Source organism: Cupressus sempervirens, chromosome 5 (assembly GCF_028749045.1).
Source record: "Cupressus sempervirens isolate cs-2001-9-10 chromosome 5, ASM2874904v1, whole genome shotgun sequence".
Taxonomy (NCBI): Eukaryota; Viridiplantae; Streptophyta; class Pinopsida; order Cupressales; family Cupressaceae; genus Cupressus; species Cupressus sempervirens.
The window spans coordinates 2,330,790-2,402,878 of NC_143122.1; positions in this window are offsets into that span (position 1 = coordinate 2,330,790).

Here is a 72,089-nt window from a genome sequence, read left to right on the forward strand (position 1 = left end):
AATATTCATGGATTAACGGTTTAGTTTTTTTGATGTAGTGCAAGGCAAGAGAATCTCAAAAGTAGATGTCCTAGCCTCCAAAAAATAACCAAACAATGGAATATAAATAGTAATACAGAGATTTAGATCCAAAATAATGCCAATTCTCATAATATAATCATAAGATTTACATCCAACATGCCTGACTATAAGGCCTTCTGGGTTATGACCAAATACATAACCAATACAACATCATTTCTACAAGATCTCACAAGATCCAAACCCTAGCTAGCCTAGATCCACAATTTGGTAGAAACCCCAAGAAGAATCTAAACTTGTGCTCATAATCCACTAAGTAACCTTCTTGTTTCCCAGATCACAACTACTAGCTCTACTCAACTTTTCTCCTCTCAGCTACTCCATGCTAAACTAAATAATGACTCAAGACTCCCACTAAACCCCCTACTTATACCCAACTAAGCCACAAGTTATCCTAGCAAGTTAAAAATTAAATAAATTATTGCATTAAATAGATATTTAAGCCATATTTCAGCTCACAACAAACATTAAATATAAAATATTAACCCTTGTGTTAACCCATGATAACCACATGAAAATAGTAAGGACAAGCCCCTGAGTTTGCAACACTAATTAAAAGCACATAGGAGAGATAACTGAGGCCAAATATATGTCCTCACACACCCCTAGATTGATCCACATCACAATCACATGCTACATGCATTAAATGTACAAAGTCAACCAACTAAAACCTCAAGAACTCTAGTAAACACCATTACCCTACTGAGTATTAGCAAAACAAAAAAGCATGCTCGTTGAGCTGCCATAAGCATTGTCGAGAAAGCCAAGGTAGCCAAACATCATTGAGAACAAGTTCTATTGAGCACCAAAAACTATTCTAAGTTTCTTCAGTGACCAAGCACCATAACTATCGAGTACCTTGGTTGACACTATGCCTAGTAATGACCAAGCATCCACCCTTCTTCTTCAACTAAGCACCAAGCTTCTTGACCAAGCCTTTTCAATCAAGCCTCCATCTAAGAAACACCACAAAGAACATTGAATGCCTCTTGTCTTCCACATAAAATGCCAAAATATTCAAGAACCTCAGATGCCCCTACATTAGACTCCCGAGGTATAAAGAAAAGTGTGTCCCACACTTTGTTCCTTTAGGAAAACCAAACTTCCACTTCATCTTCACCCAAGGCTTTCCAATTGATAAAGAAAAGAAAATGAACAAGTCCATGAACCAATTCCTCCTTCACAAATCTATAAACAACCAATCAACATATTCACCCATAGGAATAAACTAAACAACATGGCAACTCACAAATAGGGTCTACAACTTATCAACACAATGCATATCAACAACAATTTCATCCAACTCTACATATGTAGCAACATATAGATCTCCAATCTTATTAGAAATAGTATGTAACTTGTCAACAATATATGCCAAACTCTCACCATAAATTATCTTTCCCACAACAAGATACTCTACCACATCTAACACATCACCAACAATAGCCTGATTATCCATAACCAAGTGCTTTACAATTTCCATATCAGATCTATTGGTGTAAATAAGTATTTACTATTTACACTTTACTTAAGTTTACTTAGGTTAATGCATTATTTTATTATTTATTTAGGTGAGACACTTAGGATTTTGCACACTCTCATGAGTTGTCATGTTGACAAGAAACAAGTATGCAACTCTAATTCAACACATGGTGTCTACAACACTGGAGTTTGCATCATTCACCGATTTGTCATGTAGACAACATAGTTATTCACACTCACATTTTAGCACATGTTGTCTACAACATTATTTTACATGCTACACCATTGTAGGCTTATCCTCAGATCATCATACTTACTCTCATGCTTAATGGAGGATAACCCATATCTGGTGGACATGCGCTTGGTTGTATGACTTATCATGATGTTGACTTCTATGCATTATAGAATCTCTCCATAGGCCTTTATATATAGGCACTCCTAGTATACTTTCACATGAAATATTGAATTAATATATCATCATTTTGATCATACTCTCTTTGGTCTACTGTTGTGCTTGTGTTTGAATTCCTTGGTCTTGGGTGAATTCTACCCTAAGGAAAATTCTTACATGGTATCAAAGCATGAGGAAATTCTCTACATATAGCCATTTGAGACCGTTCATGCTTCAACACCTTGATTTAAATCTAGAGAATCTACAAAAATTAAGAGCATTTAGAGCTAAATCAGACCTCACCATTGCATCTAGAACATTAATTCGATGAAGATCAACTATAAATTTTCCTATGTTGGGCTAAAGTTAATCATGAGGAAAAAAAATTTTGCAAATCGGCACTCAAAGGCATTGATTTGCAATTTGGATATGGTCATTTTCAGATATATTTAAATATTTTTTTGGATCTGATAATTCTCTACTTTTTTAAATTTCTATTTTTGAATTTTTTCTCCTAGTCAGGCTTGCAGAGAAATTTTTTTTTTTTTGTAGAATCGGGAAATCACACCCCGACCCTATAAGGAATATTTGTATTTGTTCAGTAGAATATTCCCTATTCCATTTGGTAGGTACACAACCAAATTCTAGCTTCAAATTTTAAATCTAGCATTTATACCATCGGATGACAACCCAAACTGGGCATACACTCAGTGATAGACCCCCACATGGTGACAAGTCACTAGCTGAGCCCATTCCATGACTCTTTTCTTCGGTATCTATAGCTTGGTACTTTTTTATAATAGTGTGGCTACTCTCCCACTCAATGTGGGATTAAATCCACATTTCCAGTGGCCCTAATCTCAAACTTTGATGCTCAAAAAGCATATCCCGATGGATGCTACTCCAAACTCATCCACCATCGAAACTTAAATCCAATGCTATCATTCCTATTTCTTGCCCACCAAAAAGATAGTTTTGGAAAACTTTGGCTCCATGCTCTTCGGCTACATAGTGCCATTTCATTTGCTACCCTGACACATCAAGCCGTGGTGTACATTTTCTACCATGCTAGCACCTACTGACTCTACACATCCAATCAACAATCTACACAATGCCATGTAAGTAGACTATACAATCTAACTGAACCTATTTGGTACAATTTTGTACGGTCTGTAAGATGTCGTATCATGTTGAAATCATGCTAACATCATGACAAGGCTAACATCTACTAGCATCATCAAGTTCACTAGCCTAAATTTGATGGCCATTTGACCATTATTTAGAAGAAAATTTGAACTGCTACAATGACTGTATGACCATCAAATTTAATCCCATATTTTGCTAATGCAACCCCTCTCTAGATTGATTTTTATTTTGTAGTCTAACTTTGGGATGCCATATGTTAGTCATTTGAACTCCAAATCAGGTGCAATTTTTTTTGAAATTCCATAAAATTTCCTAAACTTTTTAGTTTTGTAGCTCTTTTTTGGTTTTGGTGCATAGATTTGTTAGAAGTTGCATCTTTTGGTGACTGTACCTATTCAATCTTGCATTTTACAAATTCAAATGCTCCATACAGGCTCATCTAGACATGAAAACATGTTTTTTTTTTAAAATACATTATTTTTTATCTACTTTCCACATCTACAATCAGATTATAGGGTTGTGTGGACAAAAGTGTCACTTTAGAATTAGGTCCTTTTTTGCATTGTAATACTTTGATATATCTTTAGAATTGTTGTATATCTGAGATACATTGTAATGTTCTAGTTTTGAACTCCATATGGAGGTTATAAAAAGAAAAAATAGAAGTCCACTAAGGCCAAAATTGGTAAGTGGCCATTGCAATCACACTGCATAAAAAGTGCACAAAAACATCTTTTTTGGGTGGGTTTCTTGATTTAGTGAAAAGAGGGGGGTGTTTTTAGTGTTGTGTTCTTCTTTTCTATAATTTTCTGTCATTTTTTGCATCATGAAAAAATTTAAATTTTCAAAATTAACTCTCCATAACTATGCTACATGGTCCATTAAAATGCGTGTCATTTAATGCATAAAGGAGTTTCTCAATATGTAGATGGTACCCTTCCTAAACCAATAGGTTATCAAGTATCTGCCAATGAAATCACTAATTGGCAAGCAATGGATAGGAAAGCCCTAGTTGATATTTGTTTATGAGTTGATGAATGTTGGATACAATTGTCTAATTGTGTGTTGTCTTTGATGTTACACAAATGTCATTTCAGTTGGCAGACAATGCTTATCAAGCTCAGTTGGTCAGCAAGGTAATTTTTCGTGTCTATCGAGTATTCCTGGAAATTACTCTATGAAGACAGTGTCTACTGAGCTCACTTGAGCATCAAAGGAAAATGTGGCAGAAAGTAGTGTTAACCGAGCTCACATGGTAAACAAAGGGAAGATAGTGTTTACCGAGTTCACTCAATCTCCAAAGGATTTTTATAGGTTCATAGTGTTAACTAAGCTTCTATTGGTTAACATAGGAAATCTTTTTAGGATCAGTGTTTACTGAGTTGGGTTGACCAAAGAAGGATTTTGTTGATTTTGAGAAATGAAGTTTAATTATTTCAAGTATTGATTCTAGCTGACTGAGGTAATGATTATTGATGATTGTAAGTTGTAAATGAACCAACTTGATAATCTCGATGATATATATGAAAGGTCAAGTTGAGTTTCTAAATGTATAAGCAAGTATGCAAGTGTATTGATTGTTTGAGAGGGAAAGTGTGACTGAATTTGAAGGATGGTCAGATATCCTTGAGGAGAGAAAAGTTATATTCAATCAAGAAGGATGTAGTGTGAAGTAGAGTAGAGATCTGTATCAACAATTTAGTTGCATCTCATTCAAATCATTCATTGTTACTTTCTTACCATTGTAGCAGTGATTTCAAAATCTCTTAGCAAAGTTCGTTTAACAGCCAGTTGTAAATCCTCTAACAAGGTGACAGTTCATTGAATTGTTTTAAAGACCTCTTGTAAGACCACTCCTAATAGGGTGATTAAATGCTCTAACAAGGTCACACCTAGCAGTGTGTTTTGTAACATTTAACCAGGCTGGTTCCTAACAGGGCTCACTTTAGAAGAGTGAAAATCAGTAGCTAGTTACTTGGTGGTTTTTCCCATAGTGAGTTTCCATGTTAAATGTTGTGTCTCATGTGTTCATGTTATTTCTTTTATAGTTGCATGATAATCACTACGAATGTTTAAGATCTATTAAAGTTAACATACACTGCATTTACTAAGTTACAACATTTTAAGTATGTTTATTGAGTGACAATAGTAAATAGTTTTATTAGATATCTAAGGGATATGTGGATTTGTTTTTGTGGTAACTAATTCACCCCCCCTCTTAGTTACTCCATCTATATTTCCAAAAATTAGTATCAGAGCTTTTGGTGCTTGTAGGAAGGGTTTCAAGGACCTAAGCTAAATATTAGGATGTCTTACAAGAGATAAATTCCAAGGCTTAATAGAGATAACTTTTCAGGATGGTAGGGACTAATGAGACTTCATTTAGCTTCCATTGGTGATACAAGATTGAAATACATTGATGAAGAATACACAACTCTTTTTGGTACATTATCTGTTAATGAGATAACACCATGATGATAGACATTGCATCTACTCTTAGCTATGAAGAATTTGATGATATCAAGGACTACAAAACTACCTTTGAAATGTGAAACAAGCTAAAAGATATCTATGGTGGTGATGACAATGTGAGGAGAGCCAAAGCAGAAAGCCTCAGAGGAAAATTTGATTAGATGAGAATGAGAGAGGATGAAAACATTGCCAAATATGTTGAAGGGATCAAAGCGAGTGTCAGTGCAATCAAGCTTCTAGAGGAGAGATCATGGAAGAAACAGTTGTAAGTAAAGTTCTTAGAACATTGCTTCCCATTTATGCAATTAGAGTATCTACTATTCAAGAGAGAAGATGTGAGAAAAATCATAAGATAACTTTGGATACACTAGTAGGAAGATTGACAACCTTTGAGCTAGATAACTATGACAATTATGTTCAGCTTCCACGAATATTGAATCTGCATTTGAGGCCAAGCTTTCACTTAAGGAGAAAGGTAAGAAGATAAAGGACACTCAGTCAAAAAGTAAAGAAGAATTAGAGGAAAATTCTAACATTGATCTTGAAGTTGTTGAAGCTCTACATGCAAGGAAATATTCTAGAGGCAGAGGAAAATACAAAGGTAAAGTTCCCCTAATCTATTTTTCATGTAAAGAAATTGGTCATATTGCAGAGGTGCCCAAACAAGCAAAGAAAGGATGAGAAGAAAGGTCACAAGTGTAATGGCAAGAAAGATTTCAAATCATTCAAGGACAAAGGTAAGAAAACATGTTTTATGGCCAAGGATTCTAATAATAGTGAAGATGAAATAGTTTACATTTTTGTGAAAGATGAATCTGATGATGATGAAGAAGATAAGATTGCACTTATCTCTCATGTGAGCAAGAATGATACATGGATGATAGATGATGGATGTTCACATCATATGACTAGTGACAAAACAAAGTTTGAACACTTTGAAGAGTATGATGGTGGTAGTGTAAGGTTTGGAAATAATGAACCTTATTGCATAAAAGGAAGAGGTCCAATCTCATTAACCAAAGAACTTGTATGTGATAATGCATATTGGGTTGAAGGACTAAAACATAATCTATTGAATGTGGCATAGCTAATCGATATTGGATTCAAGGTGGAATTCATGCATGGAAAGCCAAGACTACTAAATGACAAAGGAGAACTGATTGGATCAGGCAAACAAAAAAAAGGTAACTTGTTTTATCTTGATCTTGGTGAGTGCTCATGTTTTATTTCTCAAGTTGAAGAAAGTTGGTTATGGCATAGAAGGTTATGTCATTTAAATTTTGATAACATAGTGAAAATAAGAAAATTTAGGAAAGTAAGAGGCATTCCTAGTTTGAAGAAATCTAATGTTGGTCTATGCAAGAATTGTCAGATTGGTAAAATGGGAAAGACTAGTTTTCAAAGAAAAAACTATCAGTCTGAAGATATTTTGGAAATTGTGCATACTAATTTGTGTGGATCTATTGGAATTGAGAGCTATACTGGAGAAAAATTCTTTATTCTTTTTTTTGATGACTACTCTAGAATGATGACTGTTATATATCTAAGAGAGAAGTCAGAAGCATTTGAGAAGTTCAAATGGTATTTGACAAGAGTAAAAAAGGAAACAGAGAAAAGATTGAAATGCTTAAGATCAGATAGAGGTGGTGAATTCATCTGTAATGAATTTAATAACTTTTGCATTGAAAGAGGAATCAAAAGATAGGTATCAACCCCTAGAACTCCCAAGTAGAATGGAATAGCTAAAAGGAGGAATAGATCTATCATAGATTATGTAAGGACTCTAATAATTGAAAAGAACATTGCTATCAAATACTAGAAGGAAGCTATCAACATTACAATTCATACCTTAAACTGAGTGCAATTGAAGAAGGACTCATTAAAGACCCCCTATGAGTTATGGTATGGCTATAAACCCAATGTAAGTTACCTAAAAGTATTTGGAAGTAAATGTTGTATCTTGAAAGAATCTAGAAAAGGAAAATTTGATGTGAAAGGTGATGAAGGTATATTTTTAAGATATTCTTGCAAGAGTAAGGCATATAGATGTTTGAATTTTTCTACTCACAAAATCATAGAAAGTGCACATGTGAAAGTTGATGAGTTTACAAAAAGGACTGAAGAAGAAAGTAAAAAGGAACCAGAGGATTACAGGAGATTTGTTTTCATTGAACCTAATACATTGCCAGACACATCTATCAATAAGGAGACTACAACTCCCGAGTCTTCAGTCATCGAGTTACAAGAAGTTCAAACTGAGTCAAAATCTAAAGCTACTAAGCCAATGCCTACCAATTTTGAAGGAACCAAGTTGCAGACAGAACAACTAGAGGAAGAAGTTGAAATTCGAAATGAAGATAGTGGAACTCAGTCAAAAGGTAAAGAACCTATATTGGCCAAGTATGTTAGGAGGCATCATCCACTAGATCAGATTATTGGAGATAAATTAGAAAGTATTATGACAAGACGTAAGCTAAAAGGTACATGTTTACTTGCTGATTTTGAACTTAGAAATGTCAAAGATGCATTGGAAAATGAAATTTGGATTGAGGCTCTGAATGAAGAGATAGAGAAAATAGAGAAGAACAAAACTTGGACTCTTATACCTAGGCCTAAAGATAAAAATGTGATTGGAAAAAAATGGGTATTTAGGAATAAGTTGAATGAAGATGGTAAGGTATCAAGAAACAAAGTTAGATTGGTATGTAAAGGATATTCTCAAGAAGAAGGCATTGATTATGGTGAGACTTTTGCTTCTGTTGCAAGATTGGAAGGTGTCAGGACCTTACTTGCATATGCAACACACAAAGGATTTAAGGTATATCAAATGGATGTAAAATATACATTTCTCAATGGTATTGTTGATGAAGAAGTTTACATTAAACAACTTGAAGGTTTTTTTTGATCCAGAAAGAAAGGACATGGTTTGCAAATTATGGAAAGCATTGTATGGTTTGAAACAAGCTCCTAGAGCATGGTATGAGAGGTTGCACAACTACCTTATACAAATTGGTTTCTAGAGAACTAATGATAATTGTAGTTTGTACATCAAGAAAGGACCAAATAACAAGATTGTTTTGGAAGAAATATTTGTGGATGATACTTTATTTATAGGGAATGATGATCAATGCAATGAATTTTTAGAGCAAATGAACAAAGAATTTGAAATTTCTATCTTTGGTGAGATTAAGTTCTTTGTTGGATTACAGATACAACATAGCAAGAATGGTATCTACATCACTCAGTCTAAGTATATCAAGGAGATACTAAAAAAGTTTGGCATGGAAGATTGTAAACCAGTTGGGACCCCCATGTGTACTAGATTAAAGCTTACTAAAGATGATGAATCAAAAGAGGTAGATCAGACCTTATATAGATCAATGATTGGAAAATTATAGTATGTAGTTCATATAAGGCTTGATATTGCTCTTGTAGTTGGTATAGTATAAAAATTCTCAGCTAAACCCAGAGAAAATCATATGATGACAATCAAAAAAATCTTAAGATATTTGAAAGGAATTGAAGATTATGGCTTATGGTATAAACTTGGAGAAAATCTAGACTTAAAAGTGTTAACTGATGCTGATTGGGGTAGAAATATTGATGATAGAAAGATTACAAGTGGTGGAGCATTCTTTCATGGAAAAACGTTGGTATCTTGGACAAGCAAAAAGAAAAATTACACATCTCAATCTACAACAAAAGAAGAGTATGTTGCAACAACAGTGAATTGTTCTAATATTGTTTGGTTTAAATAGCTGTTAGAAGGCATGAAGGTGGAGATGACAGAATCAGTTGTCATGTTTTGTGATAATACAAGTGCAATCAACATATCCAAGAATCCAGTGATGCATTCCAAAACCAAGCACATTGCTATAAAATACCACTTTGTTAGAGAATTGGTGTAGGATAAGGAAATAAGATTGGAATATGTCCATACAAAAGAATAGATTATAGACATATTCACCAAGCCATTACCTAAGGATGCATTCTTGTATCTAGGAGGTAAGCTAGGGGTCATTCTCCTATCTGAAGCTCACTAAAATAAAGTTTTAGTGATGCATCAATAAGAACAAAGTTGAAGATCTATCAATTGATACAACATAGTCAAGGGAACATTGCATATGAATCAGTACTCAAGGTACATTGATGCTTATTTGGTATGTGTTGTCTTTGGCATGTGTTGTCAAAGAGGGAGAGTTTATTGTCATATCTTTCTGAAATTTGTTTCAGGGAAAGTTTACTATTTGAAGAAGAAGCTATGTAATTCCTTCATAGAGGGAGATTACTACATTAGAGAAGTTTGTGGCATAAAATCTAAGAGGAAGAAAACTTTCTATCAGAAAAAGACTTGTTTTCAAATTTCATTGTGCTATGACATGTTGTGTTGTCATAAATGCCAAAGAGGGAGATTGTTGGATACAATTGTCTTATTATGTGTTGTTTTTGATGTTACACAAATGTCATATCAGTTGGCAAACAGTGCTTATCGAGCTCAGTTGGTCAACAAGGTAATTTTTTGTGTCTACCAAGCATTCCTGGAAATTACTCTACAAAGAAAATGTCTATTGAGATCACTCAAGTGTTGAAGGAAAATGTGGCAGAAAGTAGTGTTAACTGAGCTCACATGGTTAATGAAGGGAAGTTAGTGTTTACTGAGTTCACTCAGTCTCCAAAGGATTTTTGTAGGTTCATAGTGTTAACCGAGCTTCTGTTGGTTAACACAAGAAATCTTTTTAGGATTAGTGTTTACCAAGCTGGGTTGGCCAAAGAAGGATTTTGTTGATTTTGAGAAATGAAGTTTAATTATTTCAAGTATTGATTCTAGTTGACTAAGGTAATGAATATTGATGATTGTAAGTTGTAAATGAGCTGACTTGATAATTTGGATGATATATATGAAAGGTCAAGTTGAGTTTTTAAATGTATGAGCGAGTATGCAAGTGTATTGATTGTTTGAGAAGGAAAGTGTGAGAAAATTTGAAGGATGGTCATATATCCTTGAGGAGTAGGAAAGTTATATTCAATCAAGAAGGATGTAGTGTGAAGTAGAGTAGAGATATGTATTAACAATTCAGTTGCATCTCATTCAAATCATTCATTGTTACTTTCTTACCATTGTAGTAGTGATTCCAAAATCTCTTAGCAGAGTTGGTTTAACAGCCAGCTGTAAATCCTCTAACAAGGTGACAATTCATTGAATTGTTCTAAAGGCCTCTTGCAAGGCCACTTACAATAGGGTGATTAAATCCTCTAACAAGGTCACACCTAATAGTTTTTTTTTTAACGTTTAACTAGGTTGGCTCCTAATAGGGCTCACTTTAGAAGAGTGAAAATCAATAGCTAGTTACTTGGTGGTTTTTCCCATATTGGGTTTCCAAGTTAAATGTGGTGTCTCATGTGTTCATGTTATTTCTTTTGTGCTTGCATGATAATCACTGTGAATGTTTAAGATCTATTAAAGTTAACATACACTGCATTTACCAAGTTACAACATTTTAAGTATGTTTGTTGAGTGACAATAGTAAATAGTTTTATCAGACATCTAAGGGATTTGTGGTTTTGTTTTTATGGTAACTAATTCACCCCCCTCTTAGTTACTCCATCTATATTTCCAATAGATGACAAGATCATGTATCAGATTTAGAAGTCTCATACATCCAAGGAAGCTTGGGATACCCTCCAAAACCTATATGGGAAAGTGTTTGAGGAAGATGTTTTCAAAATTGAAGATGAGCTTGTCTCCTTAGATCCTAAGTCATTTGATTCTATACATGATTTTATCATCAAGGTGAATGAACTAAGGACAAAGCTTACTAATTATGGGAGTCCTATTAAAGATGATAGGTTGATCTATCTCATTCATAATAAGCTACCATTTGAGTACTCCAGATTTATTTCTACTTATAACACCTCAAAGACTACATTAGGGTTTTCCTATTAGAAAGTCTCTTTTAATTATTATGCTGATCTGTTGGATAAAGAATAAAAGAAGTTGAAATTAATGGGGATTCTAAATTTTTTGAAGTCTAAGGCATTGGTGGCCAATAATGAGGGTTCTCAACATTCATCTAGTTAATCTTCAAATAAAGGAAAGGGCAAGAATAAGAAATGGAAGAATAACAAATCAGAGGATGCAAAAAAGGAAACACCACAATCAAATCAACAAGGCAAGTCTTCAAATTCAAATAAGAAGGGAGACAATAATAAGAACAAGAAAAGTGTGCTTATTGCAAGAAAATGGTTCATGAAGAATATGAGTGTTATCATAAAAATATTGATGAGTTGAACTCTATCATGAAGCAACATAATGTTCCATTGCCTAATGCTTACAAGTAGAAAGGATCTTCTTCAGTTTCAAAGGGCAAAGGGCAAGCACTCATGGAAAATTCAAATTCTTCAAAGGAATGGATTCTTGATTTAGGTGCCTCATATCATATGAGTTCTTCAAAAGGAGATTTTTCTTTATTGAAGTAGTCTAAGGTACCACACATCTTTGTGGGAGATGATACAAATATGGAAGTTGAAGGGAAAGGAGATGTGGAAATGGAAAATGGAGAGTTTAAAGATGTTCTCTATGTTCCAAACCTAAGTTCAAATCTCCTCTCAATTTACCAAATCACTCACCTTGCAGATGGTCATAAAGTTGAGTTCCTTCCTGACACAGTAAAAGTGCACAGTCTAAAAGATGATTCATTGGTTGTAGTGGGGAAAGTTAATGATAACACAAGGTTGTATTCTTTCTCCCACTTTGTGCCCAAGTCTCCTTCACAAGCCTTATTAACTCAATCAAATTCACAGATCCAATTATGGCATGAGTGGTTTGGTCATCTTGCCTTCCGCTATCTTCAAAAAAATTGCTCAAACAAAATGGTCAAAGGACTTTCACATGGAATATTGAATGAATATATCATTATTTTGATCATACTCTCTTTCGTCTACTATTGTGCTTGTGTTTGAGTTCCTTGGTCTTGGGTGAATTCTACACTAAGGAAAATTCTTACATGGTATTAGAGCTGAAGGAGATTCTCTTCACATAGTCATTTAAGACCATTCTTGCTTCAGTACCTCAACCCAAATCTACAGAATCTATAAAAATTTGGAGCATCTAGAGCCAAAGTGGACCTCACCATTGTGTTGGAATGTTGATTCGGTAAAATTTGACTATAAATTTGCCTATCTAGCAATAGTCAAAATTGAGGCAATTTTTTTTTGCAAACCTAAACTTGAAGGCCTGATTTGTAAAATTGGTATGATCATTTTAGATCTCTGAATTTAAATTTCAAATCTACATATTTTATCAAATGAATCTCTACTATTTTTTTCAGATTTGCATTATTTTCTGTGAATTTTTTGGCCATTAGGCCAATAGGAGAGATTTATTGTAGGAAAAAATTGGAGCTTGCAGGTGCTAATCAAATATTGGCATCATATTTAGAAGGTCCAAAAACTACTAGATCAGATTTTGTTTCATCCAAATAAGATATTTGAGGTAAAATCTAGAGCCATTTATTTTTTGGAGGCACGACGACTACGATTCAGGAAAAATAACAACAGAGATGATTTTCAAATAGTGATATCTCCTTCATATGGACTCTTTTTCATGAGAAATTTTTGTTTTTTTTTTGTTTTGGGTAGAATTTCATGATCTACACATTGGTGTAGGTGGTTTGAGATCTTTGTTTTTGAATTTTTTTGTAACTCACAAATCCTAATTTTTTCCACTTCAAAACCTTGGTACAGGCTCATTTGGACACATAATCAGGTTCCATTTTTTTGAAAGTACATTTTTTTGTCTACTTTCTAGATTTTCAATTAAATTATAGGTTTTGTGGATAGAAATACTACTTTAAAAAATAGGATCTAAATTGGCAAGTGGTTATAGAGTGCCCAAATCATACATTAAGGGAGGTTAATTGCTTATTTCTTAATTTTTTTTGGGGGGTGGGGGGGGGGGAGGGGTGTGCATACATTTATTGATCTCATGGAGGAGGTTTTTTTCACATGTCAATTTGGAATTAGACTACCATTGACAAAAAGGAACTATAGAAAATGGAGTGCTTTAGTCATTGATCATCTAAGAAGTGAGCACAAGGAAGTATTTCCTTATTTATCTTCCAATGAACTAATCTTTGGCACTGAAGAACAACCATCTATTGACTGAATTTGGGATATTATTATACTAAATATGAGTTTTAATACTAAGCATGTCATTAGTAAGCTCATTCACCCATATGATATGTGGATGGCTCTTTGGAAAAAATATGGAGATCCTACAATTCCTCCTTTTCCAGATGACATTATATCTTTTGTCACTTTAGTAATGGTTCCTTCACCTCCAGTTCAAATCACACCTCTTGATACTCCTGTTGATATTACTAATCCAGTTCTAGCCATGGATGCTTCAGATTCAGTTCAATAGGAAATTCCATGTCTTCCTACTTTAGCTTCATGGGACAACTTCCTTCCAAACATTGCAAGTCTATTCATGGAGTTTCATATTGAAGATGTGGGAGACATTATTGTAAATATTCATCTTCTCTTTGTTGAGGTGAATAATTCATCTATTTTCATAGTGATAGGTTCAACATAATAGGGTACACCTTGTCTTCCATCTCCAACATTAGTGGATGACTTCTTAATAGATATTTTAGGTTTATTTGTAGAGTCACACATAGCAGATTTGGGAGACATCATTGATGATATACATCTTCTCTTTGATGGAGAAAATCCTTCTTCAGTTATCACGAAGGCTCACTCTGACCCTCCTATCCATTCTCTACATGATCAGTCCTTACTAGTTGATATGAGTGTGGATCCTTATGTACAACAGTTTCAGGAGGTCTCTTTATCATTTGAGAAGACAATTTGTTCTTTGGGACATGTTCTACATCCATCCTTGCTAGATCTGCATTTCTTCTCAATAGTATTGGAAGGAGCCATCAACAGTATCGACATATGGATAGTTAAGCAAGTTTTAGAGACACATTTCATCATCGACATTCTTTCTACACATAGGGAAAGCATCTCACATGTACCTTTTCCATTATTTCTTCCAAAGAGGAGGAACATTATTCAACGGTCATGGATCAACTTCTACATTGGAGCAGCTCTCACTGATCAGTAACTGCATTTAAGGGGGGATTACCTTGTCTCATTCTTCTTCTTTTTTATGGGGGAGACTTTTTCCTCTTATGGGGTTTTTTCCTTTGCATACTTTTCTATTCTATATACTTAATGTATGTCATAATGGGGGGGGGTCTTGATTACTCCATCCATCCATGCATCATGATTTTTCATCTCTATTTTTGGAAGAGGGTTTTCCCCATGAGGTTTTCCCTCTTTCTCCACTTTATGAGAGATTGCATTGCATTTTGTACATAGGTACCTAACATGGCCTAGTAACCAGGACCCATTGTGCATTTCATCCTATCTTTCATAAGCTTAAGTGCATTTCCCTAAGTTACACTTAAGGGGGGTGTTGGTGTAAATAAGTATTTACTTATTACACTTTACTTAAGTTTACTTAGGTTAATGCATTATTTTATTCTTATACATTATTTTATTATTTTTTAAGTGAGACACTTAGGAGTTTGCATACTCTTATGAGTTGTCATGTTGACAACACTAGAGTAAGCAACTCTAATTCAACACATGGTGTCTACAACACTAGAGTTTGCATAATTAATTTGAGTTGTCATGTAGACAACATAGTTATTCACACTCCTAATTTAGCACATGGTGTCTACAACATAATTCTTCATGCTACACCTTTGTGGAGAAGAATGTACACTTTGAGGAAAGTTCACCCAGCTTATCCTCTAATCTTCTCTGAACTTCATATATTGTGGAAATTGATAGTGACACCAGCGATAGTGCTTCAACAGATTCAAACATGTGGGATTCTATCAATAGTTGCTGCGAGAGGTCATGGCATCAGTATACTCCACATGCATGTATTGCCATAGTGATAGGTCCAACAAAGCAAGGTACACCTAGTCTTCCAGCTCGAGCACCAGAGGATGACTGCATAATAGACATTTCAAGTTTTTTTGTGGAGTCATACATAACATATTTGGGGGACATCATTGATGATATACATATTCTCTTTCATGGAGAAGATCCTTCTTTAGTTATTGTGAGGGCTCACTTTGACCCTCATGTCCATTCTCTACATGATCAATCTTCATAGGTTGACGTGACTGTAGATACTTATGTACAACAATTGCAGGAGGTCTCTTTATCAGTTGAGGAGATAATAGGTTCTTTGGGACAGGTTCTACATTCTTCCCTCACAAGGACAATTGAGTAGGTTTTAGAGACATCAGTGATCATCAAGATTCTTTCCATACACAATAGAAGCATCTCATTTTGTACCTATGGTTTTGTTTCTTCCAAAGGGGAGGAACACTATTCTGTAGTCTTGGATTAACTTCTACATCAGAGTAGCTATCACTGCTAGGCACTCTTCATTTAGGGGGGAGACTATCTTGTCTCTCTTCTTCTTCTTTCTATGGGGGGGACTTTTTCCTCTTATGAGATCGTGTTCTTCTCATTCTTCACTATTGTATATACTTGATGTATGTCATAATGGGGGGGTCTTGATTACTCCATCCATCCATCCATCTAGTCTTTTCATCTCTCTTTTTGGGGGAGGGTTTTTCCCATGAGGTTTTCCCTCTTTCTCCACTTTATGATAGATTTCATTTCATTATGTACATGGGTACCTAACATGGCCTAGTAGCTGGGACCCATCTTGCATTTCATCCTAGTTTTTGTAAGCATAAGGGAATTCCCCTAAGTTGCACTTAAGGGGGGGTGTTGGTGTAAATAAGTATTTACTATTTACACTTTACTTAAGTTTACTTAGGTTAATGGCTACAACACTAGAGTTTGCATCATTCACTGAGTTGTCATGTAGACAACACAATTATTCACTCTCCCATTTTAGCACATGTTGTCTACAATATTATTTTGCATGCTACACCATTGTAGGCTTATCCTCACATCATCGCACTTACTCCCATGCTTAATGGAGGATAACCCATATCTAGTGGACATGTGCCTGGTTGTATGACTTATCATGATGCTAACTTCTATGCATTCTAGAAGCTCTCCAGAGGCCTTTATATATAGGCACTCCTAGTGTAATTTCACATGGAATATTGAATGAATGTATCATCATTTTGATCATACTCTCTTTGGTCTACTATTGTGCTTATGTTTGAGTTCCTTGGTCTTGGGTGAATTCTTCCCTAAGGAAAATTCTTACAAGATCCATCCAATTGATCATGAAAATTGATATCCATCCTACCATCAACAAGGTTAGGAACCTCTCTAGTAACAACTACAATTTTCCCTATAGGCTTCACATTAGACCCCACAAATTGATCAACAAAACAAACCTCAACCTTGCAATGTCCTCTTCTCTCTCACAAAAGTCTTCTAACTGGCTAGAAAACTTGCTTCTAGATTAGTAGGCTCTAGTTCCACAAATCTCTACAAAAGTCAAATATCCATTCCTTAACTTGATCAGACAAAGAATTATCCATCTGAGAAAACACCTCTAAAATCTTCTTCTCCATCACATCGTGAAGATTTGCAATCATCCCAGGGTCCAATATTCTTGGAGGCATCTTCCAAGATCTTTGCAAGCCTTCTATAACAAATATCCAACTAGATCCAACCTTTAGTCAACAAGATCAACCTTCTATCTTCACAACTATCTCTTCATATAAACATCCATCTACAAGCCCTCTATAATATTAAGTTAGAACCATGATCTACCACCTCACAAAAAAGATTTTTAGGATTTTAGAAGGAACAATCCACCACAAGATCAAACTCTACTCTAATAATCTTCACCCAGGTCATGGTACAAACTACCTCAACTTTGGTGATCTGTCTACATGCTTAAGAAAACTAGCTTTGATGTAGTGCAAGGTAGGAGAATCCCCAAAGGAGATGTCCTAGCCCCCAAAAAAAACCACATAGTGGAATATAAATAATAACACAAATATTTAGATCTAAAATAATGCCAATTCTTATAATCATAAGATTTACATCCAACATGCTTGATTGTAAGGCCTTTCGGGTTATGACAAATACATAAGCAAATACAACAAGGTATTTTTCAGTGGCTAATATTCGTTAATTGGCTAATTTTAGAAAAAAATTGCTATTAATTTGGCTAATAATTTAAGAATGAATGCATCCTAAATCACCACATTTTTATTAAATTTAGTTCTAAAATATTTAAATTCACTCAATAAATTTTTATTAAAAAAATTAAACTTAAAGATTCACCACAATATTTGATACATGATTAGATTTGATTCACCTAAATATTATATATTATAAGAGAAATTAAAATTAATTCATCAATAATTATCATAATTATTAGTTACTTTAGGGATATATCACCAATATTTATTTTTCACTATTGATTTAAAGTATAATGTAATGATCCTCATAATTTTCATGAGGTAAAACATGTTCAATTTTGATTTGTAATATTCCATGACAATTAGTGAACTTCCTAATGTTATTAAGATTCATCAATATTTTCTACTCAAAAATTACAATTTCAAAATAATCGCCAATGTAAATAATATTTAAAATATAAAAAAATTGAGAGATTCACCAATAAAAATAATTTGGTTTCTAAAAAATAATGAAAGATTTGCCAACATTTTATATATTTTTCTAGAGGGGAGTTTCTTAAAGTTTACCCTAAAATACAACAACCACTTTGCAAATTTTGCAAGATCCAAACCCTAGCTATCCCAGATCCACAATTTAGTAGAAACCCTAAGAATAATATAAACTTGTGCTTACAAACCACCAAACAATCTTCTTGTTTCCCAAGTCGCAGCTACTAGTGCTGCTCAACTTAGCTCCTCTCAAGTACTCCATGTTGAACTAAATAATGACTCAAGAATCCCCCTAATCTAGAGAGACAATATTTAATATATTTGAATCAAGAAGTTTACATCAACATGTCACGTTGTAAGGCCTTCTTGGTTATGACTATTATAAATAAGAATACATCTTTACAAAGAAGAGTACATCTCCAGACTCAATGCTAACTTCTAACTATTATGCTTCTCCATCTTGCCTCTACGTCTCTGACTCGTTGAATGATTCCTTAATACTAAATGAATCTTGAATAATAATGACTCTAGACAACTCATGACTCCCTACTTATACCTAGTCAAGACTCAAGTTAGCCTGGTAGTTTACAAATAATATAAAACCTTGCATTGAATGCATATTTAAACCACAAGTCGGCTCACAAAAACATTAAATACAAAATGTTTACCCTTGTGTTAATGAGTGATAACCACATGAAAATACTTAAGACAAGCCCCCAAGTTTACAACATAGGAGAGACAACCAAGACCACACATAGGTCCTCACACACCCCCCTAGATCAATTCACATTGTGATCACACATTTTATGCATTAAATTCACATAGGAGAGACAACCAAGACCACACATAGGTCCTCACACACCCCCCCAGATCAATTCACATTGTGATCACACATTTTATGCATTAAATACACTAGGTCATCCAACCAAAACCTCAAGAACTCTATTTGACACCATCACCCTACTAAGTTTTAGAAAAATAAATGAATCTTGAATAATAATGACTCTAGACAACTCATGACTCCCTACTTATACCTAGTCAAGACTCAAGTTAGCCTGGTAGTTTACAAATAATATAAAACCTTGCATTGAATGCATATTTAAACCACAAGTCGGCTCACAAAAACATTAAATACAAAATTTTTACCCTTGTGTTAATGAGTGATAACCACATGAAAATACTTAAGACAAGCCCCCAAGTTTACAACATAGGAGAGACAACCAAGACCACACATAGGTCCTCACACACCCCCCCAGATCAATTCACATAGGAGAGACAACCAAGACCACACATAGTTCCTCACACCCCCCCAGATCAATTCACATTGTGATCACACATTTTATGCATTAAATTCACATAGGAGAGACAACCAAGACCACACATAGGTCCTCACACACCCCCCCAGATCAATTCACATTGTGATCACACATTTTATGCATTAAATGCACTAGGTCATCCAACCAAAACCTCAAGAACTCTATTCGACACCATCACCCTACTAAGTTTTAGAAAAATAACTAAGCATGCCTTCTGAGCTCCCAAAAACATCACCAAAAAAGCCAAGCATCCCTAAGAATAGGTTCTGTGAAGCACCAAAAACTATGCTAAGTTTTTTCAAAGACCAAGCACCACAATGACTGAGTACCTCGGTCAATACTACACCTAGAACTAACCAAGAATCCACCCTTCTTCTTCAACCAAGCACCAAGATTCTCCACCAAGCCCATTCAATCAAGCCTCCAATTGAGAAACACCATAGAGATGTTTAAGCACCTCCTGTCTTCCATTGAAAATACCAAAATCTTTAGGAACCTTAGATTCCCCTACATATTTTTTGCACTTGTATTTATAATGTTATGCATCATTGTATTGTAGAGGATGATGTTTTTGATGTTATATGTGCTTGTAATTCTAAACCTTGTGGGGGCCACTTTGCAGCCCACCTTACCGCTAAATGTTTTTTGACTATAGGGTATTATTGGCCTATACTACATAAATATTAAAAAGGTTTATTCAACATTGTGACAAATCTCAATAGATGGGATGTCCAAGTCTCTTTGTTGAGATGCCTTTACACCCTCAATTATCAATTGAACCATTTAACAAATGGGGGTTATACTTTTTAGGACCTATTAAGCCTCCTTAAAATAAGAAATATAATTTAGTCTACATAGATTATGTTCAAAAATAGGTAGAAGTAGTAGCTTTGAAAAATGCTAGAGATATAAAAGTTGCTAACTTCTTGTCCTCATAAATTCTTACCAGGTATGGAGTTCCACACAAGATTATTAATAATCAAGTGGAAAAATTTACCTCCAACTTCATCAGTACCTTAGTCAAATATTATGAACTCAAGCATCACAAGTCCTCTCTATACCACCCAAAAACCAATGGCCAAGTGGAAGTGACTAATCGAGAATAGGAAAATATTTTAATAAAGACAATAGCCTCACATAAAAGATATTGTGTTGATCATCTCCCTAAAGCCATATGGGCCTAACATTTCACTTGGAAGACTACCATTGGGATCACTCTATATGAGCTTGTTTATGTGACAAAGGGCACACCACCCTTACCAACTCACAACCAAGAATGCAACAATATAAAGACAAAGATGATAAAATGCTTCAGAAAGCATATTTTTATTATACTTGAAAATCCATACAACATCAACAATATAATATCATAGATATGACTTCTTCTAAAAGAAGTTTACAAATGCTTCAACATAAGATAACTCCCAAATAAGAGCTTCCACAAGAAGAGTCTTCAGACGAAGAGCTTTCGCCAAGAGTAATTCCATAAAGAAGAGCTTCACCAAGAAGAAACTTCCTCTCAAGTTCTTACACACTAAGATCTTTCACCTCCAAGCTTTCTTACAAGAGATTACAACATGATAGCTTGATTACAAATGCTCAAAGTCCTTTCTTGAATAGGCACTTACCACTCAAGATATTACAAACACAACCAATGTGGGATATAGGGTAAATAAAACTATCTTAAAACAAATATTAAATTCCCACCCAAATACAACAAAGCATCACCATGTGGCCCAATTAGAAAATTTCATTTCCTTTGTGGATCATAACAAATATTAAATGCATGATTTAAGGAACTTTTCAAAAAATCCTAAGATGCCACCTACACACCTTGATAAATGAAATGATAACTATTTTCTTATTTTTCTATTTATGACACCTATGCACCTTGAAAATAAAAATTCATTTTTTCTACTTTTTTCTATTTTTTATTTTTTTATTATCTTTTCTCTAATTTTTTGTCACTTTCTCTCTCCTCCATTTTTTTATAATAATAATAATTTTGATCACATCGCCTTTTTCTTGATGCACAATGCTCCTGCATTGGACACCCTTGATAGGATTTTTTTTTTGTAAATATGGATTCAAAAAAAAACTAGCCACTATCGATACTTAGCTAGAACAAGTATCTGATATATTTCCTTCTTCCTTCATTTCCAGCACCTAGCTGGAACAAGTGTTTATTGCTGAAAATATTCCTCTGCAATGAACTTTGTCCAAGTATAACTCTCATCCTCCTCCAGTCTTGTTGAATTAATTACACCTGTAATAAACTCATCAACACCATACCAATCTTCCTTTGCATACCAAACATCACTAACAATATCCTCATGCAAACCATCATCATCATCTTTCAAATTCATCTCAAAGAAAACTTCCCATGATTCGTAATAATTTACCTCTTTGACATATTCATCTTTGATTTCTTCTTCCATGTCTTCAACAAGGCACATAATTGCTTCGCTTGTTTGACTTCCAACCAAGGAATTGTATGTGTCCTCTACTACTATAGTCTTCAAATCATCTTCATCTACTTTTGGCTCAAAAATATTTTCATCTTCATACTCTTCATCTTCTTCAACTTTAGGTTCACAAATATATGTATCTATATCCTCTTTCTCTTCTTTTTTATCAATGTGTGATACTCATCTGGATCGTCTTTCTTTTCTGCATCCAAAGAATTGTCAATATCTCTTTTCTGGTAATGTGCTCTTCTCTTTTGCAACTCATCTTCTAATTCATTCACTTGCTTTTTTAAATAAAATAATGCAACTCATACTACCTCTTGATTTCTTGCTCTAATTTTCTCAAGTCTAGGGATCCTCATAAATGATCCAATCACAAAATTCATCTGCTTCTCTCTTTTCCACGCTCAAGTCTTCATGCAACACAAGCACCTTGTGCAAACTACCTTACAATTGGTGATTTGTCTACACATTTAGCTGAAATTATGATCCTCATACAAACTACCTCAAAGTCAGTGATCTGTCTACACGTTCAAGAAATTTTTCTTGAAAAACTTCACTCAATACAAGGTTTTGGTGCAAATTGCCTCACATTCAACAATTTGTCCACACCTTTAGGAACTCTAGCTCTGATACCATTTGAAAAAGGGCCACAACACCCTTACCAACTCACAACCAAGAATGCAACAATATAGAGACATAGATGAAAAAATGCTTCAAAAAGAATATTTTTATTATACTTGAAAATCCTTACAACATTAACAATATGACATCATAGATATGACTTCTTCCCAAATAAGTTTACAAATGCTTCAACATAAGATAACTCCCAAATAAAAGCTTCCACAAGAAGAGTCTTCACATGAAGAGCTTCACCAAGAAGAAAATTCCTCTCAAGATCTTACACACTAATATCTTTCACCTCCAAGCTTGCTTACAAGATATTGCACACGAGAGCTTGATTACAAATTCTCAAATGCCTTTCTTAAATAGGTGCTTACCACCCAAGATATTACAAACAAAACCAATGTGGGATGTAAGGTAAATACAACTACCTTTAAACAAATATTAAATTCCCACCAAAATATAACTAAGCACCACCATGTGGCCCAATTAGAAAATTGTATTTCCTTTGTGAATCACAACAAATATTAAATGCACGACTTAAGGAACTTTCCACAAAATTCTAAGATGCCACCTAAACACCTCAATAAATGAAATGACAACTATTTTATTATTTTCCCATTTATGACACCTATGCACCTTGAAAATAGAAATTCCTCTTTTCTCCTTTTTTTCAATTATTTTCCTCTAATTTTTTGTCACTTTCTCTCTCCTCTAGTTTTTTATTTTTTATTTTTATTTTTAAATAATAATTTTGATCACACCCCCTTTTTCATGATGCAAGATTCTCCTACACCATTATGGAAATAAATCTATCCTACCCATTGAGTTAGAGATCAAGACTCTTTGTATTGATTTTCAACTTGGGATGAGTCTTAGTGAAGTTCAAGAGGCTTGATTGGGTCAACTTCATTCTCTTGATGAAATGTGCCAACAAGTGCTTCACCATATAGAATTGTTCCAACAAAAACATAAATAATGTCATGATCATTTGATATGACCTTGTACTTTCCAATGTATTTATTGGACATTACTTTATGAATCTTGATTCTACGAATTATAAGGAAAGTTCCATACCTAATGGATTGACCCATATGAAATTAAAATAGTTTATAATAATGGTGTTGTTCACTTTTGTACTATGGAATTTGAATTTCAAGCTCTTCTTGTGAAAGAATATCATTTGAAGTTGTATAAGCATCCTCTTTCTAAAGTTCCCTTCTTTCATGATATAGCTAAGGAGCTACATGTTTTTCCTTTTGTCCTGCTTCGTGATTGAGAACTTTACTATTACAAAAAAAAATCCAACAATGTGATGTAGGAGCATCTAGTGGTGTAAGGGAAATCCTGTATCACCCAAAAATATGCTTAGTGTTAATTTCTATTTAAAGTGTTTTCATTTTTGGATACCCATTTGGGTCAAATAGAGATTCCAACTCTCATAGTTCCAATATTGATTTTTTGGGTTAGAGTTTTTGAGCACTTGGAGATACGTGCCAATGTAAAAAATAGGTTATTTTCTAATTGAGCCATAATTATAATGTGTTAGAGGATTTAAGTTGGAAGGATGATTATACTTGTAATTTGAAGCATTCCAGAAAAAGAATTGGGTCAAAAGGCTTTATAGTTTGAAAGTTATTGCAGTTTTAAGTTGCCTAGAGACCTCCTAAGAGCACTTAAAATTTGGATTTGAGGCACTAAATGGCCTTGTATGGGCCCAAAAAAATGGGGGACAAGAATTTATTTCCAAATATTAATAGAGAACTTGGAGAGCTTTATGGAAATGTCAACGGTTTGTCAATCAGAGTCCCAGATCAAAAGTTATGCCTCCTGGAAGTTGGACTATCATTTCTGGATTCTTCTAATTTTATAGTGATTTTTGACATGTTTTCTAGAACCTTCTACTTTGGTAGTGGATGCCAAATGACATCTTCTAAAATTTATTCTTAACCCTAAACCTAATTTGGGTCACTGAAGGTCACTTTTGGCATTGTAAAAGGCACTTTTTGGTGGAGTTTGGGAGAAGGTACTGTGAGAAGAGTTTTCTGCAGAATCTGATAACATTGTAAGCCCATAAGGCATGTCATGGAATCTATTTTTTTTGTAGTAGATGTAATAGAATATCACTTCTAATAATAATATTCCCCTTTTCTTGTTTTTTTCTTTTTTGTCTTGGGTTGTGTGCCCATCAAGTGGTATTAGAGCTAGGTTTTCCTAAGTGTGTAGATAGAACACTGACTATGAGTCAGTTTGTACTAGGAATATGTGGTTGTGAATTTTGATACAAGAAGATTCCTCCATGAAGGGAGCATGGTGGAAGGCCCAGATTTGTTATTCTTGAGGTTAGAGCCCTCTAGAGACAAGTCCAAGAATTACAAGAGGAGATCTGTAGAGGGATGAATGTTGCCATAGGCGACAAAAGCGAGGAAGAAAATGAAGAAGAAGGAAATATTGGGTAGGAAGGGAAAGGAGATAAAGAAGTCCTAAAATAGGTGGAGGAGAGGATTTTTAGGGCCACTTCCAAGCTTGGAAAAAGACCTAAAATTGACGTCGGCATGTTTTCAAGAAATCTGAACCCGGATGAGTTGATCAACTAGATCAATGAGATGAAGTAATATTTTGAGTATGAGGATATTGGGGACCCTAATAAGGTTAAGTTTTCAAAGCCCAAAATGGAAGGCCATGCCAAAATATCATGGCAAGAGATTCAATTGGAAATAAATAGAAGAGGAAAGGAGAAAATCACAAGATGAGATCACATGGTGGACAAACTAAAGAAGCAGTTCATTCCTATTGATTATGAGCTTTATTTGTTCAAAAAGATGTAAGGGTTAAAGCAAGTAGGAAAATCTATCTAAGAATATTCAGAGGAGTTTTATCGAGTCCTTATTAGGGTGGGGCATGCAAAGGCAAACAAGGAGAAGGTTTCCCGTTACCTTAGTGGGTTAAGACCTAGCGTTTAGGAGGAGTTAAGTCTAGTTAGAATGATTAGCATTGAAGAGGCATACCAGTTTGATTTGCAAGTTGAGGAGAACCTAAACAAAAATTTTGATGGAAGTAATAAGGGTGCAACTAAGGAGGAAGGGGCAGTGGTAGGTGATTTGGAGGCCAAAATGAAAACCAAAAGAAAAATGAAGATGTGGGTACTAGCCAAAATCAGAGGAATGAGGGTTTCAATCACTCTCGTGATCAAAGCTTTAGAGCTCAAAGAGGAAGAGGTAGAGGATGTGGAAAAGTTTTAGGAAGAGAAGGCTTCCATGGTACCTATTTTCATTGTAATGAAGAAGGTCATTGAGCTTTCAAATGCCCTCAATGCCAAGGAAGGACATATAGGATAGTTGATGGTCAAGCAAGGGTTGCTCAAGTGGATGATGATGTACAGTCATCACATTCAAATGATGCAAAAAGAGGAGGGGTTCTAGTTAATGAAAGGGTCTTAGTAAGTGGTGAGACTAAACCTAGATAAAGGAGGAGTTTGTTTCATACTAGGTGTAAGTACGAGGGTAAATAATGTGATGTGATTATAGATGGTGGAAGCATTGATACCTAGGTGTTGGAGGAGATGGTCTCAAAGCTAAAGCTTAAGAGAGAGAAACACCCCCAACCCTATTAGATTGCTTGGGTATAGGATGATCATAAGGTACTGGTTAATGAGCAATGTTTGGTAAAGTTCAAGATTGGGAGTTACCATGATGAGGCTCTTTGTGATACTATTCCAATGGATGTCTACCATTTATTGTTGGGAAGGCCATGACAATTTGATAGGCATGCTATACAAGATGGTCATGCAAATACATTCTCTTTTAAAAAGAATGGAGTTTGCCACAAATTGAAGCCCTTGATAAAGGAGGGTGAAAAGGTATGCACTAGTCCTAGGGCATATCTTGTTGATGGAAGAAAATTTCTAGGTGGCATGAAACATCGACATATGTATTATGCTTTAATTCTTAGGAGAGATAAGGAAGGTAGAAGTGAAATTCCACTTGAAGTTTCAAGTCTATTAAGTGAGTATGGAGATGTCATCTCTGATAATGTTCTAGAAGGGTTGCTGCCAGTAAGGCAAATTAGTCATCAAATAGATTTAGTCCCTGGAGCTAGTTTTCCTAACAAGGCTACTCATAGGATGAATCCTAATGAGACTGAGGAGCTAAACATACTAGTTTAGGAGCTATTGAGGAAAGGTTTGATTGAAAGGACCTTGAGTCCATGTGCAGTACCTACAATTCTGGTACCAAAGAAGGATGGAGAATGGAGAATGTGTATATACTCTCAGGCTATAAATAGAATAACCATTAAGTATTCATTTCCTTAGCCAAGAATGGATGATCTTATAGAATTTTTGAGTGGAGCTCAGTACTTCACAAAGATAGATCTCAAGAGTGGTTATCACCAGATACAAATATGAGAGAGAGATGAGTGGAAGACTGCATTCAAGACCAAGGAGGGTCTATATGAGTAGTTAGTCATGCCCTTTGCACTCACCAATGCACCAAGAACCTTCATGTGACTTATGAATGAGGTACTAAAGAAATTTTTGAGAAAATTTGTTATTTTCTATCTGGATGATATTTTGATTTTCATTAAGTCTTTGGATGAATATTTATTGCACATTCGTAGTATCCTTGAAAGGTTGAGGGTAGAAAAAATATTGATTAATTTGAACAAGTGTAGCTTTGTCAAAAGGGAGTTAGTCTATTTGGGGTTTGTTGTATTAGCTGAGGGTCTCAAAATGGACCCAGAGAAGGTGAAGGTCATCTTGGAATGGCCTACTCCAAAGTCTACCACTGAGGTGAGGTCATTCCATGGTCTGGCTAGTTTTTATAGGAAATTTATTAGGAATTTCAATAGTATATGTGCACTCGTAACTAAAACAATGAGGGGAGATAGAAAAGAGTTTAGGTGGACTACAAGAGTGCTAGGAGTTTTGAATTGCTGAAGAAGAAGGTGACAAAGAAACTTGTGTTGGCACTTCTTGACTTTAACAAAGCGTTCCAAGTGGATTGTGATGCTAGTGGCAGTGTTATTAGGGTTGTATTGATCCAAGAAGGTAAACCTATTACCTATTTTAGTGAAAAATTGAATGACGCAAATAATAAGTATTTTGTTTATGATCAAAAGTTCTATGCAATACATCAGGCCTTAAAGAAATGAAGGCATTATTTTTTTCCAAAAGAATTTTTTTTGTATACTAATCACTAGGCATTGTAGTACCTAAATAGCCAAGGTAAATTTAACTAGAGACATTTGAAATGGGTAGAGCACATGAAAACCTATACATTTGTACTAAAACATAGAAGCAGATGGTCTAGTAGGGTTACAAATGCATTAAGTAGGAGAGAGTTATTGCTGACATTAATGCAAGTTGAAGTGGTTGGGTTTGATGAACTCAAGAATCTATACCCTTAGGATCCTGACTTTGTAGAGGCTTGGAAGGCTTGTAAAGAACCTCTTACTATAGATAGGATTGGGTGGCTAGGTTACATGACTCAGGATAGTATGTTATTCAAGGGAAGCCAATTGTGTATTCCAAGGAGTTCCATAAGGGAGAACTTCATCAAGGAGAAGCACAGTGGAGGATGGCAGGACACTTTGGTTGAGATAAGACCATTTCTATTATTAGAGAACATTATTTTGGCCTCAATTGTCATAGGATGTGAAGAAGTTTGTGTAGAGTTGTCAAGTATGCCAAATAGCTAAAGGATTTAGTCAAAATAATGGACTCTATCAGCCATTTCTTGTTCCATCAAAGCCTTGGGAGGACATAACTATGGGTTTTGTTCTTGGATTACCAAGGACACAAAGGGGTAATGACCTAGTTATTTTGGTGGTTGATGGGTTCTCCAAGATGACACATTTCATTCCATGCCACAAGACTCATGATGTAGTGCATATTGCAGATTTGTTTTTTAGAGAGGTAGTAAGGCTACATGGTCTCCAAAAAAGTATTGTTTCTGATAGAGATACTAAATTTGTTGGGTATTTCTGGAAAACTTTGTGGAAGAAGTTGAAGACAAAATTCAAGTTCAATTTTGCACATCATTTGTAGACTGATGGACAAATAGAAGTAGTGAATAGAAGTCTAGGCAATTTGTTGAGGTGTTTAGTTAGAGATAGACTTAAGAGATGGGATTTGATTCTACCACAAGTAAAATTTTCTTACAATAATTTTGTAACTAGGAGTACTAGTAGATCACCATTCCAAATTATGTATGGGAGTAGTCCAAGGACTACACTAGAGTTGAGGAAGATGGAGCAAGGGGAGAGGACAAGTGCTGAGGTAGAAGACTTTGATGAACATGTCAAGAACCTACATGAGGAGGTGCGAGCACATATCACCAAGATGAACCTACAGTATAAGGCTAGGGTAGATCAAAAGAGGAGACATAAGAAGTTCCAAGTTGGAGATCAGGTTATGGTATATTTGAGGAAGGAACTATTTCCAGTGGGTACCTACAACAAGCTAAAGATGAAGAAATTTGGTCCTTGCAAAATTTTGAAGAAACATGATTTAAGGAATGCATATGTGGTGGAGTTGCCATATGGGATTCACATTTCTCCTATTTTCAATATTGTATACTTAACATGATATTATGATGATGGTGTAGATGAGGAGTTGATGTTGGAGCCATGTCCAATTCCTACTTCTGTAGAGGAAGAGATTGAAGAAATTCTAGATAGTCATGTGGGCTTGAGTACCAGAAATAGGAAGTATGAAGAATACCTAGTGAAGTGGAAAGGATGACCAATAAGAGACTCAACTTGGATATCTGCAATAGAGGTTTCCCATCTGGGTTTTCCTGTACCAACTATAAAGTGACAAGGTCACTTTTCAATCCCTGGGTGTCTGATGCAAGAGTATTCAATGGTGTAAGGGCAATCTTGTATCACCCAAAAATATTCTTAATGTTAGTTTCTATTTAAAGTGTTTTTATTTCTAGATACCCATTTGGGTCAAATAGAGATTCCAACTCTCATAGTTCCATTACTGATTTTTGGGTTAGAATTTTTTAGCACCTTGGTATATGTGCCAATGTAGAAAATAGGTTAGTTTTTAATTGAGCCATAATTATAATGAGTTAGAGGATTTAAGTTAGAATTATGATTATACTTTTAATTTAAAGCACTCCAAAAAAAGAACCAGGTCAAAAGGCTTTATAGTTTGAAAGTTATTGTATTTTAAAGTTGCCTAAAGACCTCCTAAGAGCACTTCAAAGTTAGATTTGAGGCACTAAATGGCCTTGTACAAGCCCAAAAAAATGGGGGACAAGCAAAGCTGGTCCATAGGGCTATAGAGCACTTGGAGAGCTTTCCAAAAATGTAAACATTTTGTCAATCGAAGTCCCAGATCAAAAGTTATGCCTCCCAGAAGTTGGAGTACCATTTCTGGATTCTTCTAATCTTACACTGACTTCTAACATATTTTCTAGAACCTTTTTCTTTGGTGGTGGATGCCAAGTGGCATATTCTAAAATGTATTCCTAACCCTAAACCTATTTCAAGTCACTAAAGGTTACTTTTGGCATTGTAAAAAGTAATTTTTGGAGGAGTTTGGGAGAAGGTACTGTGAGAAGGGTTTTTTGCAGAATCTGATAACATTTTAAGCCCATAGGGAATGTCATGGAATATATTTTTGTGTACTAGAAGTAATAGAATATCACTTCTAATAATAATATTCCCTTTTTCTTGTTGTGTTCATTTTTGTCTTGGGTTGTGTCCCCATCACAATGAGAACAAGTTTCTAGTGTTATTTTCCAACTCTGAGTTAAAATTTGGTTCTGCAACATCTCCTCGTTACAAAAAGTCCTAAGGTTTCTAGCACTATCGAGAAGCATTTTGTTAAAAACCAAATTTTTGGTAGCCTTATGTCATTTATAATTTTAAAAAGAACATCATCTTCTAGTTTACCCATTACTTGGTACAATAGGAAGTTTCTCTTTGTTTCTATAACATCTGTTTCTTTGCAGGCTATTATTTTTTGAGATCTTGTGTTAGAAATGCTTTAGAATAACTAGGGGGGGTGGGTGAATTAGTTATTCAAGGTCCAAGTGTCCTATTCAAAATTTTCACTAAGTATAGTGAGCCCATTCAACCATTTATTCATTCAAGCTTTAACTTTTGTAATCAGTAAGTTACTATAAATCAACATGCAAGCATAACACATAAGAATTCAACACATAACATAGTGATTTATGTGGAAACTCAATTTGAGAAAAACCACTAGTAACATGCTACTCAATTCTCACTCTTTTGAAGTGATGCCCTATGAAAGGCCTACCTTATTAAAGGCTTACAACACACTATTAAATGTGACCTTGTTAGAGGATTTAACTACCCTATTAGAAGTGGGCCTAGTTAAAGGACTTTAGAACATTCACTTGGAATGCCACCCTATTAAAGGATTTATAAATGGCTATTAAAACAAACTAAGTACATAGGATTTTCATATCTAGTACAATTGCTAGAGAGTATTAGAAAATTATTTTATTTGACTACAACATACAACTTAACTTGTAGATCTCAGATCACTTCTCAGCTCATACCCTTGCTTGGCCTTCAATCACTGCAACTCTGATAGCTTGCCCTCTTTTCAATCTTAGTCTCCTTGAGTCTCCATGCTTAATGTACCAGTGAAATCATCTCTTCATGACCACTCATAAAAGCAGAGTCTTTGTGATCTTCTTTCTCCTAGATGTCTTCTCCTTGACACCCTTCTAACCACTTCATAGTTTGGCACTTTAGCAGCAACAGTATCATCAACTTTTTGCTTCTTGGTCTATGACTCCTTAAATAGAAGTCTTGGAGTTCTTTTCCTACTCAATTCTTCCATTCTTTAATTTCAATTTGCATGGATTAGGTGGGATTCATTGCATCTAACCCATATTTTGTTTCCTCTAGAAACTTCTTGAATAATCCTCTTGAATTCACTTTTAAAAAATTTACATAGAGTTCTGTGCCACCAACTCATCATCCTTATCTTCCAACTCATTCAAAAAATTGAAGACAACCACTTAGTCATCTTAGATTTGATGAATCTTTGTCATTTAAAATAATGTAGCAGCTGGACACTATTGAAATACTGGTCTTTGGCACATACTGTGTTACTCGGCATCAACTGTGTTTTTCTTGATGCTCAACATCTGAAGATCACTTAGCACCAACTAAGATTTTTTGATGGTCGGCTTCAACTAACTTGCTCAGCACCCATTAATGATCTTATTTTAAGCCTTACATTCCCCCTTGTTACAACTTCTTCCTCCAATGTTTCTAAGTGTGACCAACCTCTATATCTTTGAGTATGTTATTAATACATTATTTAACCATTGTCTTAACTGATCCTTGCACTACATTACAACATCATAACTCAACCTTTCCCTTAGGTACTCTTGTTACATCTTTTTGATCAAATCCTCTTCATCAATCAACTAAGTGATAGTACTTGGATCTTATAAGAAAATGTCATTCCTACAAATAAAAGGTTTGACATTAATGACAAAACAATGATTGAAAATATTCTTTTAACAACAATCTTCCTTCTTTGCAACAATATCCCTCTTTGATCTTCAACAATGAGCTTTTTAATCAGATTTCCAACAATCTCTCTCTTTGGCATTGATGGAAAACCAAATTGATCAACCATCAGACTAAACTATTTAACCGAAAACTAACTAAGTTAAAACAGTAAGTCAAATTCCAAAAAGTAATTATATTACCAGTATTACCATTAGTTTTCACATCTCCTTCTACTATCTTGATTGCTTCATTTATGCTTCTCCCTCTTAGCTGATGTATCCTTGTTCTTTGTCTTTCTCCCTCTATATTACTCATCTTCTACTATTCTGATCAACTTCTGATTATTTTAGTCAACTTCTCCCTCTATCTTCTTTGATCAGTATTGCCACAATTTCTCCTATTGATCAGTTTCTCACAATTTCTCCCTCTTTGACAACAATGCCAAAGATACATTAGCATCTGAGTATGCAAATGTAGCTCTTATAGATTCATTCAATTTCTCCCTCTATCACCTTTCTTGTGACTAATTTGGAACTTCAGCACTTCTACTACTTTAGGTATGAATCCTAAAGTAAACATCCTCTGCATCAATGTGTAAGATCTTCAATAATCAACTCATTTGATGTAAGTTAGTCTTGCTTTTTCTTCAAGTAGCCTTAGCTAGGGTTATCACCCCTAACTTACCTCTAAGATACTCAAAAGAATCTTTAGGTAGTGATTTTGTGAAGATATCAACAATATGTTCCTTTGAGCTAACATATTCCATCTTCACTTATTTTTCTTCCACCAACTCTCTTATAGAGTGACACTTGATTACAATATGCTTAGTTTTAGCATGCATTATAGGGTTCTTTGATATGTTGATAGCACTTGTATTATCACAATAAAGTATCACAAGCTCAGTTACCTCTTCCTTCATACCTTGCAAAAAATGTTTGATCCATACAATATTGGTGCAATTTATAGTAGCTGCAACATATTCAACTTCAACAATAGACTGTGAGGTGCAACTTTACTTTTTGCTAGTTCATGTAATCAACCTTTTTCCTAAGAAAAGTACTCCTCCACTAGTGCTTTTCCTATCATCAATGTTACCTCCCCACTCTGCATCAGTGTAGGCTCTTAGTTCAAATTTCTCACTCCTCTTGTAGTACAAACCAAAGTCATCAGTTCCTTTCAAATACCTCAGTATTCTCTTTACTGCCATTAAGTGATTTTCTCTTGGATTTGTAGAAAATTTGGCTACTATTCCAATAGCTAATGCAATATTTGAATAGCTAATGCAATATTTGGTCTACTATTTACAACATATTGTAGTTTTCCAATCATTGATCTGTACAATGTCTGATTCACTTCAGCTGATTCATCATTCTTGGATAGCTTATGTCTAGTTGCCATTGGTGTGCTAACTAGTTTTGAGATTTCTAATCCAAATATTTTGAGTATCTCCTTGATGTATTTGGATTGGGTCACCAAAATGCCATGTTTCAATTGATGTACTTGTAATCCAAAAAAAAAAAAAAATTCTCCAAACATCGACATCTCAAATTCATGCTTCATTTGATCAGCAAAATCTTTGCATAGAGCATATTTTCCTCCAAATATTATATCATCAATGAATATTTCTAATATCAAAATGTCTTTACCTTTTTCAACTTTGATGTACAAGTTGTTCTTTTCATCTATTCTCTCAAATCTTATCTATTGGTCTGATTTTTCACAATGCAAAAATTATGGAAAAATTTAGGAAAAATCATTTGAATCTTAAAACCTTGCAAAATGGGGTTTTGTTCCTTATATTTTGAGAATCCTTATATTTCCCTAGTTCATAGCCTAGTCTCTGTGTCTTTGAAATTCTATTAAATTCTCAAGGTTTGTCTTCAGAGAATTTCTCAAAAACCCTAGTGCCATGTCTTGTTTTACCTTAGTTTTGAAAAACCTTTGATATAATTTTTCATAAAAATGATTTTGAAAATATATCATTGTACCCTAAGGTTGGGCCTACGTGAGCATGGTTTTATTAAAAGCTCATTTAAAAAAAACTTATTGACCATATTATTTTATTGAGAAATTCCCAAAGTATTATTAATTCTATGTGACCATTGATCTTGTTCAGATTAATGGATATCGCATTCCTACAATGTTGAGATGCAAGACTTTTAAATAAAGTGGGCAAGAGATTTTTGGACACATTGCAAGGCGGGGTCAGGAGTTCTTAGTATATGTTGTAGTGTACCAAATTGAAAAGTGATTGTTGACATGTACTGCCAGTTGTGCCATTAAGGAGGTTTCCCTACCAAACGTGATCGAAGTTTGGTCAACCATAGATCCTTCAAAGATCAAGGGCTGGCACAAGTCCACAACAAAGAACTACTCATTCAATAAGGAATGCAGGAGTGCACCTTTGTGCCACATGTCATAGTGGGGCCAGGATTAGGATACAAAACTGAGTCATGCCATATATGCTTAGCTAGAAGTACTTATGTTACGGGCACAGAAAGTTTTAGAGATAAATGCAGTAGTCAGATTGGTCAAAGCACAAGAATTGAAAGTAGTCATTTCATTGGCCCAAGTAGATGAAGCAACCATAAATTGCAGATTTTTTCTTACATCATTGATCTTGTTTTGATCAATGGAGGGTTCTTTCCTGCATTGAGAACTTGCAAGAAATTTAAGGAATGTGGGTATGTGCCATTCAAACACATGTCCATGGTGATGTCACTATTCCCAACTCAGAAGGATTAAAGGTATAATCAATGTCACTATTGATCTTTCAAAGATCAATGGCTGGTGCAATCCTGCAATATGGAGATGCTTGTTAAATAAGGAAAGTGAAAATGTGCCAGCTTGACACGTAGAAAAAATGACATCAAGTATTCATTCACTCAGGAGGTGATATGGGACCCACTTGCATGGGATTTTTCAGGAGGCACAAATTCACATGGAGCTTTCCCATTGGTCAGTGTAGCTGACTAGGCATTATTCATTTCAAATTTGGTATGATCATTCATTTTTTTGATCAATGAATGTTGCTTACCCACAATTTCAAAGTGCAAGAAATTTATGGAATGCGGGTAAGCGGTAATGCATGTGACCTTTTTTTTTTCCCATAAAGTTCATTGCTTTTTGAATTAGAACTGTTCAATGTGGTGAAAATCGATGGATAAAATTTAAAGCTAATTGCAATTTGGAGGTAAGGGTTACTGAGAGTTAAATATGGCGCAAAGCTCATTCGTGTGATTTCAATGCTCGAATATAATTCACAATCTTGCCATTATTTGAACTATAGAATTGCAAGAAATTAATAGAGCATAAAGAAGTTTCAGAGCCAGGGCATAGAGATTTTATACAGTGATCATGAGAGTTGTAGTGGGACTTATACAGAGAAGATGTGCAAATTTAATGTTGCAGATGAAATTGCAATAATATTTAGATATATTTTCATCTAATTTGACTTCTCTAGCAATTATAAGGATGAATTGAATGCTTTTGGAGGTGGTTGAAGCAATTGTTTTTTTTGGCAACTACATAATGTTTAATTTCATGGCAAAGCAAATGTGGCATGTTGAGATCAAATTTTTGGAGCCTTATTACAGATTGTGATAATTTCTTGATATTCCTTCATGAGATATTTGCATATTTTTAAGTGGGGATATATCTAATATTTTGGCATCATTTATGGTTTTCAAAGTGTAGGTAGATGAGGAAGTTCAGTTTCAACAACTCCAAATTGAAGACTCTTTTAGTGGGACACATGTCAAATTCAAATTAAAGACCCAGAAAGATTTTCTCTCCTATATATCTTCCTTTTTTTCTTATTGTAAGGGTTCCAATTCTTTGAAGATTTTAGGTGGATTGTGAGACCAGTTTGGTTCCAATTTCCTGAGTTTTCTCATAGTTGTGATACCAAATTTTCTTAGTATTCTCCTATTATGAACAACATATTATATCTCTTTTGAAGCATTCCATATTATACAGTCATTCTTGGTGTTCTCTTTTGAATTTTGATATAGAGATGATTTATTATTTTCAATGAAATTAATGCAAAGAGTTTAACCTTCTTAGTTTCATTCTGATTCTCATCTCCTGCTTCTGTTACTTGCAATGTTATGTGCTTAAGAACTAAGGTCTTGAACTTAGTTGCAACCCCTTAAGGTTGTATATCAAGATGAATTTTCTATTGGAACAAAGAAGCCAAGTAAATGCTTGTTTATACTGATAGGGTTGAAGGTTACACTAGAAAGATTTTACAATAAGTACGAGAATTGTTATGAAGATTGATGTTTGTTTGCAAGTCTAATAGATAGATCACATGCCTGAATATATGAGTATAATTTAGGTATCCATCTACATGTTAAGGTTTAGTTGATGCCCAATGGATAAGGGAGTGGTCAGCTTGAAGGATGCATGTTCTTTGTTGTTGCATACTCGAGTTATGCTGAGATACAAATCTTAATTGAATATCTTTCCTTTGTGTTTAAAAATTACAAGATTTTTCCCTCACTTAGTTTATTAGGTTCACGTGCTCTGTTACGTAGCTATTTCATCCATGGATGCTTTCATAAACATAGAAGATTAAGGGATTTTTTTTTTCTAGATTCAGTTGTATGCCTTTACACTGGTGCCATATAAAGAGTCTGAGGTCCACCCACCTAGGTCTAATAGAGGCTGAAGAAGAAGAAGGATGTATCCTTATAGTTGGCCCAAGACTATAGTCAAGTGCATCCATCATAGGAATTTTCTAACCTTAGATGTATTGGTTTGGTTTCTTGGTTATTTCAAAAAATGTTAAATCAAGAGCCAACAAAATGGTGACTCCACTGGGGAATACACTCTATGTTGTCATAAACTAGTATATCATTTAAGATCTGTATTTACCTTGGGTAGAGTTTGAAGTAAGCATTTCATGCTGAAGTTTCCCATGGTTTTGAAAAGATATTTGCACTTTTCCTAGATTATCAGTGAAGTGGTTGTGATCTATCTAGAAATTATTCCCATTTTGGTAGAGTGGGTGGCGACTCAAAAGGTTTTTACCAGTGTCAAGATTTAAGAAATCTATTGTTTCAAAATATGGAAAAGAAAAATACATGGGAAAATGTGAGGAAAAAAAATGGGAATCAAGTTACAAATTGATCTCCCTCCTAGAGGAAGACAAAACTGGGCTGTAAAGGAAAATTAGATGCAAAAAGGAAGCTATTCACAAGAGCAAATAGTAGGGAAAGCTAACATTCACCATTCCACCATTGAAAAGGTGCCTTTCTCCAAGGGCCTGAGATCTCATCCAGTTTTTTTTTATGATGATTTCTATAATACCCCTAAAAGGATATTTTAGGAAAAGGTTGTGCAACCACATACATTTGGTCTTGAGGATAGGACTAGTAACAATCTTTTCTAGTGTAGCACCAACTCTTTCATGTCAAATTATTCCCCTGAAAAGGTGAGACCTAGACACTTAGAACCTGGAAGTTTTAATGATGAGAAAACATCTAAGTCTGAATTCACTATCCTTGATCCTGATGAGAATGAACTTTTGAAAGCACAACTTGCTGAGAAAGAAGCTATAAATAGGAGATTTCAAAAGGAAAGGGAAGAAAAGATCATGAAGGATTATGAGGAAAAGCAAGAATTACTTCGGCAAATCTCTGCTATGAAGAAGAAAAATGAGATAGCAGCTAATGCCTGGAAGCCTAAGATTGTGGGACAAGTTGAACAGCTTAAGAGGCAAGAGAAAAATTTGTTGGAAACTCAAAGAATGAATCTAGAGGGACCTATAATATATAAAATTAGGAACTATACTGCTCTAGAAGTTGATAACAATAGAGTAAAAAATGTGGAACCTGTTTTAGGGGCTAAGGACAAAGGAAAACAAAAGGAGATTGGTATTAAGATCAATGAGCCAGTAAAGACAGTTCAAATCCATGATTCCATGTCACTTTCTGATATTGAATTGGAAAAGAGAAGAAAAGAAAGGGATTCTTTAGCCAAGAGATTGAAGATTGTAGAAAGTGAGGCTTCTATAGCTGAGATGAACAATAAGATCAAATTCTTGGAAATTACCAAGAAGCAATCAACAGCTATGCCTAAAGATGATGATGGATCTAATGATGCAAATCAGAATACTACTAAGGTACCTGTTTCTTTCTTGTCTTCATCTTCACTAAAAGTAGATCTTAACAAATCTGTTGGTGATGCTAGCACTGGTAATACTATGAATAATACTAAGAAAGACAGTGCTAATCACCCCAAGATTGATTTACAAAGAAGACCTGTTCAATTAGAAGGCTATAAGAAAATATTTTTTGATGGAATCCTTGGTTTTCCAAATCATATCCCACAATAAATGAGGAAAAAATTGCCTAAATTTGATGGAAATAATGCTATCTCTTGTGAAGATCATTTAAGGAGTTTTCTTAATGTGATGAGTGATTATGAGGTTGAAGCTAAAGATGTCATTATGAATTTTTTTGTGTAGTAATTAACTGAAGATGCTAGAGAATGGTTCAAGAGACTTCTTGAATTGTCTATTATTGATTGAAAAGATATTGAATATTGTTTCAAAGAGTAATATGGTGACAAGAAAAATCAGAGCTATATTTTGAGTGAATTCAATAATATCAAGAGGTTGCCTAATGAATCTGTTACTGAATTTAACACTAGATTTCAAAAAATGATTTACAAGCTAATGCAAGCCATGTGAATTAATGACAAGGTATGTTTGATCACTTATCTAAATTCTTTTGATGGTAAAATGGCATACAAACTTAGGGTTGAAGAACGTAGGACCTTAAGAGATGGTTTTAGGATTGCCATTAATATAGAAATTAATTTGAGGATTTCAGGGAGATTAGAAGGCAAAAGAGATGATCCTAGGTTATTTGGGAATAAGGGCAATAGAAAGGAAGAAAATAAAGTCATAGGAGGAAAAAAGAAAGAGCCTAATGAAATGAGTAGAAAACTATTATGAAAACTGTAGTAGAAAACTGTCATGAAAACTATCCTAGGAAATCAAGTTGTAGTAGAAAACTGTCATGAGCAGGAAGAAAATAATGATGATGTAGGATGCAATATGTTTGAATCACATTATTCTGACTGTGAATATTATGGCAGAGATGTGTATGACCAAAGATAGTTTTAGAATGTCATACAATAGCAAGTATTTTCTGATGAGAGTGATCTGGAAGACAATGTGTGTAACATGGTAAATGCAAAGTAAGAAGTAATATTGAGAAAAAATTCTAAGGAAGAGAGTGATCAAATTACTACTAATATGATAGCTTAGGTTTAGACTAGAAACATGGCTCAGAGAGATGAAAGTAATAAGGTAGCTGGTATGTTCATAAACGGAGCTAATCCTAAGAGGGGGGAATTTGTGAAACCTAAAGAAGCTCTTGCTGTGAAGGTTAAAATTACTAATAGAAGATGGGAACAAAAGAAAGGAGAAAATCCTAAAGATATGGAGTTTTCAAATAATGTCCCTAGAAAAATAGATAAGAAGGTATCAAATATCATCACAAAACATGATAAGAATCATCAAAATGCTTTGAACATTTTGGATAAACAAGATGAGAAAAGGAATGTGACTAATGATGATCCTCTTGGTTTTTCCATAGATATGTTTGCTATTTTGTCTTAGATTACTATTAAGGTTCCATTGTTTGAATTGCTAAGAATCCCTGAACATTGAAATAAAGCTAGAGCATGGTTGGGAAATATTGATGTAAAGGTAAGTCAGGATTGTAATGAAGTTCACAATTCCAAAGAAAGTAGTAAAGAAGAAGTAAATAAAAATGAAGCTAAAGGAGTTGTCTCTCAAATTCCTCAAATGTTTTTAGATAATTCTGTAAATCAATGTTTGGGAAATGTTGAACCATTTTTCTTGAGCATTTTAGTAAATGGTAAAACATTAAAAAACTACATGATTGATTCTAGTGCTTCCAACACTGTGATGCCTTTTGAAATAATGAAGGAATTAGGCTTAAAGGTGGATACTACTCAAGGAAGATGTTTTGCTATGGATAAAAGAGAAGTCATAGTTATAGGCACTATAAACTCTTTTCCATATAGATTAACAGCCTGCCCTAACAAAGAGCTTACTATGAGTGTATTGGTTGTTGATATTCCACCTCAATATGACATGTTATCAAGAAAGTGGATTTTTTCTATGGGTGGGAGTTTACAGTGTGATTTGTCATTTGCTACTTTCGATATTGAGGGAAATTTGATAAAAGTCAATAGGGAACCTAAGAGTATATACATGATAGAGGAAGAAGACAACATGACAAATTTTGTGGATATAGACATTAATGCATTCAAAGATGAGGTTTTGACATTGAAGAAACCTAAGGATAGGTCTCAGATAGAAATGGAAGCTAACACAAAAATAGACAAGGGTGATCTATGGACTATGTTTTTTGATGGTGCATGTTGCAAAGATGGATCTGGTGTAGGCATTTTGTTGATATCTCGAGTTGGGGTAACATACAAATTTTCTTTTACTTTAAGTTTCCCTTGTACTAACAATATAACAGAATATGAGGTTTTTTTGTTAGGCTTTAGATTAGCTCATAAGCATGGGGTAAAGTGTTTACATGTTGTAGGAGATTTTGAATTGGTGGTATCCCAAGTAAGAAATGCTTATGTGTCAAAGAATAAAAGATTGAAACAGTATAGAAATGTAATGTGGGACATGGTTGAATGTTTTGATGCATTTGGAATAATTTGGAAGGATAGGAAAAATAATAAAATGGAAAATTTACTAGCAAATATAGCAATAAAACTTGATGATATTAAATTTGCTGGTGTGTCTAAAATTGAGATTCAAACTAGACCTTCTGTCCCTGATAATGTTTAGAATTGGCAAGTGTTTGAAGATGATAAGGATATTCTGAGATTTTTGAATTGTGAGCATATGTTGTCAGGACAAGAAATTGATTGTGTAGCCTATGTGGAAAATGTAGATGGAAAATATATTATTTTTGGGCAGGAAGTATTGCAATTGAAGACAAATAAAATTACAAAGGGTTTGGTTGTTTTAGAAACTATTTTTGACAACCAAGATAGGTCAATAATGGACACTAATTGATATAGTGCCAAGGATTTAGAGGAGGTGAACTTGGGAACTCAAGAAACACCTAAAAAGGTATATATTGGTAAGAAATTGCCTCCTAAAATTAGGAAAGATTTAGTAAACCTGCTAAGGAGATATAGACATGTGTTTGCATGGTCATATGATAATTTTAAGGCCTATAGAGAAGAGCTTTTTCAACATGAAGTCCCTTTGAAACCAGATGCTAATCCTTTTAGACAAAAATAAAGGCTAATAAACCCAACCTTGGCTCCCAAAGTGCAAGAAGAATTGATCAAGTTAAGAAATGTTGGGATCATAAAGCCTATCAAACATTCTTCTTGGGTATCCAATTTAGTTCCTGTCAGGAAGAAAAATGGAGAAATAAGGTTATGTGTTGACTTTAGAAATCTCAATATATCTTCCTTAAAAGATAATTATGGATTTCCAAATATGGAAGCCATGTTGCAAAGGGTCATTGGTTCAGAGCTTATGTCAATGATGGATGGGTTTTTAGGTTATAATCAAGTAGTTTTTAAAGAATCAGAATAGTTTAAAACTACTTTCACTACTCCATGGGGTACTTATGTTTATGTTAGGATGCCATTTGGGCTTACCAATGCTGGGGGTACTTTTCAAAGGGCTATGGATGTGGCTTTTTCTGATCTTATTGAAATTTTTTTGGCTGTGTATCAGGTGACCTTACTACTTACTCCAAGGATGAAAATGATCATTGCATGCACCTATAAAAGGTATTTATTAGAGCCCTTAAATATGGAATATCTTTAAATCCAAGGAAATGTAACTTTGGTGTCACTAAAGGAAAATTGTTAGGACATCTAGTTGGCAAGCATGGAGTAAGGATTAACCTTGAAAGGGTAGAAGCAATAGATAAGATTCAGAAACCCAAGAGTGTTAAAGGCATGTGGTCATTCTTTGGACAGATCAATTTTCTTAGGAGATTTGTGACAAATTTTGCAGAGATTAGTAGGTCTATATCAAGAATGCTAAAGAAGGGATTTGAGATAAAATGGGATGGTGAACCTAGTGTTGCATTTCAAAAAATTAAGCAAGCTATTAAAGATGCCCCTATTCTCATAGCTCCTAATTATGACAAACAAATGCATATATTTTCTTTTGCCTCATTTCACACTGTTACTATAGTACTATTACAAAAAAATGAAGAAGGTTATGAGTAGCCTATTGCATTCTTCAACAAGTCTTTGCAAGTAGCAGAACCCAAGTATGACACCAATGAAAAATAGGCATATGCATTGGTAAAAGGGGTGAAATCTTTTAGATGTTACTTAATGGGAGCTACTGTCATTTCTTTTGTTCCTACTGCTACTGTGATGGACATCTTTTCACAAGAGTTATCTAGTAGGAGATGTAGGTGGATTAATAGGATACAAGAGTTTAACATTGATATTCAGATTACTAAATTGGTTAGGGGTCAAGGTTTGGCTAAATTGATGATAGAAGCTAATTTGGAGGCAAATCAAATTAATCAACTTGATGATAGTTGTAGGGAGAATCTTTGTGATATGGATATCTCTGATTGGTACAAAGACATAATTTATTATTTACAAAACATGACATCTCCATCAGAGCTAACAGATAACCAGAAAAGATTCTTCAAGTTGCAGGCTATAAGGTATGTTATAGTGTAAGGTAAATTATGGTGGAGGAATATGGAAGGGGTACTTTTGAAGTGTGTAGATGAAAATGAATCTAAAAGGATCCTAAAAGAAATGCATGAAGGTGTATGTGGTGGTCACTATATGGCAAAAACTACTGCCCATAAAATCTTGAGAGCTGGTTTTTGGTGGCCTACACTATTCAGAGATACTCATGAGTTTGTAAAGGTTTGCGATACTTGTCAAAGCTTTAGTGGAAAGTTAAAATTCCCTAAGAATTTTCCATTAAGACTAGTTGAAGTGCAGGCACCTTTTCAACAATGGGGAATTGATTTTATAGGTGAGATCACAAATAAATCCAGCGGTGGCCATTCATGGATCTTAGTAGCCATTGATTATTTCACCAAGTGGGTTGAGGCAGTCCCTACTAAGAATGCAACAAGTAAGGTGGTGATTAATTTTAATTTTAATAATATTGTGACCAGATTTGGATGCCCACAAAAGATTGTAACAGATAATTCTATGTGTTTTAGATCAGAGGAATATAATTTTTTTTGCAAGAAATATGGCATTATAGAGTACACATCATCACCCTATCATCCTCAAGGGAATGGTTAGGTAGAATCAAGCAATAAGAGTATACTAAAGGTTATCAAAATAATTCTAGGGGAAAAAAAGAAGGCATGGGATTCAAAGTTGCCATTAGCCTTGTGGGCTAACAGGGTTACTATGAAAAAGGCCATTGGATGTGCCCTGTTTGATCTAGTTTATGGTATATAGGCTAGACTTCCACAAAATAACCTAAAGGAGATGTATAAATTTGTTCAACTATATGAAGATGACATCATTGATGAAATGCAACTCAGAATGGATGATATTTTGAAATTATAAGAAGCAAGGAGAGAGTCTTCTGTTAAAAATGCCAAGTTACAATCACAAATGAAGCATTTATATGACAAAAGGCCCAGTGACAAGAAATTTGAAGAGGTAATTTTCTTAAAATTATCTATTTTCCATGAACAATAGTTTTAGGGTTCTTGGTTTTCTTGTACATTTTGTAAATCCCTTTAAATATCCATGTGTAGTCTGTTTTCTTGTTTCTGTGTGTTGCTCTGTGCTCTCGGAAGAAGTTGTCATTTCCTCGTATCAAGTATGTGGTCTACTCTCCTAAAGATTCTGAAGTATTGCATAGACTTAGGTAGTCTATCATCCCCAGATAGAGCCATTGTTGGTCTAATTTTTCACAATGCAAAAATTATGGAAAAATTTAGTGAAAAATCATTTGAATTTTAAAATCTTTCAAAATAGGGTTTTGTTCCTTATATTTTGAGAATCCTTGGATTTCCCTAGTTCATAGCCTAGTCTCTATGTCTTTGAAATTCTATTAAATTCTTAAGGTTTGTCTTTAGAGAATTTCTTAGAAACCCTACTACCATGTCTTGTTTTACCCTAGTTTTGAAAAACCTTCGATATAATTTTTCATAAAAATGATTTTGAAAATATATCATTTTACCCTAAGGTTGGGCCTATATGAGTATGGTTTTATTAAAATCTCATTTAAAAAAAACTTATTGACCATATTATTTTATTGAGAAATGTCCAAAGTATTATTAATTCTATGTGACCATTGATCTTGTTCAGATCAACGAATATCACATTCCTACAATGTTGAGATGCAAGGCTTTTAAATAAAGCAGGCAAGCAGTTTTTGGACACGTAGCAAGGTGGGGTTAGGGGTTCTCAGTATATGCTATAGTGTACCAAATTGAAAAGTGATTGCTGACATGTACTGCCAGTTGTGCCATTAAGGAGGTTTCCCTACTAGATGTGATCAAAGTTTGGTTAGCCATAGATCCTTCAAAGATCAAGGGTTGGTGCAAGCCTACAATAAAGAACTACTCATTCAATAAGGAATGCAAGAATGCGCCTTTGTGCTGTGTGTCATAGTGGGGTCAGGATTAGGACAGGAAACTAAGTCATGCCATGTTGTATGCTAGATATGGTTAGCTAGAAGTACTTATGTTATGGGCATAGAAAGTTTCAGAGATAAATGTAGTAGTCAAATTGGTCATAGTATGAGAATTGAAAGAAGTCATTTCATTGGCCCAAGTAGATGAAGCAACCATAAAGTGCATATTTTTTCTTACACCATTGATCTTGTTTTGATCAATGGAGGGTGCTTGCCTGCATTGAGAACTTGCAAGAAATTTAAGGAATGTAGGTATGCACCATGCGGACACATGTCCATGGTGATGTTAATATTCCCAACTCAAAAGGATTAAAGGTATAATCAGTGTCACTGTTGATCTTTCGAAGATCAATGGCTAGCACAATCTTGCAATATGGAGATGCTTGTTAAATAAGGAAAGTAGAAATGTGCCAGCTTGACACGTGGAAAAAATGACGTCAAGTATTGATTCGCTCAGGAGGTGATATGGGACCTGCTTGCATGGGAGTTGTCAAGAGACACCGATTCACATAGAGCTTTCCCATTGGTCAGTGCAATTGACTGGGCATTATTCATTTCAAATTTGGTATGATCGTTGATTTTGTTTTGATCAACGAATGCCACTTACCTACAATTTCAAAGTGCAAGAAATTAAGGAATGTGGGTAAGCGGTAATGCACGTGATCTTTTTTTTTTTCCATAAAGTTTGTTGCTTTTTGAATTAGAACTGCCTGATGTGGGGAAAATTGATGGATACAATTTAAAGTTGATTGCAATTTGGAGGTAACGATTACTAAGAGTTAAATATGGCACAAAGCTCATTCATGTGATTTCAATGCTCGAATATAATTCACAATCTCGCCATTATTTGAACTATAAAATTGCAAGAAATTAACAGAGCATAAAGAAGTTTCAGAGCCAGGGCACAGAGATTTTATCTAGTAATCATGAGAGTTGTAGTGAGAATTATACAGAGAAGAGGTGAAAATTTAATGTTGCAGATGAAATTGCAATTAGATTTAGATATATTTTCATTTGATTTGACTTCTCCAATAATTATAAGGATAAATTGAATGTTTTTGGAGGTGGTTGAAGCAATTTTTTTTTTTGGCAACTGCACAATGTTGAATTTCATATCAAAGCAAATGTGGCATGTTGAGATCATATTTTTGGAGCCTCAGTATAGATTGTGATGATTTCTTGATATTCCTTCATGCGATATTTGCATATTTTTAAGTGGGGATATATCTGATATTTTGGCATCATTTATGGTTTTCAAAGTGTAGGTAGATGAGGAATTTTAGTTTCAACAACTCTAGATTGAAGACTCTTTTAGTGGGACACATGTCAAATTTAGATTAAAGACCTACAAAGATTTTCTCTCCTATATATCTTCTTTTTTTGCTTATTGTAAGGGTTCCAATTCTTTCAAGATTTGAGGTGGATTGTGAGACTAGTTTAGTTCCAATTTCCTGAGTTTTCTTACAGTTGTGATACCAATTTTTCTCAGTATTCTCCTATTATGAACATCGTATTATATCTCTTTTGAAGCATTCCATATTATACAGTCATTCTTGGTGTTCTCTTCTAAATTTTGATATAGAGATGATGTATTATTTTCAATGAAATTAATGCAAAGAGTTTAACCTTCTTAGTTTCATTCTGATTCTCATCTCCTGCTTTTGTTACTTACAATGATCTGTGCTTAAGAACTAAGGTCTTGAACTCAATTGCAACCCCTTAAGGTTGTATATCAGGATGAATTTTCTATTGGAACAAAGAAGCCAAGTAAATGCTTGTTTATACTGATAGGGTTATAGATTACACCATAAGGATTTTACAATAAGTATGAGAGTTGTTAGGAAGACTGATATCTATTTGCAAGTCAAATAGATAGATCACATACCTGAATATATGAGTATAATTTAGGTATCCATCTACATGTTAAGGTTTAGTTGATGCCCAATAGATAAGGGACTGGTCAACTTGAAGGATGCATGTTCTTTGTTGTCACATACCCAGGTTATGCTGAGATTCAAATCTTAATTGAATATCTTTCCTTTGTGTTTAAGAATTAAAAGAGTTTTCCCTCACTTAGTTTATCAGGTTGATGTGCTCTATTAAGGATCTATTTCATCCATGGATGCTTGCATAAACATAGAAGATTAAGAGATTTTATCTATTTTCCAAATTCAGTTGTATGCCTTTATATTGGTACCATATAAAGAGTTTGAGGTCCACCCACCTAGGTCTAACAGAGCCTGAAGAAGAAGAAGGATTTATCCTTATAGTTATGCCCAAGACTGTAGTCAAGTGCATCCATCATAGGAATTTTCTAACCTTAGATGTATAGGTTTGGTTTCTTCATTATTTCCAAAACTGTTAAATTAGGAGCCAACATTATCTTCACAAGATTTGTGCAATCTCTCATACCATGCTCTAGGGGCTTGCTTTAATCCATAAAGTTCCTCATGTAGTTTGTAGACCATGTCTTTGTTCTTCTCATCAACAAATCCTTTTGGTTATTCTATGTAGACTTCCCCTTCTAGTATACCATTCAGAAAAGTAGACTTCACATCCATTTGGTACACTTTGATACTTTTTTATGCAGCATATTCAAGTAATGTTCTTATTCCTTCCATTCTTGCAACAGGGGCAAATGTTTCCCCATAGTCCAGTCCTTCTTCTTGTGCATAGCCTTTGCAAACTAGTTTGGCTTTGTTTCTTGTTATCTCACCATTCTCATCAAGTTTGTTTCTAAACACCCATTTGGTACCAATCACATTCTTATCAGCTGGTCTAGGAACTAGAGACCATGTTTTGTCCTTCTCAATCTGATCTATCTCCTTTTCCATGGCTTTATACTAGTCATCATCCTGTAGCACATCCTTCACTATTTTAGGTTCAACCTTTCTCAGCAGATATGATTCATTCCCCAGTTTATTCCTTGTCATTGGTCTAGCATCCTTGTCACCAATGATTTGTTCTCCAGGGTGATGTCTTCTTACATACTTGGCTAACCTTGGTTTTGTCCTTCTTTCCATGTTTGTTCCTTTAGCTTTAGAGTCATTTTTTTCTTCTTCATCTAGCACTTCATCATTTCTCTCATGTACACTATTTTCCAAATCAGAATGAGCATTTTCTACATTCTATAGCTTGGCTTCTGAATGTAGCCCAACATTCACTAGCTAAGATTTGACAGATACTTAAATTTTTTGATGATTCCCAACTTGATTTGTAACATTGTCTTCAACAGTCATTCCTTCATAGAAGTATACAAAGGATCTATAATTCTTTGTTTGCATTGACTCATCAACTTGAACCTCTGCATACTCATCAAAATTTACATTTGCACTCTTCACAATCTTGTTAGTGTTAGTATTCAAACACTTATATGCTTTGCTTCTAGTGGAGTATCTGAGAAATATGCCTTCATCACTTGTTGCCTCAAACTTGCCATTTCTAGTATCTTTTAGAATATAGCATTTACAACCAAATACTTTGAAATGTTTAACATTGGGTGAGTCACCATACCATAATTCAAAAGATGTTGCATTTGTACCTTTCTTGACTTGAACTCTATTCAGTGTGTCGACTACAGTAGTTACAGCTTCTCTCTAGTACTTTAGTGCAACATTTTTCTCCATCATCAAGGTTCTAGCATAGTCAATCACTGACCTATTCCTTCTTTCAGAAATACTCTTTTGTGGTGGAGTTCTTGGTGCTAATGTTTTCCTTTTGATACCTTTGTCATTGCAAAATATTTCAAACTCTTTTGATGTGAACTCACCTTCTCTGTCTGACCTTAGGCATTTTAGGTTCTTTCCTATTTCCTTCTCAACTCTGGCCAAATATCACTTAAACATTTGAAAAGCATCATCATATTTTTGCTTTAAAAATATAGTAGTCATCATCTTGGGATAATCATCTACAAATAACATTATGTATCTGTCTCCTAGGTAGCTTTGCACTTCTATTGGACCACATTAGTCTGTATGGACTAATTCTAGTACTTCTTTGGAAGTGTATGTTTTTCTTTTGAAACTAGACTTAGTCATCTTCCCTAGTTGACATTGTTTGCACATTTTATTTTAAGGTTTCTTCAATTTAGGCAACCCACTGACCTTCTTTTTCTTGCTAATGCTAATCAGATTATCAAAGTGAACATGACACAACCTTTTATGCCATAACCACACATCATCAAGTCTAACAACAAGACATGTTGCATCTTCCATATCTAGATAAAATAGATTACTCCTAGTTTGTTCACCTTTTCCTATCAGATTTCCATTAGTGTCATAGATCTTAGCAATTTTGTTTCCAAATTCAACTTTGCAACCTACATTGCCTAACTGTGATATACTCAACAAGTTGTAGTTCAATCCTTCAACATAGTATACATTATCAAATGAAATTTTCTCTGTGAGCTTAATGGAGCCTTTTCTTTTGATTTGACAAGGAGTATCTTTGCCAAATCTAACACTATTTCCATCATATTGAGTAAAGGTAATGAACTTACTTTTATCTCCTGCCATGTGATGTGAGCTTCCACTATCTATGATCCACTTGTCATTCTTGTTCACATAGGTAACCAATGTTGTTGCTTTATCTTCATCTTTATCTAATTCATCCTTCATGGCCACATAGACTACTTCATCATCATTCTCATTAGAATATTCTTCAACAATGTAGCATCTCTTGCCTTTTTCCTTGTAGTCTCTACTATCATCTTCTCTCTTGTTCCTATACTTGTTTCCTTCTTTGTAGTTCTTCTTCTATGTACATCTTGCAGCAATATGCCCTACTTCATTACAATTAAAACATATGAAAAGGGAACTTCCCTTTGAATTTACCTTTGCCTCTATGGAATAACCTAGCCAGTAGTGCTTCTAACTATTCCACATCTTCCTCATCTGCACTGCTATCACTAGATCCATGTTTTTCCTTTCTTCTCTTCTTGCTTGATGTCTCCTCCTCAATGTCTTTTATTGTAATCTTGGCCTTGAAAGTAGATTCAAAGTTCTTAGGTGTGTAGTTGTCAAAATTGGATAATTCAAATGCAGTAAGTCTTCCCACTATTCCTTCAAAGGTGCATTTCCTTGTACACACCTTAGCTCTTGGATGGCTGAAACTCTAATAGCATAGATAGAAAGAAAAGTTCTTAAGTATTTGCTGATGATAGTTTCTTCTTCCAATTGATCACCTAGACTTCTTATTGCACTTACCACTTCTTTCATTCTTGTAGCATATTGAGCAACATTTTCACCTTCCTTCATTTTCATGTCATGAAACTTTCCTCTTAGGCTTTCTCTTTTTTCTCTTTGGACATTCTAATCTCTTCCATAGATATTTGATAAGGATTTCCACATCTTGAATGCAGTGTCACAATCTTTGATGTCATCATATTCAATATAATTAAGTGCAGAGGCAATCTCTAGCATTGCTTGGTTGTGCTCCTTCTTTTTATTCAAATCATCTATAGTAAGAGGTCCTGCTAGATTTACATGTTCTGTTCCAATTCAGGTTTGTGCATAGTCACCTATTGATCCAAGGTGCAATTTCATCAAACTCTACCATGCAAAAAAGTTGTTTTTTTTGAGCTTGGGAACTTCTCTCTTGGACATCTTGATCTTCCTACTTCTAGTACTTTGAAACTAAATCAGCAGATGGCTCTGATACCAATTGTTAGAAATTCTTTAGAATAACTGAGAGTGGGGGGGGGGGGGGGGGTTGAATTAGTTATTCGAGGTCCAAGTGTCCTATTCAAACTTTTCACTAAGTATAGTGAGCCCATTCAACCATTTATTCATCCAAGCTTTAACTTTTCTAATCAACAAGTTACTATAAATCAACATGCAAGCATAACACATAAGAATTCAACACATAACACAGTGATTTACATGGAAACCCAATTTGGGAAAAACCACTAGTAAAATGCTACTCAATTTTCACTCTTCTAAAGTGATGCCATGTGAAAGGCTTACAACACACTGTTAAATGTGACCTTGTTAGAGGATTTAACCACCCTATTAGAAGTGGGCCTGGTTAAAGGACTTTAGAACATTCACTTGGAATGCCACCCTGTTAAAGGATTTACAAATAGCTATTAAAACAACCTAAGTCCATAGGATTTTTATATATAATATAATTACTTGAAAGTATTAGAAAATTCTTTGATCTGACTACAACATACAACTTAACTTGCAGATCTCAGATCACTTCTCAGCTCATACCCTTGGCTAGCCTTCAATCGCTGCAACTCTAATAGCTTGCTCTCTTTTCAAGCTTAGTCTTCTTGAGTCTCCATGCTCAATGTACCAATGCAATCATCTCTTCATGATCACTCATAGAAGTAGAGCCTCTATGCTCTTCTTTCTCCTAGATGTCTTCTCCTTGACACCTTTCTAACTACTTTGTAGTTTGGCACTTTAGCAACAATAGTATTAGTAGCTCTTTGTTTCTTAGTCTATGACTCCTTAAATAGAAGTCTTGGAGTTCTTTTCCTGCTCGATTCTTCCATTCTTTAATTTTAATTTGCATGGATTAGGTAGGATTCATTGCATCTAACCCATATTTTGTTTCCTCTAGAAACTTCTTCAATAATCCTCTTGAATTCACCTAAAAATGGTTTACATTGAATTCTGTGCCACCATTTCATCATCCTTATCTTCCAACTCATTCACAAAATTCAAGACAATCACTTTGTCAGCTTAGATTTGGAAAATCTTCATCATTTAAAATAATGCAGTAGCTTGACACTATTGAAATACTGGTGCTCGACACATACTATGTTACTCGGCATCAACTATATTTTTGTTGATGCTCAGCACCTTAATATCACTCGACACCAACTAGGATTTTCTAATGCTCGACACCTAATCTTCACTCAGAACCTAAAGATCACTTGGCACCAACTAGGATTTTCTAATGCTCAGCTTCAACTAACTTGCTCGGCACCCACTAATGATCTTAGTTTAAGCCTTGCATTCCCCCTTGTTACAAATTCTTCCTCCAATGTTTCTAATTGTCACCAACCTATGTATCTTTGAGTATGTGATTAATACATCATTTAACCATTTTCTTAACTAATCGTTGCACTTCATTACAACATCATAACTCAACCTTTCTCTTAAGTACTCTTGTTACATCTTGTTGATAAAATCCTCTTCATCAATCAACTAAGTGATAGTACTTGGATCTTATAAGAAAATATCATTCCTACAAATACTAGGTTTGACATCAATAAAAAAAAATGATTGAAAATATTCTTTTAACAAAAATCTTCCTTCTTTGCAACAATCTCCCTCTTTGATCTTCAACAATGAGCCTTTCAATTAGATTTCCAACATCTTGTTTCTTTGGATTTTTCTGTACATGTATGTCATGTGGTGCATTTTACTTCCTATTGTCAGTTGTTTGATATTTTCTTGGAGTTCCTACCACTTTTAGCTATTTGTTGTGACCTTAACTTACTGTACACACATTACACCCATGTACTCTACCATTGTGTTGGCTTTCTACATGACCACTATCCTTCTCTCTATACACCTTTTATGTTATATCTTAGTTTTTAGATCTTTCATTTGCTCAAGCTTTTAAATTCTCTGTCACATAATTTAATGATTATAGGGAGTACTTTCTTTCCTTTTCTTTGGTTGAAATTTTTATTCTTTTTTTATATTTTACTAATTTGAAGAAACTAGGATGTTTTACTAGTAAAGTTGGGGGGGGGGGGGAGGGGTAACGATCAAGTCTTATTCATTATTTGTCTAGGTTTTATATGTTTCCTCGTCATGAATACCTTGTCCCATCAAACAATTTTTGTGATCTCCTCATAAAACCTTGTTCTTTCTATATGTGTGATTAGTCCTTTGCCCTATCAAATAATTTTTCCTATTGTTTAGAAGTGTTTATCTTTTTATGATTTACCCTTACTATTTTTAATTTATTTTTTATTCAACCTTCTTTTCAATTTATAACTAGTGATTAGTCTCTATCACCATTTACAAAATCTCTACTATAATGGGAGGGGGCCATAAACAACATGATCCAGAAACCATGGAATGGTTAATCTCTACTAGAGAAGCATACACAATATTTTGACATGTTAGGTGGCTTTAGTACTTCAAATGTTTGCAGAGCTTTGATGAAATAGTGGTCATGTAATTCTCCCAAGGGGTTTCAAAAAAATAGCGTTACTTTCTGTGGGATAACATTTCTAGTCACGGTGCAACAAATGGCTATGGTAATGGATTTTCCCCAAATAGGAGAACTATTTTATCCCACTACTAGCTCAAAGGTCACAGATCTCAAGTGCAAGCATACTCAATTATTTCAATGTAACAAATCTATTAAGATGGTTCAGGCACATGGTGATAAGTGCTAGTCTCTTCCATAATTGCGGGTAGAGGTAGAAAATTTTCTCATCCATTATGTCACTTGTGATGGTCATTTAAACTACATGTATGCTCACCATTTTAAGATTATATTGCACTTATGATTTAATAAGCTTATAAATTTTCCATACTACTTTCATTTCTCCTTAAATTATTCTTGTAGCAAGTACCAAGTTGGTCACAAAAAAACTTTGGCTTATCATGGTCTAATTAAAATCCTTTTCATACAAAACCTTCAAATTAAAAAGCCCTAAATTGAGTGGAATAAATTTTTGAATTATGGACTTGAAACTGAGGAACCTCAACTTGGTAAAACCAAAATCTTTGAGGGAGAATCTTCTAAAAATAAGATTGTAAAAATAGCCCTACAACCCAATCCCCAAAAACACCAAAGAAGAAAATCCCTACTATCTTATCCAATGCACAAAAGAGAAATGTATCCTTTATTTGTAGAAATCCTAAACATAAGTCTAGCCAACTGGATAGCCTTGCTAATGCCACCCAGGATTTTAGGAAAGAATAGGTGCAAGTATTAGCTAGCATCTTGTGTAAAAAATGGAAAGAAAGGAAGGTAGGGAACTTTGAAGCCAAAAAAATACAAAAAGAAATAGAAGAATTTGTAACTTGCTTTGAAGGACATTGAAAATCCAAATGAGTATATTGAAAATCTAAGTAAGGATATTGATAATCCAAATCATAATTTTGAAAATATGATTGATGACATTGAAATCCCCAGTAAGAAAACTAAAAGTCCTATCGAGAGCACTAAATATCTTACAGGGGTATGGGAAACCCTAATGAAGAGATTGAAAAACCTCATGAAAATATTCAAAATTGTTGTGCATTCCAAACATGGTTTCTCAATGAAGAAAATCTAAGCCAATAGATACCTAGCCTAGAAAAAGAAAATTATACCAAAACTATATGGAAGGATAAAATATTGTAGAGAACATTGAGAAGTCTTATGAAAAGAAAGAAGATCATAATCCTACTAAAGGAAAGGAAGAGTAAATTAAAAATTCTCCCTATGATGAAAATGTCTCTTTTACTCTAATTGAGAATTTTCCAGAACAAGGAGAGTGTAATGAATAATCAGATAGTTCATGTTGCCAAAAACTAGTGCAAGATACTATTACTACCATCAAAGAGATATTATCCAAAGACCAATGCCTTTCCTAGATTACCTTCTAAAGAGCTCATTGATGCTTTTCATACTTTTGCTTCTACTCCACTAGTAGTAGAAACTCTAGGTGCGCCCCTTGTTGTTTCCTTTTGTTATTTGTTATAGGTCATTTCTTAATTATAACAAGACAATTTATAGCTTAGAATACAGTTTCATGGTCAACTCCTAGACATTGACAGAGGTAAGGATGCAATAAAGACTCCTAAATAGCTATTGAAAGATTAGATGACCATTTCTTACCAAAATCAAGTTTGTATTTATAATCTACATGAGGATGTGCAAAATTGTTGATTTGGGGAGAAATGTTAAGATGTTAAAGATGTCTTGTTTTTTATTACTTATATTGTGTATCTTCCTTCATATTACTAGTCTCAAGCCCCTCTTTGCTAATTAGTTGATAGTAAAATATGATATATTTAGTGAATCTTCAAGAATCAAAGTAAACCTCCTAATAATTCAATTGGTTAATAGAAATGTTGTACTTGGGTTTTTTTTTCTATAGGAATTGAATGTAAAGAAACTTGGCAACAAAGAATATAACCATTTCCACATAACCCATAATAGATATGAAATAAATACGAAATTAAAATCCACATGCAAGAGAATAGACAATATACCCACAAAATGTGACACAAGATATACCCTGGGAAACCCTCATTGAGAAAAAAAACCCAGCCTCCAAAAGCATCCATCACCATGTATTATTCAGCAAAGATACCATTTCCATACAACCATGGAAGCCTTCATGGCCATAGCCACAACTGAGAAAACTATGTGAACAAGCATAAATCCACACATCCCATGCCATGCTTTCAACCTTCACAAATGCTCCCTTGGCTAACCTGTCAAGCCTTGTCCCGCTCGACTCTTGCCTTTCTCACTCTCTTTTTTCTACAACAACTACCCTTGTGGCTGCTTATATAGTAGCAAGTCCCACAAAACCACCAAGTGGTATTACATAAACCATGTGCTACCTAACCCACTGACCCTACATTTAATATTGGGCATTTAATTCTTTTCCCCAATATTAAATAATTACATGAAATATTTTCACAATGTTACAATACAACTCATCAAGAATATTCCATGGGAATCTTTACATGTTGCACATCCATCTAGGTACAACATTACATAATAAAAATAAAATAATAAAATAACAATATAATGCAATGTCTGCAACACCCATTATCTCAAAAATCTCCCACTTGTTGTATACATTGCATAGGGTCAATATGTAGCCACATAAATGAACAAGGGAACAATCCCTCCTAGTACATCCACCATCATGGATCAAAATACACCAAGTGCTCCATCCTGGTACCCGCAACAAAATCAAAGTATCCAGCATCTCAAACATGAATGATCTCACCTCCTATTATGCCACTCCCACTGGACATACATAGAAGCCATCCAAAGAGAAAACCACCCAACCTGTCACATTAGAAGATCATAGAATCCTGTACCAACTAAAATTTCAAGCACAAAAACCTAATCCAAAGGTAATCACATGTATCCGTAGTTGTCAAAATATCCATAGCTGAAATAGCACCCACAGCAAGTGCCAAACCCATCCAACTATCCATACCTCAAAGGTATAACAAGTGAATCTTATATCACCGACATATCCAATCTATAACCTGCAATCACAAGCCTCAAGAGCAATACCTACCACATATATACCAAGAAGCTCCCACTACAAAAGATAATGTCAAATCTATAACCAATCCACTCAACACATCTCAAAGAAGTGAATCCATGTAGTATCAAGGACATCCACAATACATAAACTGATATCCTGCAAGAACAACTCTCATAACAAGTCTCCCATGCTCTCCCAAGTTCTCCACAACCAACAAAGGAAAGAGAAAGAAATAACCATGTCATCTCTCACATGACATACATGAGCACAAACCAGTGATCACAATCTCTAACCAATCTCAAATCCAATGTAAGAAAAAACCAAACATCGAGGAAGATAACCAAGACCAGAGAAACCATGCAAATCATAACCTGTATCATGTCCTTCTACACACACCTCTAGATGTAAACTGTGCAAGTATGATCTCCTCCATAAAACCCCAACAAGAAGCCTCAACAACACCCAAACCATACCATATAACTAATCATGGATGTAAGCCTCTAACAAGAAGATCAAACTCAATAAAACCATTCCTAAACCAAGGAATAATCATTCCTAATCCAAGGAATATGCCCAATATAAAACCATCTCCCAAACTCAACCAGCATAACAACATATGCATATGGAGATAACCAATGCTAAACCATCTCTCAAATGAACCCTCCAGAACTAACTCATGTACCATAGCTCAAGATCCATTTCCATGATTGAAAAGCATAAATATAATGCAACTGAGAGAAATAATAGGCTATACCTCTCAAGTAGCAAACTGCCGAGTAGACCAAGAGTGGGGAATGAGAATTCTCATCAAGATATCCAAGTCTCCAACCAAGACTCATCTAAGAACAATCTCCTCTCAAGTCCATATTAGGTGACTGCCCCTCGGACTTCCTACTGAAACCATCAACCGTCCCAACAAATACTTCTCTAATCCAAGAGAAATCAGCATCACCACCATCTCTAAGTATCCATGAGCACCTGTAACCAATCAATCCATGCCAACTCCAAATGTAACATAGCAATATCATGAAGTATCCAGCTTTTGATCAGTGTACTCAATACCAAGAAACTAAACCAAGATCAATGTCAAAGTTCCAACCATGGCCTCAGGAACATAAACATGACAACATGATCTTACCATCTCAACTAAAGAGATAACATACTCCATATGAACACACCATAACATGTCACAACTCTAAACGTGTATCAAGAGTATACCATGACATAATAATGAAACCATCCTCATACCAAGGATAACATGCGAAATAAAAGCATAAACCACACGTTTTCCAAGAACTCTGTAAGTCCTCAAGATGCAACCATCTCCATACACCATGAAGATAACCAAGAACTCCATGAGTCCTCAAGATCTAACCATCTTCACACACCATGAAGATAACAAGTGCACCATGCAAATGTCAAAGACGCTTCTGCAGCAATAGGATCTAAGACAAACCTCCAACATCTGCAAACACTCAATAAATATATCAATGCCAACAACTCCCACTCAACCGTGGTACCAAGTCACCTATGGCATCATAAAATCCATCCTCTCCAAACCAAGAAGATATAAACCAAACCAGGAACTAATCCTGCACTGTCACCCCATCACTATCACAAGCTCCCACTAAATTGTGTATCCAAGCTATCCATGACATCATGATGAAAAAACCCATCCTCTAACCATGAGAATCAATTAAGGCATCAAACCATCAAAGAACTCAAAATGCACATCATGAGCCCCTCAAAAGAAATCAAACAACCATGATCCTCAACCAAGAAGATATACCACCATAACCAAATCAAAAAATCCAAGCTAATGAACATCAAGGATGTACCTGTATATCCAATCATGTCATGCCAAAATCCATGACACCATGATCACATCCATGGAATGAGCATCTGGCTCTTAAAGTATGTCCAACCTGTCAGCATAGTCAACCACAATCTTCCACCATGATTGTACCTGGTAACAACATCTCATCCCTTCTACATGAAGAAAATAGTAAATCATGTGACTTAGGGCATAGACAACCCAAATCCAAGCCACCAATCTGAATATGTGTCAATAATGAAAGATCAATGGGCAAAGACAACCCATAACCAAGCTATAAATGCAACCTGTAAGTATAGACCGCTTACAACACTGCACAACTTGTAGACCCAACAAGTCATCATGTATATCCAAACCAAACACTGATAACCATATCATCATGAGATCAAACTAAAATATGAATTGAGTATACAATGACATCAAAACTTAAATCTCCAATGCCATAAACTCACAATGTTACCATAGTCAAAATATATCTATAAACCGTTCAGATAAATATATCAATAAATAAATCATGCCAAACCTATACCAAATCTGAACCAATGTGTAGAGCTCTCCAAGAGCTTTTCGTTGACTACTCGAAGTCCAAAATTTGACTCTGTATGCCCAAGTTATGCCCTAATCCATGCTCAAAATAAACAACATCTAACTTTAGGGCTCTGAAAACCTGACAAAATCTCAAAATCATAGAACCAAACCTACACCATCTTGTAGTTCTCTAAATTAGCTTTCCAACGCCTATAAGAACTCTAAAATCTGATATTCTGAGAGAAAGTTATGGCCGTTTTACTAAGATAGTCTTTTTACCATTTTCAGTACGATTTTTCTTTTTTAATTTTTTTCAGTGATGAAAATTTTGACGGGATTAAATTTGACGGCCATCATGAGCTGAAACCAAAAAATTCTTTCATTTCCTCTTAACATGGCCAAACTAGGGCATATTATATATCAAAATTTATGGAAATGTTGACCCGGATCGAATGGTGAGGTCTGTTTTTACCCAGGAGGTCATTTCTGCATGCTACCCCCCAAAACCCTCATTTAAATGAAACATCCGAATTTTTTTTTTTCTCCAACAATTTCACATGCCCAAATATTTTACCATCCCATCATAACAGTAAATCCAAAACCCTCAGATCTGCAATAAATCATTCATATATCTTGCCTTTTTCTTTTATCCTCTCATGCATTCCCATGGATTCAATCTAGGGTTACAAACAATAAAACCATAGCTCTGATACCACTTGTAAAGAAACTTGGCAACAAAGAATATAACCGTTTCCACATAACCCATAATAGATATGAAATAAATATGAAATTAAAATCCACATGCAAGAGAATAGACAATATACCCACAAAATGTGACACAAGATATACCCTGGGAAACCCTTATTGAGGGAAAAAACCCAGCCTCCAAAAGCATCCATCACCATGTATTATTCAGCAAAGATACCATTTCCATACAACCATGGAAGCCTTCATGGCCATAGCCACAACCAAGAAAACTATGTGAACAAGCATAAATCCACACATCTCATGCCATGCTTTCAACTTTCACAAATGCTCCCTTGGCTAACCTGTCAAGCCTTGTCCCGCTCGACTCTTGCCTTTCTCACTCTTTTTTTTCTACAACAACTACCCTTGTGGCTGCTTATATAGTAGCAAGTCCCACAAAACCACCAAGTGGTATTACATAAACCATGTGCTACCTAACCCACTGACCCCACATTTAATATTGGGCATTTAATTCTTTTCCCCAATATTAAATAATTACATGAAATATTTTCACAATGTTACAATACAACTCATCAAGAATATTCCATGGGAATCTTTACATGTTGCACGTCCATCTAGGTACAACATTACATAATAAAAATAAAATAATAAAATAACAATATTATGCAATGTCTTCAACACCCATTATCTCAAAATTGAATCTTTGGAAATTGGTGACCAAGAAGATACAAGATCTATGGTACATCAGAATTATCTATTTAAAGAACCAAAGTTTTGTTTTTGATATTTAATTTTATGATAAGCTATTTGGATTTCATAGTTCATGGCCTCAAATGGATTTCAACCAATACTCTATACTATTATCATCATGTTGATTTTATAATTAAAGATTTCTGGTGTACAACAAAAACATAAATGGTATAATTTAATAATGGCCTGTGGCCATAACCACTCGATCCAACTTTACTATGGTGTTTTGAGACTAGATAAGCATACGTATGTTCATAAGGTATTAAAGAGGAATATATCAATACTCTGTTATAAATAATTTTCCTATGCATTGTTGCATTTATTTAATTAGATTGACTTTAGTAGTCATGTGTTAATTCTTCCCTCACAAGGAGAAGTCGATGAAGGGCCCCCTCATGGGAAATCCTATAGAGATTATTGTTATTTACTATTTGTATAAGATTTATTTGTGTGGTTTCATTTGAATTTTTTTATGTGTATTTTATTTTCATTACTCTACTTTAGGTAAATTTTTAGCTTTGACAAAAGAAGGATTATGGACATATGGAAATTAAATACATGATCTACACAATGTTTGTGATAGGAGATACTCAATTCTTATGACCATTATCATATACATTTATGATTGAAGCTTAATTATTCCATTATATTTCTATCACTATACAACCATTCGCATTTTCTTTCTACTTATCTTCAACAGTAATTTGAACTTCTTGTCACACTCCATCATTCTTTGCCTCCTATACATAAACTTCATGTCTCCTTTCACTACCTTGTCTGCCAACTATTATAGTAAATCTCCTGTCATAATTGAAATTCCTATGACAATCTGAGTCTATCCTATTCCTTATTGTTTATACACACACAAACACACACACACACACACACACACACACACACACACACACACACACCCTAGAGCATTGAGAATTTTTTTTTAAATTAATATTTAATCAATATGATCTTAATTTTGGATACTTAATCTTTAATTAAATAAATTAAATACTCCACTAATTGATAAAATAGTTTGAATTAAATGTTAAGGTAGATTTGATTTTGTTAAATGTAAATTCTTTTATGAAAGAGAGTTTGATTCTTTTCAATGCAAGTTTCAATTCCTTAGTTAAAAGCTTTAAATTTAATTATTTAGTGTGTGGAATAAAATGCATCCATAATAAATTGATGTACTATCTTCATCTCTTGAGAAACTATCCACTGTATCTCTCATCCATTTAGGAGTCCCAAATTGACACTCTTAGGGTATTTTCATCCAATTTATGTCACAAATTAATCTAGAAAAATAGACCCCTATTTTACCCTTCATCTATTTTGAGAGGTATAGTATGGGTCATCATAGATGTATAATTGGTTATCAAGTCTTCATAACTCCATGCAATAATATCAATATATTCTCAAAGAACTATGAGAATCTTTTCCTTTTTCTCGAGTGAGGAGGAGGTTGCAATGAAATTTTTTTCTCCTCGGTGTCTATTTTGAGGTTGAATTTTTCATACTTCCCTCCCTTAGTGGAGGGAGGAGGCCTATATTTAACCCAGGGGTCCAAGTAAAAAATGCATTTAAGTTCTATCTCCCCCTCTAGGATGGTGTTCATAAGGAGGTCAAGGATTTCTCCTGGGTCATTTCCTTGTCTTGTATCATCATGTTCTTCCTCTTCTAAGATCTAGTCTTCAAATATGCCACTTTTGGCAAAGAAGGAATGAATATGTCAATCATCTTCAAATTATTTGAAGTGTTTAATGTTATCTAGGATGGATGGAATTGCTATCATTTCTACTAAAAATTGTAGGAGGTGAGCACCAACCATTTGGTTTGAGGGTGCTAGTGGACATGGCAAGGATGTTTGGGATGTAATTGCATTTCTATGAGATGACTTCAATGTCAAAGGCATAAAAGTTGTTAAATTTCAATTGATTTATCAGAGTTGTAACTTCTAATAACACTGGTATATTTTTTGTGTGTTTCAAGTTACCTTCTCAAAGTATATGTATATAATTTTAAGAGGCATGTCTCTGTAGAGACAATGTCTTTAACTCTCATTAGTTATAAATAACATTTTCTTATTGTCATGATAAAGAGTAAGATATTGACTTATGCATATATATAATATGCATAAATTAATTGAATTAAATATATATCTCATATATGTATAAAGTATTTAATATATTTGTATATATATTAAACATCTTTAGTGCATTTTATCCAACTGAAACTACACTAACATTAATAATCCCTCTTAGTTAGGGAGGATAAGCACATAGGAAAATATTACACCATTGACAATATTTAGGAATGGAACATCAAGGATATCTTTGATTAATTAGAATAATTCCATTATATGACTTGTTAGAAATGTGTTCAACACTCCCCTTGACATTTGTGACAAGCGCATAACAGCCTCCTATGTACTATAAGTTGATTGGTTGTATTGGTAATTGAAAGATTGATCTTTTGGTGCAATATAAATCCCATTCTAACAAGTGGTATCATAGCTTGGTCACAGTTTCAAATCCTCAAACCCTCAGGTAACACTGAAGGGGAGATTGTTAGAAATTTTTTTAGTGCTCCCCTTAGAATTTGTGATAAGGGCTTAACCACCTCCTATGTACTATAATTTAATTGGTTTTATTAGGCATTGACAGATCAGTCTTTTGGTGCAACTAACATCCTATGAGTATTTGATGTAGGAGCACCCATTGGTGTAAGGGCAATCCTATATCACCCAAAAATATGCTTAAAGTTATTTTCTATTTAATGTGTTTTTATTTCTAGATACCCATTTGGGTCAAATAGAGATTCCAACTCTCATAGTTCCACTATTGAGTTTTTTGGATTAGAGTTTTTGAGCACCTTGGGATGTGTCAATGTAGAAAATAGGCTATTTTTTAATGAAGCCATAATTATGATTAGTTAGATGATGTATGTTGGAGGGATGATTATGCTTTTAATTTAAAGCACTCCAAAAAAAGAATCAGGTCAAAAAGCTTTACGATTTGAAAGTTATTGTAGTTTTAAGTTGCCCAGAGACCCCCTAAGAGCACTTCAAAGTCAAATTTGAGGCACTAAAGTGATCATTGATGAAATGGGGCCAAAAAATTCCTTTTATACATGTCACTTACCACTTATATTCAAATTCTATGCTAGTAGAAAAGTGACGTGCTGAGTCTATGTGATCACTATTCATATATATCCTCCCTCAGGATATTCATTTGAATCTTTAGATGTGATTACATATCACTAAAAGTGGTTGGTTGTTTTTTTGCTTCTTGGACTCTAAATGTAGGTGTTAAGATGATTTTAATTTGCCCAAAAATAATGCTCTTCTCACATACAATGATTCTACTAACAATTCCATGAATCCCTCCTATACGTTGAATCTGCTATGCCTCAGCTATTGTCAATGCTTGAATGGATATGTCTTCTATAGTCTTAATCAAAATGAATTGGTATAAATACCATCAGATTTAGTAACCCATGTATTCAGCTCATTTTTCCCTTCTAATATTTGGTGCTTCTCTATTCTTCCTTGCTGGGTATACGATCTGAGCAGACCCAAATGGCTAAAATAAGGAAAGATATCTCCCTTTATTCCTCTATTTATATTTCAATATTCAATGGTTGTGTCTTTTCATAGTGACTTTATTTATTAAATTTTAATTATTATTATTAAGGTCTTATATTTATATTTATTTATTATTACTAATAATGTTTGTTTATTATCAAATCTCATACTAACTATAATTATATTATATTATTTATTAATATTAATATTTTATTTTGATTATCATTATAGTTATAATCATAATTATAACTATATACATTATTATTTTGATATTTTAATCTTACATTATTGTCCATAGGTGAGACAGAATAATTTCCACAATGATAACCTACGTTCAAGACCCATATGTTGCATTCTCATATTGAAGTTATAGTATCAACATAATTAGTGGTAAGCCACACAAGAATGAGACCAGATGCAAATCTAGAGTGAATTTTGCAAAATTGAAACCCGTCCAAAGTGGCATCTAAGACTAATAAAAATCTAAGCTTGATAGTGCATTTCCCAAAGATAACAAATGTGGTAAACTCAAGTTGGACCACATTTAGCTAAGCCCATCCCAATGTTTTTCTTTGGTCTTTGTCCACCCATTACCAATAACTCAATAGTATAGGGATCATTGAAGTAAGCAACTAGCACATAATCCAAACATTTGACCCATAGGTGCCTTTGTAATGAGTTAGGCATGTGTCAAAAATTTGTCACATTAGCTTGCATAGCCCTTTGATAGTAAGTATCCATCCATTTTTAAGACCTTTATGGGCTTTATATGATGCTTTCAAGAGTTTCTAAATTACACAGACTTTTGGATCTAGCTTAAAATTTTTGGAGTGGGTAAATATAATGCAATTTAATGACTATTATTGGACCCAAAGATTTTAATGTTGGATGCAATTGAAGTTGTCTATTACCATATGGTAGAGTAAATGGGCCACTTGTGTCAAGGTTTATGTAAACAAGAGTACTGTATAGTTGAATTTGCAATCTATATGGTTTAGGAGGGAGTTGTACAAAAAGGTAGGAGCCCATATGCTGATAGAGGTAACTATACAATAGGAGAAACATGGCTAGGGGTGATGTTGTATGGTGGTGGTATGGTGGTGAAATCGGCATATTATTTTAGGTAGTTTGTATGGTCCAGTGTTGACTATTGGTGCAAGTCATACAACCTCTAACTTGAGCAAATTAGAACACCTCTATTTCATACAACCATTCAAATAGTATTTGGGCATATAAGACAAAGGAGAAACTAATTCATAAGAACACCAAATTGATTGTTACCAAATTATTAAACACAAATTGGCACATTACAAACATAGGAAAGATAGTCATCAAAATGTTGATAACGCAATGATAATTTTAGATTCAAATAATGATGATGCTTCAAATTTGCCAATTTTGAAAGAAAGCAATACATAGCACAATAGGGTGAGGAATGAATCCCACTAAAATTGTGCTAGCTAAATAGGGAAGATCTTTCACTTCCAAAATGATGATCAAAGTAGAATTCTAATGTAATGTTCCCATTATAAAATAAATTTTAATTAAGCTATTGTTATTGGGCTGATTGATTTAATATATCTCAGACCCATTTTTATTTTTGTTTCCATGGTTGTTTTGCCATCAACTACCTTTATATATGCTCAAAAATTTCTCCCCAATGGGTAACTAAGCACGACTTGTAGGTAGTCATTAAGTATGCAATTTGGATTATTTCTTTGTATTGTGAATTCTACTTGGGATTCTCTGTTGTTCACCATTTCGGAAGTGAGAGATCTTCCCTACTTGGCTAATTATAGTTTTAATGGGATTCAAACCTCACCCTATTCTGTCACCTATAATACTTCACTCAGATCTAGCAAATCAGAGCACCATCTTGTGGCAAATATTAATTGAAGGTTATATGTGTTCAATTTCTATTCTTGTTTGGTTTCATCTGATGGCTTTTGGTCTCTAAGTTTATTCATTGCATGCTTGAACATTTCCTCTCCATCCATACACCATCCACCTTCCCATAGCACAAAGTACATCATTTCCACACTACTACATTACCCTACTATACGACCCATTTTCCCTGGCTGATCCCTCCTCCCTATCGCACCTACAATTTTACCTTCACATCGTACCTCATCACATCACCAAAGGATGGCATCATTCTACTGTATGGCTTGTTCCTAATACTGTACAAACATTATCCTATCTACTATACAACCTCTACGTCTAGTCTATGATATAACCAAGACTTGGCCACCATACAACATTGCCTCCCTACCATACGAACTCTTCATCCAAGTCCCACATCATATGGTCTACACCATATGACTATATTTCCTAAGTATCCATTCTGCTTGACACTATACGGTATTCATACTACCCTCTCTAGTGGATTGTACACTATTATTTCCTTAGATTATTTTCTCTTAGAGGGGAATGAGGACATTATAGTGGTATTAGAGCTTTGATCCCACCAACTTGTGCACAACGAATGATAGTTTATAGCCGAAAGAGGAGAACCCATTCAGTTGAAAGAATGGAAACAAAACTGGAACCCATGATAGCCAAACTCATGGAACTACTAAGAGAACTTGCAAGGAATCAAGGATAGATCAATGATACTCAGTGACTCATGGAAGAAAATCTCAAGAAATTGGCAGACAATAAAGTAACTGGTGAACAAAATAGTCATAGTGTAGACTCTATGTCAAGTAAAGAAAACACTCATCCTACACGTTCATGACCTTCCATGTAAATTTTTCCCCCATGGACAGAGACACCACAGGGATGGAAGAAACCAATTTTTGAGGAGGTCCAAGAAAAACTAAGAGAGGACTAGAAGAATGTAAATTTTAAGGAAGATATATCTTACAAAGACTACACAAATATGAGAATGAGATATTCTGGAGGTGGAAACCAAGGATATTTTAATGTTGATCTCAAGAGGAAGTTGAGTAAAGTAAATTTGTCTCCTTTTGATAGATCCAGATCCATATCTGTGCAAGCATGGGTAATGAAGGCCGATACTTTCTTCCAATTGAATCCTATGCCAAAAGAAGAAGCAATTAAATTTGTGGCATTGCAATTGGAGGGAGTTTCACATGAATGGTGGCATCACAACACCATCACAGTTGGTCATAATCAAATAAATACCTTTGCATAATCCACTGAGAGATTGATAGATCAATTTGATGGTAAAGATCTAGAACTCAATTTCAAATATTTGGCATAGCTAAGACAAACTAGATCAGTTAACTAGTACATTGCAAAATTTAAGACTCTATTTTGGTCATGGACATTTTTGAAAGAAGACAGATAATGCTCTTCATGGACAAGTTGAAAAAACCACTAAAGGTTTGGGTAAAGGGGTTCAATCTTGCCACCCTGTCAAAGCTAATTAAGAAAGCATGAAGTATGGCATCATCATTGGCATCATCCTCTCAGGGTTACTCACACTCCAAACTGCCGATGTTTTCAAGGGACAAAGATAATAAACCTCCACCAAGGAAGCCATCATTGGACAAAGCTACTAGACAACTATGTTTCAACTATAAGGGATCATGGGAACCTAAGCATAGATGCCTTGGGAAAGGAAAAATCCACTACAATGAGGTCGTGTCTGATGATGAGGATGAACAAGAAGATATACCCACTGAAGACAACTAACCCCACAAGGATATGAAAATGGTTAGTTTGAGTCATATGGAAAGAATTGTAGGATTGGTATGGCATGGAGAAAGTATTGCCCTAGCCAAAACTTGAGGTGCACAATTTTTTGTGTACATAGAACCCTTCAAGGACAAAGGGTTATGGTGAATCTGGATTGAAGAGCTAATCTTAACTTCATAAACTCATCTCTAGTGAAATGAAGAGGTCTACCTATGGAGACACATGTAGGATTTCAAGTCAAGATTGCTCGAGGGACCTTCTACCCTGCACACACCTTGTTCCTCAGCTAACTATCACAATGGTGAATCACACGGTGACCAAGGATTTCTTCATAGTGGACCTTGATGATATGGAGGTCATTTTGGGCATATAGTAGATGGAGACACTTGATGAATACACTCAGAGCTTCAAACGGATGGACTTCACTTTTATTGTCAATAGAAAGAAGGTTATTCTCCACAGAATGACAAATGAGGATCTAAAGGAAGTCTCTACACATTGGATGGAGGGAATTTTTTGGCGTGATGATGTTGCTTAGGCTGCACACTATTTTGTCTTGGAAAAAACTATAAAAGGACAATAGACAGATTCTCAAGATGATGATCTCCAAAAAAATTTGAGTGATCATGATAGAGTTTTTATAGACATTCCTCCTAGCATACTACCACATCGAGGGTTTGAGTAGTAGCATATCACTTTTGATAATAATATTCCCTTTTTCCTATTGTACTGAATGTTGTAGCATATCACTTTTGATAAAAATATTCCCCTTTTCGTATTGCTCTCATTTTTTTCTTTGATTGTGCTCTTATCAAGTGGTATTAGAGCAATTTTTCCTGAGTGTGTGGACAAAGCACTGGATGTGAGGTAGTTTGCACTAGGACTATGTGGTTGTGGGTTTTGATATAGCTAAAAGATGCCTCCATGAAATGAGTGTGGTGGACAGGCCATATTTTTTCCTCTTGAGGTTAGAGCCCTCTAGAGACAAGTTTAGGCATTACAAGGGGAGATCCGTAGAGGGATGAATATTGCTATTGGTGATGGAAGTGAGGAGGAAAATGAAAAAGAAGGAAATATTGGGTAGGAAGAGGAAGGAGATGAAGAAGTCATAAACTAGGTAGAGGAGAAGCTTTTTAGGGTAATTGCCAAGTTGGGAAAAAGACCTATAATTGACATTGGCATGTTTTTAGGAAATCTAAACCCGGATGAGTTGATTGATTGGATCAATGAGCTAGAGGAATATTTTGAGTATGAGGATATTAGGAACCTTGATAGGGCTAAGTTTGCAAAGGAAAATATTAAAGGCCATGCAAAAATCTAGTGGCAAGAGATTCAGTTAGAAAGAAATAGAAGAGGAAAGGAGAAAATCACAAGATGGGATCGCATCGTGGACAAACTAAACAAGAAACTCATTCCTATTGATTACAAGCTTGATTTGTTTAAGAAGATGCAAGGGTTAAAGAAAGTGGGAAAATCTATCTAGGAACACATGGAGGAATTTTACTGAGTCCTTATTAGGGAAGGACATGCAGAAGAAAACAAGGAGAAGGTTGCTCATTACCTTAATGGGTTAAGACCTAGCATTCTGGAGGAGTTAAGTCTAGTTAGAATGACTAGCATTGAAGAGGCATACCATTTTTCCTTGCAAGTTGAGGAGAAGCTAAAAAAAAAGTTTTATGGAAGGAAAAGAGGGCATAGTCAAGGACAAAGGGGCAGTGATAGGTCATTTGGACGTCAAAATGAGAACTAGAAGAAAAATGAAGATGTGGGTACTAGCCAAAACTAGAGGAATGAGGGTTTTGATTGCTCCTATGATAAAAAATTTGGAGATTAGAGAGGTAGAGGTAGAGGACATGGACAATATTAAGGAAGAGGAGGCTTCTGTGGTACCTATTTTCATTGCAATGAAGATGGTCATCATGCCTACGAATGCCCTAATTGCCAAGGAAGGACAAATAAGAGAGTTGATGGTCAAGCAAGGGTTGCTCATGTGGATGATGATGCACACTCATCACATTTAGAGGATGTAGAAAGGGGAGAGGTTCTAGTAAATGACAGGGTTTGACTAAGTGGTGAGACTGAACCTGGACAAAGGAGTACTTTGTTTCATACCAAGCGCAATATGAGGGTAAATGTTATGATGTGATTATTAATGGTGGAAGCACTGAAAACTTGGTGTCATAAGAGATGGTCTCAAAGATAAAGCTCAAGAGGGAGAAACACTCCCAATTCTATCAAATTGCTTGGGTACAGGATAATCATAAGGTCCTAGTTAGTGAACAATATTTGGTAAAGTTCAAGATTGGGAGTTACCATGATGAGGCTCTCTATAACATCATCCCAATGGATGTCTACCATTCATTGTTGGGAAGGTTGTGGCAATTTGATAGGCATGCTATACATGATGATCATGCAAATACATACTCTTTGACAAAGGATCAAGTTTGCCACAAATTGAAGCCCTTGATAAAGGAGGGTGAAAAGGTATGTAGTAATTCTAGGGTATGTCTTGTTGATGGAAGAATTTTTTTGGATGGCATGAAACATTAGCATATGTGTTATGCTTTAATTCATAGAAAGGATAAGGAAGGTAGTAGTGAAGTTCCACTTGAAGTTTTAGGTCTATTAAGTGAGTATGGAGATGTCATCTCAAATAATTTTCTAGAAGGGTTGCCACTAAAAAGAAAAATTAGTCATCAAATAGATTTACTCCTTGGAACTAGTTTTTCTAACAAGTCTACTCATAGGATGACTCCTACTGAGACTGGGGAACTAAACATACAAGTTCAAGAGTTGTTGAGGAAAGGTTTAATTTGAGAGAGCCTGAGTCCATGTGTAGCACCTATAGTTTTGGCACCAAAGAATAATGGAGAGTGGAGAATATGTACAAACTCTCAAGCTATAAATAAAATAACCATCAAGTATTGATTTTCTTTGCCAAGGATGGATGATCTTATGGACTGCTTGAGTGGAGTTCAGTATTTCACAAAGATAGATCTCAAGAGTGACTATCACCAGATATGGATACGAGAGAAAGATGAGTGGAAGACTACATTCAAGACCAAGGAGGGTCTATATGAGTGGTTAGTCATGCCCTTTGGAGATACCAATGCACCAAGCACCTTCATGCAGCTTATGAATGAGGTACTAAAGAAAATTTTGGGAAAATTTGTTATTGTCTATTTGGATGATATTTTGATTTTTAGTAAGTCTTTGGATGAACATTTATTACACATTCATAGTGTCCTTGAAAGGTTGAGGGAAGAGAATTTTTGGATTAATTGGATGAAGTGTTGCTTTGTCAAAAGGTAGTTAATCTATTTGGGGTTTGTTGTATTAGATGAGGGTCTCAAAATGGCCCCATAGAAGGTGAAGGTCATCTTGGAATGGCCTACTCCAAGGTCTAGCACTAAGGTGAGATTATTCCATGGTCTGGCTAGTTTTTATAGGAAATTCATTAGGAATTTTAGTAGTATATGTGCACCCCTAACTGAAATAATGGGGGGAGATAGAAAAAAGTTCAAGTGGACTAATAGAGTTGCTAGGAGTTTTAAATTGTTGAAGAAGAAGGTGATAGAGCGACTTGTGTTGGCACTTCCCAATTTCAACAAAGTGTTGCAAGTGGATTGCGATGCTAGTGGAAATGCTATTAGGGCTGTGTTGAGCCAAGAAGGTAAGCCTATTGCCCATTTCAATGAAAAATTGAATGATGCAAAGAAGAAGTATTTTGTTTATGACTAGGAGTTCTATGCAATAGTTTAATCCTTAAAGAAATGAAGGCATTATTTGTTGCCAAAATAATTTGTTTTGTATACTAATCACCAAGCATTGTAGTACCTAAATAGCCAAGGTAAATTGAATAAGAGACATTTGAAATGGGTAGAGTTCATGCAAATATATACATTTGTATTGAAACATGGAATCAAAAGGTCTAATAGGGTTATAGATGCATTGAGTAGGGGATAGTTGTTGCTAATAGTAATGCAGGTTGAAGTGGTTGGGTTTGATGAACTCAAGAATTTGTACCTTGAGGATCTTAACTTTGCAAAGGCTTGGAAGGCTTGTACATAAACTATTACTCTAGATAGGACCATGTGGCTAGATTACATGATTCAAGATGGTATGTTGTTCAAGGGAAGTCAATTGTGTATTCCAAGGAGTTCCATGAGGGAGAACTTGATCAAGGAGAAGCACAATGGAGGGATGGCAGGACACTTTGGTGAAGGTAAAACCATTTCCATTATTAGAGAACATTATTTGTGGCCTCAATTGTCATAGGATGTGAAGAAGTTTGTGAAGAGTTGTCAAGTATGTCAAACAACCAAAGGATTTAGTCACAATACTAGACTCTATCAGCCATTGCTTGTTCCATCGAAGCCTTGGGAGGACATAAGTATGGATTTTGTTCTTGGATTTCCAAGGACACAAAGGGGTAATGACTTAGTATTCATGATGGTCTGATAGGTTCTCCAAGATGACACATGTCATTCCATGCCACAAGACTCATGATGCAGTGCATATTACAAATTTTTTTTCAGAGAGGTGGTGAGGCTACATAGTCTCCTAAAAAGTATTGTTTCTGATAGAGATACTAATTTTTTTGGGTATTTCTAGAGGAATCTGTGGAAGAATTTGAAGACAAAATTGAATTTTAGTTCTACACATCATCTGTAGAATTATGGACAAACAAGAGTAATGAATAGAAGTTTGGCCAATTTGCTGAGATGTTTAGTAGGAGATAAGCCCAAGGGATGTGATTTGATTCTACCACAAGCATAATTTTTTTTACAATAATTCTATGAATAGGAGTACTGGTAGATCACCTTTCCAAATTGTGTATGGGAGTAGTCCAAGGACTGCACCAAAACTAAGGAAGATGGAACAAGGAGAGAGGACAAGTGCTGAGGTAGAAGAAACTCTTTCTAGACTAACTTAGTGAGGAGGAAGTCAGTCTTTTTAGACTAACTTTCCTCTGAATTATTAGGTACAACTCCCAATTTTAGATTCAAAATGAACTAT